Genomic DNA, 72,089 nt, shown 5'->3' on the forward strand with positions numbered 1-72,089 from the left:
ATGATGAGGATCCAAGACCGCCACACCCAAGAGTCCACCAAGCAATACAAAGAGATCACCCCATGAACTCCATCCTCGGCGATATTCATAAGGGGGTAACCACTCGATCTCGTGTCGCACATTTTTGTGAGCATTACACTTTTGTTTCCTCTATTGAGAAATATAGAGTAGAGGATGCACTACGAGATTCGGATTGGGTGTTGGCAATGCAAGAGTAACTCAACAACTTCACGAAGAATGAGGTATGGCATTTAGTTCCACATCATAATCAAAATGTTGTAGGAACGAAGTGGGTCTTCCGCAACAAGCTAGATGAGCATGGTGTGGTGACAAGGAACAATGCCCGACTTGTGGCCAAGGGATATTCATAAGTCCAAGGTTTGGATTTCGGTGAAACCTATGCACCCATAGCTAGGCTTGAGTCAATTCGTATATTACTTGCCTATGCTACTTACCATGGCTTTTAAGCTTTATCAAATGGACATGAAAAGTGCCTTCCTCAATGGACCAATCAAGGAGGAGGTCTATGTTGAGCAACCTCCCGACTTTGAAGATAGTGAGTACCCTAACCATGTATATAAACTCTCTAAGGCGCTTTATGGGCTCAAGCAAGCCCCAAGAGCATGGTATGAATGCCTAAGAGATTTTCTTATCGCTAATGGCTTCAAAGTCGGCAAAGCCGATCCTACTCTCTTTACTAAAACAATTGCAAATGATTTGTTTGTATGCCAAATTTATGTTGATGATATTATATTTGGGTCTACTAACAAATCTACTTGTGAAGAGTCTAGTAGGATCATGATTCAAAAATTCGAGATGTCTATGATGGGGGAGTTGAAGTATTTTCTAGGTTTTCAAATCAAGCAACTCCAAGAGGGCACCTTCATCAGCCAAACCAAGTACACTCAAGATATACTTACCAAGTTTGGAATGAAGGATGCCAAGCCCATCAAGACACCCATGGGAACCAATGGGCATCTCGACCTCAACACGGGAGGTAAATCCGTAGATCAAAAGGTATATCGGTCGATGATAGGCTCTTTACTCTATTTATGTGCATCTCGACCGGATATTATGCTTTCCGTATGTATGTGTGCAAGATTCCAAGCCAATCCTAAGGAAGTTCACCTTAGGGCCATGAAACGAATCTTGAGATATTTAGTTCATACACCTAAGTTTGGTCTTTGGTACCCCAAGGGATCCACTTTTGATTTAATAGGTTATTCAGATGCTGATTGGGCAGGGTGTAAGATTGATAGAAAGAGCACATCAGGGACTTGTCAGTTCTTGGGAAGATCCCTGGTGTCTTGGACTTCAAAGAAGCAAAATTCAGTAGCTCTTTCTACCACCGAAGCCGAGTACATTGCCGCAGGCCATTGTTGCGCGCAATTGCTTTAGATGAGGCAAACCCTTAGGGACTATGGTTACAAATTAACCAAAGTCCCTCTCCTATTTGATAATGAGAGTGCAATCTGCATGGCAGATAATCCCGTTGAACACAGCTGCACTAAACACATAGCCATTCGGTACCACTTTTTGAGGGATCACCAACAAAGGGGGATATTGAGATTGCTTATGTTAGCACCAAAGAACAATTAGCCGATATGTTTACCAAACCACTAGATGAGAAAACTTTTACCAAACTTAGGCATGAGCTAAACATTCTTGATTCTAGGAACTTTGATTGATTCCTTGCACACATAGCTCATTTATACCTTTTATCATATCTCTTTCATGTGCTATGACTAATGTGTTTTTCAAGTGTATTTCATGCTAAGTCATAGATTGAAAGGGAAATGGAGTCTTCGGTGAAGAAAAGGCTTCCACTCCACTCCATTGTAGTATTTATCCTTCGCCAACACTCTGCATTGCTCTTCACTTTGGTATAATCCTTCACTCATATATTATTTGCCAAAGGGGGAGAGAGTTTGAAAAGGGCTCATATTTCACTAACAAGTATCCGTTTTTGGCGATTCATGCCAAAGGGGGAGAAAGTATTAGCCCAAAGCAAAAGGACCGCACCACCACCAATTTCAAAATGAGTATTTCAATTTGTATTAAAGAAGTTTTTCAATTGGTGTCTTAATTTTGATACAATTTCAAATTGGTATGATCTCTTTCAAAATTTATATCTAAAACCCTCTTTAACACTAAGAGGAGAATTTCATTAAGGGGGAGTTTTGTTTAGTCAAAGGAAAAGCATTTGAAACAGGGGGTGAAAAGTTCAAATCTTGAAAATGCTTCTTTCAATCTTATTCATATACCTTTGACTATTTGCAAAATGTTTTTGAAAATAATTTTACAAAAAATTGCAAAAACAAAACAAGTGGTGCATGCGTCGTCCAAAATGTTAAAATGAATAAAGCAATCCATGCATATCTTATGAAAATGTAAATTGGTTTAATTCCAAGTAACCTTTGCACTTACTTTATGCAAACTAGTTCAATTCTACACTTATATATTTGCTTTGGTTTGTGTTGGCATCAATCACCAAAAAGGGGGAGATTGAAAGGGAAATAGGGCCAAACCTTTTTCTAAATGATTTTGGTGGTTGAATTGCCCAACACAAATAATCGGACTAACCAGTTTGCTCTAGATTATAAGTTCTAAAGGTACCAAAGGTTCAACACAGACCAATAAAAAGTCCAAGAAAGGGTTCAAATAGAAAGGAGCAAAACCAACCGAAGGCTGCCCTGGTCTAGCGCACCGGACAGTGTCCGGTGCACCAGGGTGGATCAACTCCAACTCGCTAGCTTCGAGAATTTGGGGAGCCACTCCGCTATAATTCACCGGACTGTCCGGTGTAGCACCGGACTGTCCAGTGTAGCACCGGACTGTCCAGTGTGCCAAGCGGAGCAACGGCTAACAGCACCAACGGTCGTCTACAAAAGTGAACAGTGCGTGAATAGTGCGCGGACAACACGCGCAGAGTCAGAGCAGGCGCAGAAGGCGCACCGGACAGTGAACAGTGACTATCCGGTGCACCACCGAACTGTCCGGTGGCCCCACTTGTCAGAGCTCCAACGATCAAACCCCAACGGTTGGGTGACGTGGCTGGCGCACCGGACAGTGGCTGGCGCACCGGACAGTGTCTGGTGCGCCCGTCGACAGACAGCCTCCCCAACGGCCACTTTGGTGGTTGGGGCAATAAATACCCCCCAACCACCACACTTCAAGGCATCCAAGTTTTTCAGCCAACACATTCAATACAAGACACAATTAGAGTGAATCAAAATCTCTCCAAGTCTCAATTCCACTCAAAGCAATAGTGACTAGAAGAGAGAGTTTTGTCGTGTTCTTTTGAGCTCTTGCGCTTGGATCGCTTTTCTTCTTCCCATTTCTTGTTCCCAAGATCTTTGTAATCAAAGCAAGAGACACCAATTGTGTGGTGGTCCTTGTGGGAACTAAGTGTCCCAATTGATTGAGGAGAAAAGCTCACTCGGTCTAGGTGACCGTTTGAGAGAGGGAAAGGGTTGAAAGAGACCTGATCTTTGTGACCACCTCAACGGGGAGTAGGTTTGCAAGAACCGAACCTCGGTAAAACAAATCATTGTGTCACACTTCATTTGCTTGTAATTTGTTTTCGCCCTCTCTTTCGGACTCGCTTTTATTTCTAACGCTAACCCCGGCTTGTAGTGGTGCTTAAAGTTTATAAATTTCAGATTTGCCTATTCACCCCCTCTAGGCGACTTTCAGATATAAATACCCCCAACCATATCATTCAAAGCGATCCAAGCATTCTAAAGTTTTCAGTCATTGCAAGAGCAAAGTCCAACACTCCAAGACACAATCAAAGCAATCAATCCACTCCAAGTATCCAAAATCAACGCTAGTGCTCAAGGGCTTGTGAGAGGATCATTTGTGTTCTTTTGTTGCTCTTGTCGCTTGGATTGCCTTCTCTTCTTCCCATTCTTATTTCTAAGTGTTTGTGTGGTCCTTGCTGGGTCTTAGTGACCTGTTTGTTTAAGGAGAAGGCTCACTCGGTCTAAGTGACCGTTTGAGAGAGAGGGAAAGGGTTGAAATAGACTCGGCCTTTGTGGCCTCCTCAACGGGGATTAGGTTCTTTGGAACCGAACCTCGTTAAAACAAATCACCGTTTCCACTTGTGTTGATTTCCATTTGATTTGCTTGCCCTCCTTCCTCTCTCTAAAGTTTCCTTGCCAATATTGATTTGAGTTTGCTCCCAAACGTTGTCCGCATCATTTGAGCAACTCGTGGCAAGAGAAACAATCTTTCACCTCGGATTTAATTCTAACGCTAACCCCCGGCCTTAGTGTGTGTTTAAAGTTTATAAATTTCAGGTTTCGCCTATTCACCCCCTCTAGGCGACTTTCACCGGCCCAAAGATATCCATGTGAATTAGCTCTAGTGGCTGTCTTGTTGTCATGATGCTCTTTGATGGGTGAGAGACTCCTACTTGTTTTCCTGCTTGACATGCATTGCATACACTGTCTTTCTCAAATGTACTTTGGTTAGTCCAAGAATGTGATCATCTTTTAGAAGTTTGGCCAAATTCCCCATCCCAACATGAGCCAGTCGGCGATGTTAGAGCCAACTCATGTTAGATTTTGTCATAATACATGTCTCAATGTTGGATTTATCTTTGTTTAAATGAAATAGATAAGTTTCCCCTTTTGATGACCCACAAATGCAATAGAGGCGTCCTCGCTTTTAAAGACAGTCACATCAACATTTGTAAACAGTCAATTGTAACCCATGTCATATAGTTGAGAAACATATAGTACATTGTAGCTCAGTGTATCAACATGCAACACATTTGTAATGGAATGCTCAAGAGTAATAGCTATCTTACCAAGACCAATGACATCACCTCTGACATTATCACCAGATATAATATTTTCATTAGATGATGACATTAGAGTGTAGGAAGTGAACATACTATTATCTACGGTCATATGATGAGTACATTCGTTGTCAAGTACCCAGCTTGACCCACTAGAGGAGTATTCCTACAAATACAAATTTAGTTGCTTTATTTAGATCCCCAAGGTGAGTTGGGGCCTAATAGGTTAGTCACAATCAACTTTGGAACCCAAATTTGCCTTCTAATTGAAAGTCTAGGTTGTTCAACAACATATCTTGCAACAACTTTACCAAGGTTGTTTACTCTAAGGATATAAACAGATTCATGCTTGCCATGAGATGCATGAGCCTTGAAGAGTTGATCACCCTTGTCTTTAGCTATCCATAATTGTTCAGCTTGCTTCTGTACAATGTCCTTATGAGGATAACTTATCTTTGTGTGTGCGAAGGCTTGATCAGAAACAGAAACGGTGACCTTCCTTATTGGGGCGCGGCACTACCGCAGTTGGTCCGGCACTACCGGGGTTCGGCACTGCTGGCCTTCTGCGCGACACTGCCATGTGTTGTGCGTGTCTATCTGTACCATTATGTTTCTTCCTCTCAAACACCACACATTCAACTTCCCTTCTTGTTGAATCTACCATTTGTTTTGCGTTATTTACTATATCCAAGACTATCCTTTTTCAAACGATGTCTTCCGTTGATGAATTTTGGCCCATTCACCTTTTCTAGCTTGTTTTCCTTTTCTTCACACTTTTCATTCATGCATCCCTTACTGATGATGGAGTTGAGCTGAGCCTTGCTATCTCATTTCTCATAACATTGATGTTATCAATATGCATATTATGAGATCTATAGGAGGCATCCTTTTCAATTTTCATTTGATAAGAAGAATCATTTGCACTATTGGACTTTGAACAACTATCAACGAGAATATTATATTGAATTTCAAGATTAACATGCTTTTCATCAAGATCATCATATTGTAGCTTTAGTTCTTTAAATTTCTTTTTCACGATTAACATGCTTTTCATCAAGAGCATCATATTGTAGCTTTAGTTCTTTAAATTTCTTTTTCAATATAGCTTTAGTTCCTGTCCATTTTCTGATATTGGTATTGCGGACGATCCGTGGGTAGTGCCAGACGGTCCACTGAAAGGGAATTAGGCTTATACCTAGTCCCTAATTAATTTTGGTGGTTGATTTGACCAACACAAATAATTGGACTAACTAGTTTGCCCAAGTGTATAGATTATACAGGTGTAAAAGGTTCACACTCAGCCAATAAAAAGACCAAGTTTTGGATTCAACAAAGGAGCAAAGGGGCAACCGAAGGCACCCCTGGTCTGGCGCACCGGACTGTCCGGTGTGCCACCGGACATGTCCGGTGCACCAGGGGGACTCAGACTCAAACTCGCCACCTTCGGGAATTTCCAGAGGCACTCGCGCTATAATTCACCGGACTGTCCGGTGTACACCGGACAGTGTCTGGTGCGCCAAGGAGGAGCGGCCTCATGAACTCGCCAGCTTCGGGAATCGCCAACGGCTAGTCCGCTAAAAATCACCGGACTGTCCGGTGTGCACCGGACTGTCCGGTGCGACTCCGGAGCAACGGCTACCTCCGCGCCAACGGCTCTCTGCGGTGCAATAAATGCGCGCGCAGCGCGCGCAGATGGCAGGCTTGCCCATACTGGCACACCGGACAAGGAACAGTAGATGTCCGGTGTGCACCGGACACCCTGGAGGGCCCACATGTCAGAAGCTCCAACGGTCAGAATCCAACGGCAGTGATGACGTGGCAGGGGGCACCGGACTGTCCGGTGTGCACCGGACTGTCCGGTGCGCCATCGAACAGACAACCCTGCCAACGGTCATTTTTGGTGGTTGGGGCTATAAATACCCCAACCACCCCACCATTCATTGCATCCAAGTTTTCCACTTCCCAACTACTACAAGAGCTCTAGCATTCAATTCTAGACACACCAAAGAGATCAAATCCTCTCCAAATTCCACACAACGCCATAGTGACTAGAGAGAGTGATTTGCTTGTGTTCTTTCGAGCTCTTGCACTTGGATTGCTCTCTTCTTTCTTGATTCTTTCATTGCGATCAAGCTCACTTGTAATTGAGGCAAGAGACACCAAACTTGTGGTGATCCTTGTGGGAACTTTGTGTTCCAAGTGATTGAGAAGAGAAAGCTCACTCGATCCGCGGGATCATTTGAGAGAGGGAAGGGTTGAAAGAGACCCGGCCTTTGTGGCCTCCTCAACGGGGAGTAGGTTTGAGAGAACCGAACCTCGGTAAAACAAATCCGCGTGTCTCACTTCATTATTCGCTTGCGATTTGTTTTGCGCCCTCTCTCGCGGACTTTATTATATTTCTAACGCTAACCCGGCTTGTAGTTGTGATTATTTTTGTAAATTTCAGTTTCGCCCTATTCACCCCCCCTCTAGGCGACTTTCAATTGGTATCAAAGCCCGGTGCTTCATTAGAGCCTAACCGCTCGAAGTGATGTCGGGAGATCACGCCAAGAAGGAGATGGAGACCGGCGAAAAACCCACTACAAGCCACGGGAGCACTTCATCGGAAGAGTCCCGCACCAAGAGGAAGGAGAAGAAGAAGGACTCCTCCAAACGGAAGGAGAAAAAGTCTTCCTCTTCTCACCACAAAGAGAAGAAGGAAAAATCTTCTTCTCACAAACCGCGTCGGAAAGGCGACAAGCACAAGAGGATGAGGAAAGTGGTCTACTACGAGACCGACACTTCATCAACATCGACCTCCGACTCCGATGCGCCCTCCGTCACTTCTAAGCGCCAAGAGCGCAAGAAGTATAGTAAGATCCCCCTACACTACCCTCGCATTTCCAAACATACACCTTTACTTTCCGTCCCATTAGGCAAACCACCAACTTTTGATGGTGAAGATTACGCTAGGTGGAGCGATTTAATGCGATTTCATCTAACCTCGCTCCACAAAGGTATATGGGATATTGTTGAGTTTGGTGCATAGGTACCGTCGGTAGGGGATGAGAACTATGATGAGGATGAGGTGGCCCAAATCGAGCACTTCAACTCTCAAGCAACAACAATACTCCTCGCCTCTCTAAGTAGAGAGGAGTATAACAAAGTACAAGGGTTGAAGAGCGCCAAGGAGATTTGGGATGTGCTCAAAACCGCGCACGAGGGAGACGAGCTCACCAAGATCACCAAGCGGGAAACGATCGAGGGGGAGCTCGGTCGGTTCCGGCTTCGCAAAGGGGAGGAGCCACAACATATGTACAACCGGCTCAAGACCTTGGTGAATCAAGTGCGCAACCTCGGGAGCGTAAAATGGGATGACCACGAGATGGTTAAGGTTATTCTAAGATCTCTTATTTTCCTTAACCCTACTCAAGTTCAATTAATCCGTGGTAATCCTAGATATACTAAAATGACCCCCGAGGAAGTTATCGGAAATTTTGTGAGTTTTGAGTGCATGATTGAAGGCTCGAGGAAGATCAACGAGCTTGATGATCCCACCACATCTGAAGCTCAACCCGTTGCATTCAAGGCAACGGAGGAGAAGAAGGAGGAAGCTACACCAAGTCGACAACCAATAGACGCCTCCAAGCTCGACAATGAGGAAATGGCACTCGTCATCAAGAGCTTCCGCCAAATCCTCAAGCAAAGGAGGGGAAAGGATTACAAGTCCCGCTCCAAGAAGGTTTGCTACAAGTGTGGTAAGCCCGGTCATTTTATTGCTAAATGTCCTATATCTAGTGACAGTGACCGAGGCGACGACAAGAAGGGGAGAAGAAAGGAGAAGAAGAGGTATTACAAGAAGAGGGGCGGCGATGCCCATGTTTGTCGCGAGTGGGACTCCGACGAGAGCTCAAGCGACTCCTCCGACGACGAGGACGCCGCCAACATCGCCGTCACCAAGGGACTTCTCTTCCCCAACGTCGGCCACAAGTGCCTCATGGCAAAGGACGGCAAAAAGAAGGTTAAATCTAAATCCTCCACTAAATATGAATCCTCTAGTGATGACAATGCTAGTGATGAGGAAGATAACTTGCGTTCCCTTTTTGCCAACCTTAACATAGCTCAAAAGGAAAAATTGAATGAATTGGTTAGTGCTATTCATGAAAAGGATGACCTCTTGGATTCCCAAGAGGACCTCCTTATTAAGGAAAACAAGAAACATGTTAAGGTTAAAAATGCTTACGCTCTACAAGTTGAAAAATGTGAAAAATTGTCTAGTGAGCTAAGCACTTGTCGTGAGATTATTGACAACCTTAGAAATGAAAATGCTAGTTTAAATGCTAAGGTTGATTCACATGTATGTGATGTTTCAATTCCCAATCTTAGAGATGATAATGTTAATTTGCTTGCTAAGATTGATGAATTGAATGTATCTCTTGCTAGCCTTAGAGTAGAAAATGAAAAGTTGATTACTAAGGCTAAAGAACTAGATGTTTGCAATGTTACAATTTCCGACCTTAGAACTAAAAATGATATGTTGCATGCTAAGGTTGTAGAATTAAAATCTTGCAAACCCTCTACATCTAATGTTGAGCATGTTTCTATTTGTACTAGATGTAGAGATATTGATGTTGATGCTATTCATGATCACATGGTCTTAATTAAACAACAAAATGATCATATAGCTAAACTAGATGCTAAAATTATCGAGCACAACTTAGAAAATGAGAAATTTAAATTTGCTCGTAGCATGCTTTATAATGGGAGACGCCCTGGCATTAAGGATGGCATTGGCTTCCAAAGGGGAGACAATGTCAAAATTAATGCCCCCCCTAAGAACTTGTCTAACTTTGTTAAGGGCAAGGCTCCCATGCCTCAGGATAACGAGGGTTACATTTTGTACCCTGCCGGCTATCCTGAGAGCAAAATTAGGAAAATTCATTCTAGGAAGTCTCACTCTGGCCCTAATCATGCTTTTATGTATAAGGGTGAGACATCTAACTCTAGGCAACCAACCCGTGCCAAGTTGCCTAGAAAGAAAACTCCTAATGCATCAAATGATCATGATATTTCATTTAAAACTTTTGATGCTTCTTATGTGCTTACTAGCAAATCCGGCAAAGTAGTTGCCAAATTTGTTGGGGGCAAACACAAGGGTTCAAAGACTTGTGTTTGGGTACCCAAAGTTCTTGTTTCTAATGCTAAAGGACCCAAAACCGTTTGGGTACCTAAAGTCAAGAACTAAAATTGTTTTGTAGGTTTATGCATCCGGGGGCTCAAGTTGGATACTCGACAGCGGGTGCACAAACCACATGACAGGGGAGAAAAGGATGTTCTCCTCATATGAGAAAAACCAAGATCCCCAACGAGCTATCACATTCGGGGATGGAAATCAAGGTTTGGTCAAAGGATTGGGTAAAATTGCTATATCTCCTGACCATTCCATTTCAAATGTGTTTCTTGTTGATTCATTAGATTACAATTTGCTTTCCGTATCCCAATTATGTCAAATGGGCTACAACTGTCTATTTACTAATGTAGGTGTTACTGTCTTTAGAAGAAGTGATGATTCAATAGCATTTAAGGGAGTGTTAGAGGGTCAGCTATACTTGGTAGATTTTGATAGAGCTGAACTCGACACTTGCTTGGTTGCTAAGACTAACTTGGGTTGGCTCTGGCACCGCCGACTAGCCCATGTTGGAATGAAGAATCTTCACAAACTTCTAAAGGGAGAACACATTTTGGGACTAACCAATGTTCATTTTGAGAAAGACAGGATTTGTAGCGCATGCCAAGCCGGGAAGCAAGTTGGCACCCATCATCCACACAAGAACATCATGACTAGTGACAGGCCACTGGAGCTCCTACACATGGACCTATTCGGCCCGATCGCTTACATAAGCATCGGCGGGAGTAAGTACTGTCTGGTTATTGTGGATGATTATTCTCGCTTCACTTGGGTGTTCTTTTTGCAGGACAAATCTCATACCCAAGAAACCTTAAAGGGATTCTTGAGACGGGCTCAAAATGAGTTCGGCTTAAGGATCAAGAAAATTAGAAGCGACAATGGGACGGAGTTCAAGAACTCTCAAATTGAAGGCTTCCTTGAGGAGGAGGGCATCAAGCATGAGTTCTCTTCTCCCTACACTCCACAACAAAATGGTGTAGTGGAGAGGAAGAATCGGACTCTATTGGACATGGCAAGAACAATGCTTGATGAGTACAAGACACCGGACCGGTTTTGGGCCGAGGTAGTCAACACCGCCTGCTACGCCATCAATCGGTTATATCTTCATCGAATCCTAAAGAAGACATCCTATGAACTCCTAACCGGTAAAAAGCCCAATGTTTCATATTTTAGAGTTTTTGGTAGCAAATGCTTTATTCTTGTTAAGAGAGGTAGAAAATCTAAATTTGCACCTAAAACTGTAGAAGGCTTTTTACTAGGATATGACTCAAACACAAGGGCATATAGAGTCTTTAACAAGTCCTCAGGACTTGTTGAAGTTTCTTGTGACGTTGTGTTTGATGAGACTAACGGCTCTCAAGTAGAGCAAGTTGATCTTGATGAGATAGGTGAAGAACAGGCTCCATGCATAGCGATAAGGAACATGTCCATTGGGGATGTGTGTCCTAAGGAATCCGAAGAGCATCCACATACACAAGATCAACCATCCTCCTCCATGCAAGCATCTCCACCAACTCAAATTGAGGATGAGGCTCAAGATGTTGAACAAGAAGATCAAGAAGATGAGTCACCTCAAAATGACGGCAACGATCAAGGGGGAGATGCAAATGATGAAGACAAGGAGGATGAACAACCAAAGCCGCCACACCCAAGAGTCCACCAAGCAATCCAACGAGATCACCCCGTCAACACCATCCTCAGCGACATTCATAAGGGGGTAACCACTCGATCTCGGGTTGCACATTTTTGTGAACATTACTCTTTTGTTTCCTCTATTGAGCCGCACAGGGTAGAGGAAGCACTTCAAGATGCGGATTGGGTAATGGCGATGCAAGAGGAGCTCAACAATTTCACAAGGAATGAGGTATGTCATTTAGTTCCACGTCCTAATCAAAATGTTGTAGGAACCAAGTGGGTCTTCCGCAACAAGCAAGACAAGCATGGTGTGGTGATAAGGAACAAAGCACGACTCGTGGCCAAGGGGTATTCACAAGTCGAAGGTTTGGATTTTGGTGAAACCTATGCACCCGTAGCTAGGCTTGAGTCAATTCGTATATTATTAGCCTATGCTACTTACCATGGCTTTAAGCTTTATCAAATGGACGTGAAAAGTGCTTTCCTCAATGGACCAATCAAGGAAGAGGTCTATGTTGAGCAACCTCCCGGCTTTGAAGACAGTGAGTATCCTAACCATGTCTATAGGCTCTCTAAGGCGCTTTATGGGCTCAAGCAAGCCCCAAGAGCATGGTATGAATGCCTTAGAGATTTTCTTATTGCAAATGGCTTCAAAGTCGGCAAAGCCGATCCTACACTCTTTACTAAAACTCTTGAAAATGACTTGTTTGTATGCCAAATTTATGTTGATGATATTATATTTGGGTCTACTAACAAGTCTACATGTGAAGAGTTTAGTAGGATCATGACACAGAAATTCGAGATGTCTATGATGGGGGAGTTGAAGTATTTTCTAGGATTCCAAGTCAAGCAACTCCAAGAGGGCACCTTCATTTGTCAAACTAAGTATACACAAGACATACTAACCAAGTTTGGAATGAAGGATGCCAAGCCCATCAAGACACCCATGGGAACAAATGGGCATCTCGACCTCGACACGGGAGGTAAGTCCGTGGATCAAAAGGTATACCGGTCGATGATAGGTTCATTGCTTTATCTATGTGCATCTCGACCGGACATTATGCTTTCTGTTTGCATGTGTGCAAGATTCCAAGCCGACCCTAAGGAATCACACCTTACGGCCGTAAAACGAATCTTGAGATATTTAGCTTATACTCCTAAGTTTGGGCTTTGGTACCCTCGGGGATCCACTTTTGATTTGATTGGTTATTCGGATGCCGATTGGGCGGGGTGCAAGATTAATAGGAAGAGCATATCGGGGACTTGCCAGTTCTTGGGAAGATCCTTGGTGTCTTGGGCTTCAAAGAAGCAAAATTCGGTCGCTCTTTCTACCGCCGAAGCCGAGTATATTGCCGCAGGCCATTGTTGCGCGCAATTGCTTTGGATGAGGCAAACCCTGCGGGACTACGGTTACAAATTAACCAAAGTCCCTTTACTATGTGATAATGAGAGTGCAATCAAAATGGCCGACAATCCTGTCGAGCACAGCCGCACTAAACACATAGCCATTCGGTATCATTTTCTTAGGGATCACCAACAAAAGGGGGATATCGAGATTTCATACATTAACACTAAAGATCAATTAGCCGATATCTTTACCAAGCCACTTGATGAACAATCTTTTACCAGACTTAGGCATGAGCTTAATATTCTTGATTCCAGGAATTTCTTTTGCTAAACTTGCACACATAGCTCATAAATATACCTTTGATCATGTCTCTTTCATATATGCTATGACTAATGTGTTTTCAAGTGTATTTCAAACCAAGTCATAGGTATATTGAAAGGGAATTGGAGTCTTCGGCGAAGACAAGGCTTCCACTCCACTCTACTACTCATCCTTCGCCGTCACTCCGCTCCACTCTCCGTCTTTGGTATAATCCTCACTCCTATGTTTCATTTGCCAAAGGGGAGAAAATAGTCATCTATAGGGCTCTAATGATGCCGTTTTTGGCGATTCATGCCAAAAAGGGGGAGAAATGAGCCCAAAGCAAAAGGACCGCACCACCACCCTAATTTTAACATATGATTTTCAATTGGTTGAAAATTTCAAAATTGGTATCTCTTTGTGTTCTAAAGGGGGAGCAAGTAGTATTTTCAAAACTTAATATCTTAAAACCCTCTTGAACACTAAGAGGGGAATTTATTTGAGGGGGAGTTTTGTTTAGTCAAAGGAAAAGCATTTGAAACAGGGGGAGAAAATTTCAAATCTTGAAAATGCTTTGCAACTCTTATTCATTTACCTTTGACTATTTGCAAAAGAACTTTGAAAAGAATTTACAAAAGAATTTTGCGAAAACAAAACATGTGGTGCAAGCGTGGTCCAAAATATTATATAAGAAACAATCCATGCATATCTTGTAAGTATTAATATTGGCTCAATTCCAAGCAACCTTTGCACTTACATTATGCAAACTAGTTCAATTATGCACTTCTATATTTGCTTTGGTTTGTGTTGGCATCAATCACCAAAAAGGGGGAGATTGAAAGGGAATTAGGCTTATACCTAGTCCCTAATTAATTTTGGTGGTTGATTTGACCAACACAAATAATTGGACTAACTAGTTTGCCCAAGTGTATAGATTATACAGGTGTAAAAGGTTCACACTCAGCCAATAAAAAGACCAAGTTTTGGATTCAACAAAGGAGCAAAGGGGCAACCGAAGGCACCCCTGGTCTGGCGCACCGGACTGTCCGGTGTGCCACCGGACATGTCCGGTGCACCAGGGGGACTCAGACTTAAACTCGCCACCTTCGGGAATTTCCAGAGGCACTCGCGCTATAATTCACCGGACTGTCCGGTGTACACCGGACAGTGTCCGGTGCGCCAAGGAGGAGCGACCTCATGAACTCGCCAGCTTCGGGAATCGCCAACGGCTAGTCCGCTAAAAATCACCGGACTGTCCGGTGTGCACCGGACTGTCCGGTGCGACTCCGGAGCAACGACTACCTCCGCGCCAACGGCTCTCTGCGGTGCAATAAATGCGCGCGCAGCGCGCGCAGATGGCAGGCTTGCCCATACTGGCACACCGGACAAGGAACAGTAGATGTCCGGTGTGCACCGGACACCCTGGAGGGCCCACATGTCAGAAGCTCCAACGGTCAGAATCCAACGGCAGTGATGACGTGGCAGGGGGCACCGGACTGTCCGGTGCGCCATCGAACAGACAACCCTGCCAACGGTCATTTTTGGTGGTTGGGGCTATAAATACCCCAACCACCCCACCATTTATTGCATCCAAGTTTTCCACTTCCCAACTACTACAAGAGCTCTAGCATTCAATTCTAGACACACCAAAGAGATCAAATCCTCTCCAAATTCCACACAACGCCATAGTGACTAGAGAGAGTGATTTGCTTGTGTTCTTTCGAGCTCTTGCACTTGGATTGCTCTCTTCTTTCTTGATTCTTTCATTGCGATCAAGCTCACTTGTAATTGAGGCAAGAGACACCAAACTTGTGGTGATCCTTGTGGGAACTTTGTGTTCCAAGTGATTGAGAAGAGAAAGCTCACTCGATCCGCGGGATCGTTTGAGAGAGGGAAGGGTTGAAAGAGACCCGGCCTTTGTGGCCTCCTCAACGGGGAGTAGGTTTGAGAGAACCGAACCTCGGTAAAACAAATCCGTGTGTCTCACTTCATTATTCGCTTGCGATTTGTTTTGCGCCCTCTCTCGCGGACTTTATTATATTTCTAACGCTAACCCGGCTTGTAGTTGTGATTATTTTTGTAAATTTCAGTTTCGCCCTATTCACCCCCCCTCTAGGCGACTTTCATCCACGACTCATGTATTTTCAAACTTAGATTTTCTTGACAATCATTAATTTATTTTTGTTATCATATGGACCTATGAACATATACTTAGCAAACTAGTTAGCTCAATTGGTTGTGGTGGTCATCAAGCGTCAAAACAAGTATAGAAAATGGATTAACACCCATTTCCCTTTCAATCACTCAAAATGTGAAAACATATAAAAATAAGTATATCTTCAAATATAACAAACCATATAATTATATATCTTGGTAGTTAAACAAACAATAGTCGACCAAGGATTTTCTTTTAGCTAAGATTGACTTTATTAGATGGTAATAATAGTATGATACATGTATATTTACCAATAGGTACACAGATGGTAGTACCCACCCATGTCCATACACATATGCCCAACCAATAGAGTTTCTTACCTATTAACATACTCATAGGTAGAGAAATCATCATATGTTTGCCTTTATATCTGGTAAAAACCATTAGATATTTAGGTCTCGAGATACTCATTATTATCTCTAGTTTCAACCACCACCGGTGGAGAGAGAAGGTAGAGATGGGCGGGGGAGGGGCATGGCCCAAGAGCACGACCCAAGTGCTATTGCATGGGCTTCACCGCCGACGTGTTCGGAGCATCACCTTCCCTAACTATAGGAGATGCATGCTCCACCTAAGATTAAGAGTGGCAATGGATAGCGTTCTAAATATTTTTTATATTTCGTATGAGCTTTTAATTAATTTTTACTTTAATATTAAATAAAAATAGAGTTTGGACATAATCTGATCAAATCTTTAAATTTTACCATAAAATTTAGAGCTCATTAACACCCATGTGGCTGGTTGACGAGACAAACGGGGATCTGGATCTACCGGAGAAGAGAAAAATAAAAGGAGAGGAAAAAAATAAAAAATAAAGTAAATATGGGCCCCACCTGTCATAATATGCATTGGGAATGAGATATTGGTAATCTGCTGCAGTATGTTGGCCAATAATCCCGTCCTGTTTCCGGCGGTATAAAACGAAAATACGGTACAGGACTGGCCATTCCTATCAATACTTCCACACGGCACAACTATCGGCGGCGGCAACGAGCCAGGACCCTGTTGTGATGCTACCGTCGCCGCCGGTGCTACTACGCCCTTGCGCTGCCCGGGCCTCCCCGCTTCCGCCCCCTAGACCTAGAGCTGCAAATCCTAACACCGAGTCGGCGACGACGACAACCGCCGCCACTTCAGCGGACAGAGCGGCCACCATGGGCGCGGCAGCGTGGTGGCGGCGCGCCCTGGGGCAGCGGTTCAACCCAGCCGGTGTGGCCGCGGTGGCGGCCGTCGCGGCGTCCAAGCCGCGCCTGGCGCTGCCGCACGTGTCGGTGCAAGACATCAGGTGGCTCGACTGGGCTGAGCTCCGCCGCGCCGGGTTCCGCGGCGTCGTTTTCGACAAGGACAACACGCTCACGGCCCCCTACGCGCCCGCGCTCTGGCCGCCGCTCGCTGCAGCATTTGACCAGTGCCGTGCGACGTTCCCGCCCGGTGCGCTCGCCATCTACAGCAACTCCGCAGGTCTGCCGGGTTTGACTGCTCCTAGCAATCGAATTGGGGCGTTTTTTTTTGCCAGGTTCTGGGTGATAATCGAATTGTTTTTTCTGTGGGTGTGGAAGGGTTGACGGAGTATGATCCGGACGGGGTGGATGCGAGGGCGATCGAAGCTGTCATCGAGGGGGTTCATGTGATCAGGCATGGCAAGTGCAGAATCGCTACCTGTCTATCGTGTTTGTCCTTTGAAATTTACCTGATAGCCCAAAGAAGCTCTGTTCGATGAATTAGTGCTCAGTTTCATAATCTTACTTCAAATTGGTGGTTCTTAGCTTTGTACACTTGTAAATTGACTTGTTCTTGGTAATTTCAAAAGTTATTGGGTCTAATGCCTAACTTTTAAGGAAACTCAGTGGATGGATCATTGGAGCTAACTTGTTTCCTCGATGGTCCATTTGCATTGTGCAGTACTGCAGTACCATTTTAGTTTTAGTTATTGTTTCATTAATATAAGTTGTGTACCAAATACGCCTCATGATATTTTCAAATGTGTACGGTGTACCTGTACCTGTGTCCGTCTCTTATAATTTGACTTTTCTATATAAGGGGGAGCTCTAAATCATCATTTTCATGTTTAAGATATAATGTTTGCGTTTCTGTTCTATTGATTGCAGATATAAAGAAACCAGGTGGACTAGCTACTGAAATAGAGAGTTACTTTGGTTGTTCAGCCTCAAATCTTGTGTTGGTAGGAGGATAGTTGTGAGCTGTGACTATTCTTACTATAAATGCGTTGTGGTTCATTAACTTTAGGTTGTCACCTCCCCAGGTTGGTGACCGTTACTTCACTGATGTGGTCTATGGAAACAAGAATGGCTTTCTTACAGTCCTGACAGAGCCTTTAAACATCACTGATGAATCATACATTGTCAAAAGGGTATGTTTCCTATTTATTCTGTAAACCTAAGATTGTTATTGTAGCATTGAAAAACAAAGGGAAGACAAGCAGTGTTATTGATATGATCCTAATGCCTGGAGCCCTGGGATAAACTTTGTGTTCTCTTAAGTCACTAGCCAGCTTCTTTATTCATGAGTCCTTGGCTTCACATGCTGCTGCAAACCTGCAGTGATAATGTCTTTTGTTATAATTATATATTAATGCATGGAAAGCCAAGCCTGTGACAATCATGCACCATACAGTCTGACAATTGTTACATTTAAACATGATAGTCATTGTTTCTGTATGCCTGTCAGATATACATCGTGTCTGTATGCCTGTCAGATATACATGAAAATGTTTCTACACTACAGCTATGGTATTAACTGTCTATCTACCAAGAATCTTCACAGTTCACACCTCATTTGTACATGGTTTTTGTCCATTACTACAGTTTTCCAACAATGATTTGTCATGCTCCATAGAAGTTTGAGTTAGCTGGCTTGTTCTTGTTCTTAGACCACAGTTCTTGATTATATTATTTTGAGTGAAGTCCATTTGACTACCCTGAACTTGTAGTTAAGTCTGAACTCTCAAATCTTAAATCCTCTAACTTTTGTTACCCCCTGCAGGAGTTAAAAGTGGTTTTGAGCCACACATCCCTTTTTAGTCCAAAAACAAATTAGGTAAAGACTATATAAGGAATAAGGTTTTAAACAATGAAAATACCTTCAGGACTAAAAAATCGAAAACATTCTAGAGATATACTGGACAGGCCCGGGCGGAGGCATGTGCGGCCGGTGCCCACGAACAGGGCCCCAATCCTCCAAGGCCCCTAAAATAATAGTCACCAATAGTTTAACCAGTACACAGTTCAGTAATTAGCTCAGTAAGGAAAATAAATCAACTAATCTCTAAGCAAATCTTCTTCTCATGAGTCAAATCAGTTGTTTGTATGGTGTCTTTGTCTTTGATCACGACTACATCTCCATTTAAACATAAATGTCGTTCAAGATTTCATTTTAAAGAATAATACTATCCAAGTAAAATTATACAATACAAAATTGAATATACAACTAGACACAACTCTTAATATAATATTTTTATCATATTATTATAGCCTATATTAGTATAGTTCTAGTTTATAGATTGATATTCCGGAATTTTGTACAGGGTCTTAGATTTTACTGGCCCGACCCTGATACTGGACTATATAAAAAAACTCGGTCGTGGAGGGAAAGACCACCCTTCCGGTATTGTATTAAGAAGAGACCGAAACATGGTCCCGACTAATAAAATCTCCAAACCCTGGCCCCCATCACTAGTGGGCCGTCACCGACCACTCTGCAACGGCCCAGCCGGAGGGTGGCGCGCAGGACGTAACCCGGGAGCGGGCGGGACACAGTGTGGGGATTTTTTTAACCAAGCCCGAAATTCGCCCCCAAGGGGGATCGAACCCGGGACCTGGAGGTGCTACTTGGAAGTCTTAACCATTACGCTAGAGGCCCTCTCGCGATATACTGGACTATGAGAAAACTAGAATAAAATATTTGGAGCTCATGAAAATATCTCTGAAAGCTTCAAAAAATCGGATTTATCTCTACAAATAAAATTCATAGAACTTTTTAATCGACGTCTAAACACATTTGGAAAAACTTTCAACAATAAAAATACGATTCGCAACCAGAAGAATAAATGCAACAGCCATTATTGTGTGTTGCATTCATGCTGGTTTTTTTTTCTCGAACACGTGGGAGAACCACGCATCAATATATATTAAGAAGATAAGAAAAAGGGTCTAGAAAAGACCCAGTACAAAGGTGCCCAGGAAGCACCCAAAAAAAAAAAACTACAACCAAACCTGCCTAAGAGCAGCAGCCCCTCCAAGACCCCATAATAAAGCCTCATCATGGATGGACAGCAAAATTGCGTGAATGTTTGGGGAAGCATTGTCAAACACACACGCATTTCTATGCTTCCAAATCTGCCAAGCTACTAAAATTACAATAGAGTTGAAACCTTTTTTCTTATGCTTAGACACCTGTCTTTCTGCCTCACTCCACCAATCTTGAAACCCTGTAGCATCAGACGTGGGAGCAAGATGTTGCAAACCTAGCCTGCTTAGTGTTGTAAACCAAACTTCCCTCGTAAAAACACAATCCACCAGCAAGTGATGCACTGACTCATCCTGCTGATCACACAAGGGACAACTATCTGGGTGATCCATTCCATGACGTGCCAGTCGATCAGCCGTCCAACATCGGTTGAGAGATGCAAGCCAAATGAAATACTTGCAGCGCGGGGGGGCCCAAGTCTTCCAGATTCTTGTAGCAGGCTCAAAGGTTGTTGCACCACCATGGAAGCGCAAATAAGCAGAGCTGGCGGAATACAGCCCCGAGGAGGATGGCAACCACCGATGTTGATCCTCCACATTAGGGTACAGTTGCACCTCTTGGAGTAAATCCCAAACCAATAAAAATTCAAACAGCACCTGCGCCGTAAGGCTTCCAGAGATATCATGCACCCAACCATTGGCTGTTAAGGCGGCTTGGACAGATCTGCGCCGTCTTATATTCGCGGGCACCCGATTTATTAGAGCGGGGGCAATCTGGAGCAAAGATTGGCCCTGAAGCCATTTATCTGTCCAGAAGAGAGTGTTTGCCCCATTACCAACCACCGAACACACAGAGGCTGCGAAGAGAGCTGAAGCAAATCTGTGCACCTTTATTTTAAAATCTGCCCAAGGCCTAGCTGGTTCAGTTTTCTGGAGCCAAAGCCATCTCAAATTTAAAGACCATCCCATAACTTCCAAATTGTGAATTCCCAACCCACCAAGAGAGAGGGGACGACAGACCTTGGCCACCCAACGACACAATGTCCTCCTCTAATGTCAGTTCTTCCTTTCCAAAGAAAACCCCTGCGAATCTTGTCTATTGCCTTGATTACCCACCTTGGACATTGCAAAGCAATTAGATGATAAATGGGAATAGCAGTGAGCACAGCTTTAACCAAAGTTGCCCTTCCGGCCAGGTTAAGATTAGCAGCTTTCCAGCCAGGAAGCTTTGCTGCCACCTTATCAATAAGCTCCAGAAAGGATCTTCTAGGGAGCTTTTTAACAGAGAGAGGAAGACCTAGATATTTACATGGAAAAGGAACAACATTGCAGAGTAACATCTGTCGAGCAGCAGCAATGATATGCTCGTTGCACTGAATAGGTGTCATACTGCACTTATTTATGTTTGTAATCAGCCCTGATGCCTTGCCAAACACCCTCAACAGCTCCTTGACCACACTCAGCTCATTTCTGTTAGGCTGAACAAATAATACAACATCATCGGCGTAAAGAGAGACCCGCTGGCCCCCTCCCCTTCTTAATAAAGGTCCCAAGAGCCCAACCTCATTTGCTTTCTGAAAAAGAGAGTTCAGCACATCCATTACTAATATAAAGAGCATTGGGGAGAGAGGATCTCCCTGCCGCAGGCCTTGCTGGTGACAAATGAGATCTCCTGGTTCCCCATTAACTAGCACTCGAGTAGAGGAGGAACACAATAGCTTAGCAATTAAATTACGCCAGAATAGACCAAATCCCACATGTTCCAGAACTTCAAGGAGGAAAGGCCACGAAACTGAGTCGAAGGCCTTGCCAATGTCTAACTTCAGCAAGATTCTAGGAATTTTCTGCCTGTGAATCGCTTTTGCAGTTTCTCTAACCATCATAAAATTGTCATGAATACTTCTTCCCTTGATGAATGCACTCTGATTGGGGGAGACCAAAGTAGGGAGGATTGCAGCAAGCCTATTGGCCAGAATCTTGGTGAGAATCTTGGCAAAACTGTGAATTAAACTAATCGGTCTGAAGTCTTTTACCTCCATAGCCTCAGCCTTTTTTGGTAAGAGAGTCACATACGCCGAGTTAAGGAGATAAAGCTTGGAAGAGTCCCCCTGGAGAATTACTGACAGGGCTGCCAAGAAATCCCCTTTGACAACCGTCCAGGCACACTTATAAAAACGCCCAGTAAAACCATCTGGGCCCGGGGCTTTGTCCGAAGGAATAGACTTGATAGTATTCCAGACCTCTTCTTCACTAAATCCATGATCCAGCACTTCAAGATTGCTGGCTGGTCGGTGGAAGACTCCCAAATTGAGGGTAAATTCCCTAGAAGCAGCAACCCCAAGGAGATTATTGTAAAAATTCCAAACAGCATGTTTCTTTTCTGCTTGATCAACCACGATCCGATCCTCTACTTTCAGTTTGCCAATAAAATTTTTTCTCTTTCTATACCTTGAATGGTGATGAAAATAAGCAGTGTTAGCATCGCCCTCCTTCAACCAGTTCAGACCACTCCTATGTCTGGCCATTGTTCTCTCTAATGATGCCAGCCCCAAAGAGTGGTGTTTTAGTTTACGACGCAGCCATTCTTCATGATAGGAGAGATCTCTTGAATCTCTAGCAACTTCCAGCCTATGCAGAATCTCATTAGTCATTACCAGCTGCCGTTTAACATGCCCAACCCTTTTGCTACTCCAAGATTGGAGGTGTTTAGATAGCCTTTTTAATTTATCTGCCATCCGCTGCAAAGGACAAACCGCTGCAATTGGTTGACACCAGGAATTTTCTACCTCTGTCATGAAACCTTCCAACTTAGTCCAAAAACTTTCAAAATGAAAACGACGTTTGCCTTGAGTGAACTCGTGCAAACCCACCACCAGGGGACAGTGATCAGAGATTGAGGAAGAGGAACTTTGCATCAAACAATCAGGAAATAGATCCTCCCAGTCCCTGGAATAGAAAAATCTGTCAAGACGCACAAGGGTGGGGGATGACCTTTCGTTGGACCACGTGAATTTCCTTCCCAAAAGCGGGAGCTCAACTAACTGCAGATCATTGATAATCCTCTGGAATCTCCCCATCATGGCCCTATCAAGGTTGTTGTTATTTTTGTCTTCAGCCCGATAGATTAGATTAAAATCCCCCCCAACTGCCCATGGCCCAACACAAACAGACCGGACCATGCGGAGCTCCTGCAGAAACTGCAACTTTTTTTCATCAGATTGTGGTCCATAAACTCCAGTAAACCACCAGGGAAGGTTACTATCATGATTGAACTGAACTGAAATTGAAAATTCATCCACCCTTGTCTGGAGAGCAGAGCACACCGACCCTTTCCACGCAAGCAGAATACCCCCCCGAGTGCCAATGGCTGGTAGAAAGGTGAACTGATCAAACACATTTCCAAGGAGGGAGAAGACCATAAATCTGGAAATAGATTCCTTCTTCGTTTCTTGCAAACACACTATGTCGGGGCGAGTAGACTCAACCATCATACGCACAGCATCCCTCCTAGCTTTCCTATTAAGACCTCTGACGTTCCAAATGAGGATTTTTGACAGATTCATTGATAACAGAAATACAACCAACATAATGTGAGGCTACAGCAGGCCATCAAGCACACGTTTCAATGCTTAACTCCCTAAGCAAAGGAACATCCAAGCATTCTTGCACATTATCTGGGACCGACCATCCAAACAAAGCTGCCAGGGCCTTGATGTGAGAGTTGGAAAGGGGTTTGTCAAACAGCTGTCCAAATTCCTCCAGCATTTCATCAGTCACAGCCACCTGTGAGTTTGTGACGTTCAACTTCAACATGAGCTCCGCCTGGACTTGTCTGACTGTTGAATTTAAGCCTTCCCTTTTCTTTGACAAGCGACTACTGCGACGTGGGACAAAATCTGGCGGAAGCTGTTTAGTTCTTCTTTTTTGAATTGGAGGTTGCGGAAGCAAGCAGTCAATGTCTCTTGTGATATTAGCCACCAGTTTCATAACGGGGGTCGCCTCCTCCAACTGAGAAGAAACACCAGCAGGTGCCAGATCCAAAACTGGTGCCGACACCACCATCTGGGATGAAACCGGTGCAGGTATCTGAAGTCTGCCCTTTTTCAATCTTGAGTACACCTTCAGTCTGGGGCTCTCAAGGACCTGAGCATCAAGTGACATTCCAGCGGGAGAGTTCCTGTCCGCCTCCGACGTCCCAACCAAAGATTGAGTTGAGGTCAGCCGGGGGACCAACTCGATCCCGACATTGAAACTGTTGCGGGGCGAAACGATCTTGGTCAGCCTCTGCAACCCGACAAACCTCTGTCGGGGAGAGCCCGACCCAAGCGATTTCAGCGACCCAGCCAACCTTGTCCACATGGGCCCCCCGTGCCCATCCATCTGCGGCTGTTGCACAACTGGAGCATCAACAGCACAACCCACAGAGCCAACCTTTGCGCAGACTGTCCCGGGACCTGTGCCCATGTCTGCTGCCGTGAGTTCCATCTGGACAGCCAACACCTCCCTGGCAGGAACGGCTACCATGCTCCCAGTGTGTGCTTCGGCTCCTGAGCTGACCGCCATCATTCCCCCAGAGTGCGCCTCGGTTCCTATGTCGGCCGCCAGCATTCTCCCAATGTGCGCCTCGGTTCCTGTGCCTGCCGCCAACCATGAAGGAGAATGGACCGCACGTCCCATTGAAGAGGCCATCTCCTCGACTCCCGCCACAGAATTAACCGCCAGCCGCCGCACAGGGGGAGGCACCTCCTTGACCCCCGCAGCAACCAGCAGTAAAGGGAGGGGGCAATGCAGCCGTCGCACCTCCTCGATCCCCGCAGCAAGGTCCTCCTCGGGCTCCTGCGCCAATCGTCAGCGATAAAGGAGATCCGTCCAGCAGGCGCGTTGGGGAGGCCACCACCTCGATTCCTGCAGCCGGGCCCGCTGCCGAGAGGGCACAGCGCTGGACCGCAGCACCACGACCACCAGACGTTGACTGTCCCCTCGGGCCCAGACGCTGGAAAATTGGGCGCTGATGCCGCCCGCCGTCCGGACGTGGAGAATTGGAGTCGTCCGAATGCCTCCCGCCGCCATCCTCATGCCGATCCCGTCCATCAGCCGCAGGGGAATGAGCTGGAGGGGGGTCGAAATTCGTCGGAACCATCACAGCAGTAACAGCCACCTCAATATCATAGGAAAGACATCTTTTCTCCTGCACATCCGTCCCCGGCTCAACAATGAGGAGCTTCATCGGCCGAGGGAACAAATCTGTGTTCAAACACCATGCACGAAGCCTGAAGGAAGACAGATCATTCTTCAATGACGTGCTCGGATGAATGTCTGTGATAATGCAAGAGTCACGGAGCAGATACTCCACCGTAGAACGATCCCATGCGTGGGCTGGGATGCCATGAACCTCGACTTCCACCAGTGCTGGCAACCTAGCCGCCTCAGCATGAGCCAACCGCGACCACCGTCTGCATCTCATGTTCTTGTTTGGGAAGTTTTCAAATGTGTTTAGGCATCGATTTGAATGTTTTGGGACTTTTTCCACTTTTCTAGAATTCAATCCAATGATGGAACTTTTCATAAAGAGTTCCAAACATTTTATTTGGGTGACTCTTGTCTTAATATACCTCCATTATTTTTCTCTGTTCTATTAAGGATTGAAGATATTTCATGGTTTGAAAATATTATCTAGCGTTTACTGGGTTTGTTTTTGAACTAGAAAAGGACCACATGGTTCAACACCACTTCTAACTGCTGTGTGTGGGGGGGGGGGGGGGTAGTTTGTCTGGTTTTGGAAGGACGTAAGATTTATGAATTTTGAGTTGTACAACATATCTAGTATACAAACGATTAGAGTGCCAACATAAAATCTTGTCCAACAGATCCATCATCTACGACCAAGTGTAATTCCACCTCCGCTCAGACTATTTTCTAAAGAACCCTTGCTTTTTCACATAAGGGCTTGTTCGGTTATTTTCAATCCATATGGATTGAAGGGGATTGATATGGATTGGAGGGGATTTTGACTTATTAGGGATTGAAACTCCCTCAATCCCCCTCAATCCATATGGATTGGGGTAGAACCGAACAAGCCCTAATAGGGTGTGCAACCCTCAGGTAGGATTGTATTCAGCCGTAGATGGTGGAATAATTGTTTACACACTAGATACATTGCCTTTCAGTGGGGGTGGGGGGGTCTTCAGGTTCGGAGATAAATAGGTTGATGAAAGCACTCCAGTCCATTATTCATATTCGTTCACACAAGATTCGGCAAATAGGTTGACCGTTTTTTTGTTAGTTCCTTGATATTTATTTTGTTTTAGCAGTTTAAATATTTGGTTTGCTGCTTAGTCATTTGAAGGTAATGCTTCAAGCATATGGCATATTTCTGAGTTCTGGCCTTATTTATTATATTATTAGTCCCCTTGTTTATTATTGTTTCTTACTGGTTTGGGATGAATCTGTGCTTTCTCAGGTTAGGAAACTGGAGGCGTACATCATCAGTTATTGGTACAAGAAAGGGCACAAACCAATAGAGCATCCTTTGCTCCCAGATGCAAGAAGAATAGTGAAGTTTGACCCATATGACGACTCAGTTTCAACCAGAATATAATGTAATGATGTATCTTGCACCTGCTCATCAGAGAGTGAGATCTACTGTTTGTAGCTTAGGGTGTGTTTGTTTCCTTCTAAATTATATAAACTGGATTATGGTGGAAGGGTAAGACCGTAAGAGAGTAAAATATTACATTGTGACAACAAATAAGCTGAAATAAACTAATATTGGATAGCTTATTTTAGCTTATTTGTAATCCCAAAGTGGTACCATAATCCAATTTATATAAACATACAGGGCCTCAGCAGAAGATTACAAGGGATAAACATATGGTGTGTAGATTTGCTGTCTCTCTCTTTCACTCTCGCAGAATGCAATTTTTCAGGGAAATGTCTGTCGTGTGCGTGAGCATTATTTTGTCCTTGGTCCCTTGTTGCACGAAGAAAAGATACTACTCCGTACACAATATCACGCTTCACGTGGTCGTTAGGCAGATGCACTTCACTACCCATTCACATCACATTTCTCCTCACCATTTAATGTGTCAACTGGCAGGACCGCGGAACGACGGTGTGTTCAATGCTACGTTAGATTGTTTACGAAGACTGACAAAGTTGTCCAAGTTTACTGCCTCAGTATCTGAAAAGTTATACTGCGTATGAAGTTCACCCAGTAGGCTGCATTTCGTTGCTAGGCTTGAATTGCTGGATATTTTTTGAGAGGACTTCCATTTATATTAAATTAAAACACCGAACCATCTTTTATACATAGAGCGGCGAAGCCTACCATTGCGAATTTGAACGCCTCGAAGCGCCCAATTGTGTGCCTCTGAATTAAGTTGTGCTCCATTTTCTCTGATGTGCAGAAAGGAACATCTGGTTTTATCTGTTCAACAGTCCCCCTTTCATGTTTACAGAGATGACTTTGGCTTGACGGATGAAGACTTGTGTCCATATATGAATATGAACCTGCTCCACGCTTCTTTCCAAGCCCATCAGCATAGGGCACTGTGAAGTACCCGAATCACTGAAAGGCACACATCCAACCAAATGAAATGTGCAAGCTGCAGAGGGCCCATCAGGTGACACTTCATCCTGTGTCAACGTCCTCTTTGACTAATTCACTACACACTAGTTTTGCTCTGCTAGATGTGAACAAACTGATTCAGGTGAAAGAACAAAAAGCTCGGGTCTTAATCTATCTCCAGCACAGCAGCAGACGACAGCAGCCTCAGTGTCCGCAGACGTTAGTAGAGTAGAGTGTAGTTTGAATATGAGCCACAAAAAACACTGTTTTATACCGTTTTGTACTGTATATTGAATTGTATGTAGAGTGTAGTTTGAATATAGATATGAGGCTTTCTCCAGCGGTGAAGTATCCGGTGCACATGGAGGAGAGGTGCACATGATGCACATATACAATCTCAGCCATCGATCTTTAATCCAACAGCTGATCTCCCCTCCTTTGTGATTTCTCAAATTGACCCTCCCACCTCCCTCACATTGCCTTGTTTCTTTTCAAAAAAAATAAAACTCCGGCGTCCCTCACTCAGATCAAGAGGACTGCAGCAGCGAGGATCAGAACCACGTCGGCGATCACAGCTGGCCAGACCCGCTGTGTCATCCCGTCCAAAAACGAAAGTGCGATGTCTCACCTTCTAGCCAGCGCAGGTCTTGCTTGCCTCCCCTTTGTCTTCCCCAACCCAGCGGGCGGGAACCGGCCGACCAAACGTGGTGGTCTGCCCTTGTCCGACTTCGGCGAGCTAAGTCACACAAGAGAAAGAATGGCAAAAATGAAACTAAGAAGCCACGCAATCCGAAGAAGGCCAACAATGAGACTATGGAGCAAGTATGATAGATGAATTTACAGTTGATCTGCTAATCTGCTATATATGCCGCTTGTTACTAATAAGTACTTTACATTTTTTTTTGTTTCAACGGTTTTTCAGTTCTGGTCAGTACATCATGTTCAGTGACCAAACCATTGACAATTGTTTCACCTTCACACAGTTCCTGCACTTTTCATTTTGACAAATCATACACAACTCTTTCTCTTTTCATTTCGTGAAAACAAGCCACTCGTTCACTACGGTAAAACACTACAAGTCCGACGACTCGCTTATGTCCGACGGCCGCCTGGGGAACCGTCAGACATAAGCTTATATCCGACGGCTACTGGCGGCCGTCGGACATAATGCGGGACATCCGAGGGCTGGCAGACAGGCAGTCGGACATAAGCTTATGTCCGACGGCTGGCAGACAGGCCGTCGGACATAAGCTTATGTCCGACGGTCTCCTAGGTGCCCGTCGGACATAAGAGAATTTAACCGACGGCCCGCGCCCGCGTCAGTTCATTCTGTTTTCTCTCCCGCTCGCTCGCGTATGCATAGCCGCCGCCGCCCGGCACCGCCGCCCAAGCCACTCCCGACGACCTCCCGCCCCGCCCCGCCCCGACGCCTAGCCCGCGCCCGAGCCTATGCCCCCGTCGCCCGGTAACTCCAACGCCGCCCAAGCAACACCGGAGCCGCCCCGACGCAGCCCGCGGCCGCCGGAGCCTCTGCCCCCGTCCCCGACGCCCGCCTCGACCCCGCCGGCGCTCGCTTCACCGGCTCATCGTCTGGCAAAGTGAGTAATTTTATAATTTTTAGTATAATTTTGTATATGCATATATATTGTTTGCTAGTATTAATGTTTAGTTTTGTTATGTTCGACGACTTGATTTAATTATGCAATTAAATTAGCTTGTTTTAATTTATTTATTAGTGGCTATATAATTTAAACTTTTAATTTCCGAGGGTAATTATTAAGCCCTCAGAAATAAGGTTGTTTTATTTGATTTAGGGTCCCGTGAAATGATTTTTCTGTAGTGATATTGTATTAGTGTGGTTCATTAGTAATCATAACTAATTAAGTGAACGTCTCGTATCTAGTATGGAGGAGGATCGTCGATGGATGTATGAAGGTTGGAAGAAAAGAGGTGCTCTATCAAGTGAGTGGGTTGCCAAGACTAACGCTTTTCTCGACCGTGCTTTTGCTCGGTCAGAGACTGGAACCGATGTTAGGTGCCCTTGTAGAAAGTGTCGGAACATTTATTTCCTTGACAGGAGGACTATGTACATAGATATTTGCAAGAACGGTTATATGCCAGGCTATGAGGTGTGGGTGCATCACGGTGAGGACCCACCTCCTCGTATTGTATCGGAATTTCAGTCACATGAAGAGGGGGACTACGATAGGATGGAAGAGATGCTTGACGATGTATGGCATGAGATTCTAACCGTCGATTCGGAGAACCCCGATCAACCCACAGTTGTCCCGTTCACGATCATCCGCCCAAGAGATAGAGCTTGCAGTGTTGCGTCAACAGGTAGAGTATCATCAATCAGTTTTGAGAGAACAATTGGAGTACCAGAGGCAACAATCTGAGTACCAGAGACAACAAGCTGAGTACTAGAAGAAGAAGGACGATTATTATGCAAACCTCCAGGCCCAAAATCAAGCTCTTCTCTTGGTAAGTTGAAGTAACATTTTGTACCTTATTTTGCAAAACACATGATATGTATCTTATTTGCTCAACAATGGCTTGTATATAATTTTTAGCAACTAGCCCAACAAGCGGGCGTCCCGATGCCCACATATGGGATGCCGCCTCCGGACTTTGCACTGCCGATGCCAATATTGGAGCCTCCACCCCCGCCTCCGTCACAATTCCCTATGGTATGTACTCATATGGGTGTGTGACATGTTCATAGATGTCTTATGTGTTTAAACGAAAAACTGAGTGGTTACTATTTCATGTGCGTGTGTTATAAGGATTTCAGACACCACCCGCTTCAGTTGCCGCACCTGGAGATGGGTCTGGTCAAGACGACGCATCACATTCTTGGGTGAACAACCTTTTCAACACGCAGAGTCCAGCCGGAGGAAGTGGCTATAACTCGTACCAACCAGGCGATGGATATGAGTGATAGTTCATCAAATGTGTTTAATTTGGAACTATTACTGTTCATGTCAAACCTTATCCGTCGAACAATGTCAGTTTTTATTTTGGACCTATATGTTGATGTAAAAGACTTGTTGAGACTATTTGGAACTATATGTCGTTATGTTAAATTTGTGAATGTGAATACTTATGTGAGTATATTTGTGATTGTGAATATGTGGTTGTATATGAACTCTATGTATATTTGCATGGAATCTGTTTTTTTTGTAAATGTCAGATTTTTAAAAAACAGAATTTTGTGTAATTTCTGAAATTTGTTATGTCCGATGGCCTGACGTCAGCCGTCGGACATAAGGGTTGGTTATGTCCGACGGCTTAATATAAACCGTCGGAGATAACAAACCCTTATGTCCGACGGTTGACGCCAGGCCGTCGGACATAAAAGTTGTGGGTCCCACCATCCGACCAGTAAAATGGTTGACATTTACTATATCCGACGGGTGGTTGTGGCCGTCGGAGATAGCTTATGTCCGACGACCGCCGTCGAATATTACGCTATTTCCGACCCCATATGTCTGACGGCCAGAGACCGTCGGAGATAACTAAATGTCGTCGGACATAAGCTATCTCTGACGGTTTAAAGCTTATGTCCGATGGCTTTGGCCGTCGGAAGTTGTTTTGTTTACTGTAGTGGTTGATACATTTTCTGGTTACAAGCCATTCACTGATGCATCACTTCAACAATCAGGTAGTAGCCTCGGCCTCAGGAACTACTAGGAATCTGAAATCTGTACACATAAATCATTCTCACACAGTCACTTCCATGTTCAAATAGCTTCAGGAACTACTCTATACAATCTCTGAAAAAAACACTATGAAATGAGTTCTTGAAGACCACCAGCTTGAAGGCGCCCAGCTTGAACCATCACAGCTTGTAGGTGTAATACCCACTTTGTAATTGGTTAAAAATAATATCAATAGAGAAACAATTTTTCCTTATGTAAGTTTGACCTTTATGCATCATCATATGTGAACACCCTATGTAAAAAATGATTAATAACATAAAAAGCCACTAAAATATGTATCATGTTGGTTTTCATTGTTGTGTGCATCATGTGACCACATAATAAACCATGTGAAAAGAAATATACTAGATTCCCAAGGGAAAATTTGGAATATAAAAGAAATTATAGAAGTTTGAAAAAGAGAAGATATATAAAGATTTAAGATAAAAAATGTATATATAAATATTTCTCCAAATTGATACTGTTCATGACATAACATAATCTGAGGATAAAATTTGTCACAAAACATTTGAATTTGGAGCTAATTTGAATGGGAAATGAAAGGAAAATAAAAATCTGAAAAGGAAAACAGAAACTGCAGCGCCTGGGCCAGAATTCTTCATTTCGGCCCAGTAACCGAAATGCACTGCGCGGCCCACGTCGACCTATCCACCGCACGCACGCCCTGACTGGTGGGACCCGCGGGTCGGCCAGCTCTCCGCACCACGCCTCTGTCGTGCGGGCCCGATCGGTCAGGCAACCGGACACCGCGCGCGCTGGGAGAACTCTCTGGTCCGTGGGACCCGCTGTCAGCCGCTCCATCCCTTCGCTCTGCTCGTGCGTGCCTCGCCGACTCGTGGACCCAAGCTGTCGGGCTCGTCTCCTCTACCGAAACCGCGCGCAACCACCGCCGCGATTTCCCCGGCGTTGACCGAGCTGGTTCAACGGCATCCTGCTCACTCGGACATCCTTTGCCGCACATAAGAACGCCGCTCGGAGCCCATGGAGAAAAGCCCTAGTCTAGAGGTTGGCCGCCGTCGTAGTGTGAAAGAAGAGGGAAGTCCTCCACGAGCCCTACGGCCAATCCCCCTCCCTAGTCACCGACCGACCAATTGCCAGCGTGGGTGAGTGCCGCTGGGTGTTGCGGACGTGTTCGCGGGAGCGGAAGGAAGAAGGGACCCATTGGGGACTCGGGATTGCTCGCCGGAGTCTCTGCGCAGCCGCAGATCCGCTCTTCTCCGTGGGCGAGCTCGCAACCTCCTCAACAGCCGGTGAGAACTTCTCCTATAGCTCCGCCATGGACTAGTAATGTTGTAGCTCGGGTTCGATTTGTGAATGGGGGCGTGGATGGCGGGATCGACTAGCGCCGGCGATGGCGCCGCCGCGGGTAAATCCTGTGCGCCGCCGCGCCTCGGGATGGATTGGGGCGGACGGTTGGGCACCGTTCGATCCACAGCAACGACTTAGATTAGAAAACGCGTAGCGCTTCAATCGGATTCGCGATAGCCGTAGATTTAGGATCGGTCGGATCAAAACGAATCAGGTTACTTTAATATCTGCACCGTAGATCTTCCATCCGATGGCGCGCGCTGCGTACCGCTTCGTTTTAACCTAGTTCTAATCTGGGCTCTAGAGTTCAGATCGGACGACCAGAAACCACCGATACCCCTTCGGCCAGGGAATTTTGTTAAAGAGCCCCCGTGAAATACTGAATTCAACCCGCGGTCCATTCTGACTATTCACTGAGTCTTAGGAACCTTGCGGGTTAGCCCCTGCATTTTCTGGTAAATGAGGCCCAGTCCAGAGCAGTGTAAAACCAGAGAAAATAATTTATAAATGGATTTTTAATAGGAAAATAATTGATAGAACTTTGATAATTCATAGAAAATGTATATGAAGTCCAAATTACTTCATTCCATTTGCTAAAATTTTGTAGTTTTATATCTATCACCTAGAGCCTCTGTTTTGTCATGAAAACAGTAAGAAATTTATTTCTCACTTAATCCTATTTAAAAACACATAAAACCTTTGAAAATTCATATCTTAAAATCTATAACTCCAAAAATTATTATTCCTGTTCCTAGAATTTTATTTTAACATGTAGATTATTACTGTGTATTTTGTTTATATGTTTGGTGTAATGTTAATTTCTCTATATGCACTGTGCTTGTTTGTATTGTGGCGAGTAGAAGAGCCCGTGACCGAGGATCCTGGTGAGCAGCAGGTTGAAGTAGCTGAGCAGGAGCCCATTGAAGGCAAGTTGTGCCCTTGACTAGTTTTTACCCAATAATGTTCTTTAATATCATTTATCCATGCATAGGTTAATTTTGATGGGACCCAATAGGTCACCCTAGATTGTTTATCTCATTACCTTGTTTACCCCTGAATCACTTGGGTAGTTTGCTATTGCTTTACATGGTTTTGGGATAATCATTTATTATATCTATGTTCCAATTATTCTTGTTATTCTATTTATGTTCATGTCAAGTTCATTAATGTTAATTGGAACATAGAGCTTAACTTGAGAACCACGTGCCACCACAAGGGTTTAATGGGACGCCCTTGGCTGACTAATTAGGAAAGCTAGTGGAAGACTACCTTACCCGAAAGGGGCAAGGGCAGTAGGGGAGTGGTCAGTGTAGGGAGGTCCTTGGTTGATTTTGCTGCGATGGCGGTCAGACAAGAACCCTGCATTGGAGCTTCCTATAAACTGTAGCGGGTTTTCGGAAGCTAGTGGAACTTTGTAAAGGCCTCGTAGTGTTGCCCTGCCGCGCTTCCTAGGTAGAGGTGTATGGGATTCGCGACCCCTTGGCAGATGGGTAACATGACTTGTGGGTAAAGGGTACAACCTCTGCAGAGTGTAAAACTGGTATACTAGCCGAGCTCACGGTCATGAGCAGCTCAGGACTCTCTGATGATTAAATTATGGAACTTAAATTCAATTTGTCATTCACATATGCATGGGATTATTATTAACTTTGTTCTATTATTTTATTAAGGTTTGATATTTACTTACATCTAGTAATTGCTAATAAAAGTTTGACCAACATTAAAAGCAATGCTCAGCTTTAACCATTCTCTTTGATAAGCCTTACACTCCATGAGCTCCCACCTTTGGTGAGTTCATGTCACATTATTCCCCACAACTTGTTGAGCGATGATCATGTGTGAGCTCACCCTTGCTGTCTCACACCCCCCCACAGGAGAAGAACAGGTGGTTCAGGAGGAGCCACAAGGCGAGGAGTTTGATCTGATCTAGGTGGCGTTTCTCAGTTGACATTGGCGCCAACGATCCTTAGTTCGTTTTATGTTTATCCTTTTATTTTGTAATAAGTCTTCCGCTATGTAATAAGTACTCTGATGTTTTGTGACATTTATCTCTATACACTCTGTTATTATATATGTTGTCTTCTTGGCGCATGTATGAGATGCACCTGGCTTTGTTCCTTAAAGCCGGGTGTGACAGAAGTGGTATCAGAGGAAATGTTGACTGTAGGACGAAACCTAGATAGAAATGGACAAACCCTTACCTACTTACCTTATTCTGAATCATTCTATACTTACCTTACTCTGATTCTTTCTATACTTATCTTGATCCTGTCTCACCTTCTACTGTTCTACTCTGGTCATTCTTACCTTCTCTATTCTAAGACAAGACAGATTTCGCACCTTGGAATCCCTACCCCTATGACATTTTTAAGAGATAGGAGGCCTAAGACCAAACCAAAACTATTTTCTATATTTAAAAATGTTGTTTGATCGTTCTAATGATCAATGCCTGATTTGCTTCTTTGATTGATTGAAATAGTATAGACGGGCATCTTAGCATGTACCACCATAAGGTAATATATTAGCTTTAGTGGATAACACACTAATCTACTTAGCTAATAAATCCCCGCAGTAACATCCCTCGTAATTACTCGCCTTGTCTACAATCCTTGCTTTCTTACCCTGTGTTTCTAACCCAGATGGGCTACCCCTATACTGTTATAAGAGAGCAGTATAGACGTGATCCTTGGTATGTTATGGTTAAGAAAGGCAATGGCAGTTTATACACTGTGCTAAAGGAACCATAGGACTCACCATTTCCAAAGGAAAAAGATTTGAAGTTGAAGTTGCAGTAACTACCACCATCAGACTAGCGGCATTCTTAGTAGATGGGAAGTTTGTTGGTGTCAATATCCGTGTGGTTAGAGATTTTTCGGATGTCTTCCCAGAAGAGTTATTAGGGATGTCACCAGATATGGAAGTTGAGTTGGTCATTAATCCCTTATCTAGGACTGTCCCTATTTCTAAAAGGCCATACATGATGTCCGTAGAAGAGCTAAAGGAACTTAAGAAGCCATTAACGAAATTACAAGAGGTTGGGTACATTCGTTCGAGTTCCTCACCTTGGGGAGCGCCGGTCTTGTTTGTACAGAAGGAAGATAGATCGCAAGGGATGTGTGTGGATTATAGGACCCTTAACGATGTCACTGTGAAAAACAAGTGTCCATTACCCCGCATTGAGGATTTATTTAATCGAATAAGAGGTGCAAGTGTATTCTCGAAGATCGATCTCCGATCGGGTTACCATCAAATGAAGATTAGACCATCGGATATTCCTAAGACGGCTTTCTCGACTCGATATGGATTATATGAGTTCACTGTTATGTCGTTTGGATTAACCAATGCACCAGCTTATTTTATGAACTTGATGAATAAGGTGTTTATGGAGTATTTGGACCGATTCGTCGTGGTATTCATCGACGATATCCTTGTTTATTCCTAGAGTGATAGCGATCATGAGGAACATCTAAAGTTGGGGCTACAGAAGCTACGAGATAACCAGCTATATGCCAAGTTCAGCAAGTGCGAGTTTTGGATTGGCGAGGTGCCATTTCTTGGTCATATTATTTCTAATGGAGGGATATCAGTGGATCCTGCTAAAGTCAAGGAGATAGTGGCGTGGAGCATACCCACTACAGTTATGGAGGTTCGGAGTTTCTTGGGACTTGTAGGATATTATCGGAGATTTATTGAAGGAACTTCTAAGATTGCTAAGCCTATGACCTCACTTCTGGAGAAGGGAAGAGAGTTTAAGTGGGATGAGAAGTGCCAAGATGGCTTTGATCAATTAAAGAAGAGATTGATGTCGCCCCAGTGTTGGTTATGCCAGACCTACAGAAGGGATTTGATATTTATTGGGATGCATGTGCCCAAGGCTTGGGATGTGTGCTCATGCAAGAAGGACATGTGATTGCCTATGCTTCTCGTCACTTACGGAATCATGAATTGAACTACCCCACCCATGACTTAGAATTGGCAGCCGTTGTGCATGCACTTAAGATTTGGAGACATTACATTATGGGGACCAAGTGTCAAGTGTACATGGATCATAAGAGTTTGAAGTATATATTCACTCAGAAGGATCTCAACCTTAGGCAACGCCGTTGGTTGGAGCTTATTAAGGATTATGATTTGGAGATTCACTATCACCCGGGCAAGGCAAATTTGGTTGCAGATGCCTTGAGTCGAAAGGAGCATGTTTATTCAGCTGTTGTTGCCCAGCTACCTGATGAGATTATTGAGGATTTCAGGAGACTTAACCTGGAGATAATTGCTCACACTGAAGGAGTTACTATTGATGTGGAACTTACCTTGGAGCAAGAAATCCGCAGAAGGACAGATTGGTGATGCTAAGATACAAGAGATTAGGGATCTAATTACTGAAGGTCGAGGTCCGGAATTCACGGAAGATGAGCAAGGCACCATATGGTTCAAGGACAGGATATGTGTTCCTGGTATTGAAAGCCTTCATGAGACTATTTTAAAGGAGGCCCATGACTCGGATTATTCTATTCATCCTGGTAGTACCAAGATGTATCAGGATTTGAAGCGGAAGTATTAGTGGTATGGATTGAAAAGAGATGTGGCTGTACATGTGGCTATGTGCGATGTGTGCCAAAGAGTTAAGGTTGAACACCAGAGGCCAGCTGGACTATTGTACCCATTAAAGATACCCGAATGGAATGGGAAGAGATTGGTATGAATTTTATTACTGGATTGCCTCGCACCCAGAAAGGATATGATGCTATATGGGTGATTGTGGATAGATTGACTAAAGTGGCTCACTTCATTCCTGTCAAGACTACTTATAAAGGTTCTCAGCTAGCAGAGTTATATATGGCTCGGATTGTGTGTTTGCATGGAGTACCGAAGAAGATCGTGTCTGATCGAGGCTCACAGTTTACCTCAAGATTTTGGAGAAGCTTTCATGAGAATATGAGTACAAAGTTGAATTTCAGTACGGCTTATCACCCTCAGACTGATGGATAGACTGAAAGGACTAATCAAGTATTAGAAGATATGTTGAGAGCTTGTGCCCTTCAGCACGGAGGGAGTTGGGATAAAAGTCTACCGTATGCTGAGTTCTCATATAATAATAGTTATCAGGCCAGTCTGAAGATGTCACTGTTCGAGACTCTATATGGCAAGAAATGCAGGACTCCTCTATATTGGGATAAGACTAGAGGAAGACAATTCTTTGGACCTAAACTTATTCAAGAGGCAGAAGAACAAGTCCGTATAATTCGGGAGCATTTGAGGGTAGCTCAGACCAGGCAAAAGAGCTACGCTGATAATAGAAGAAGACCACTGGAATTTGAAGAAGGAGATTATGTGTATCTCAAGGTGTCACCACTTCGTGGAATGAGGAGATTCAAAGTTAAGGGCAAATTGTTCCCTCACTTTATTAGACCATTCAGAGTTTTTAGGCGAGTTGGAGAGATGACCTATCAACTCGAGCTACCTGATAATCTATCTGATGTGCATAATGTATTTCATGTGTCTCAACTTAAGAAGTGTCTCTGTGTCCCTGAGGAACAGTTACCAATGGAAGAGCTCAGTGTTCAGGGTGATTTGACTTACACGGAGTATCCAATCAAGATTCTTGACACTTTGACTAGAGTTACAAGAAATAAGGTGATAAAGATGTGCAAAGTGCAATGGAGTCACCACGGAGAAGATGAAGCAACTTGGGAAAGAGAAGAAGAGCTTCGCATAGATTTTCCCCACCTTTTCCCTAGATCTTCTTAAATCTCGAGGACGAGATTATTTTTAAGGGGGGTAGGATTTGTAATACCCACTTTGTAATTGGTTAAAAATAATATCAATAGAGAAACAATTTTTCCTTATGTAAGTTTGACCTTTATGCATCATCATATGTGAACACCCTATGTAAAAAATGATTAATAACATAAAAAGCCACTAAAATATGTATCATGCTGGTTTTCATTGTTGTGTGCATCATGCGACCACATAATAAACCATATGAAAAGAAATATACTAGATTCCCAAGGGAAAATTTGGAATATAAAAGAAATTATAGAAGTTTGAAAAAGAGAAGATATATAAAGATTTAAGATAAAAAAATGTATATATAAATATTTCTCCAAATTGATACTGTTCATGACATAACATAATCTGAGGATAAAATTTGTCACAAAACATTTGAATTTGGAGCTAATTTGAATGGGAAATGAAAGGAAAAAAAAATCTGAAAAGGAAAACAGAAACTGCAGCGCCCGGGCCAGAATTCTTCATTTCGGCCCAGTAACCGAAATGCACTGCGCGGCCCACGTCGACCTATCCACCGCACGCACGCCCTGACTGGTGGGACCCGCGGGTCGGCCAGCTCTCCGCACCACGCCTCTGTCGTGCGGGCCCGATCGGTCAGGCAACCGGACACCGCGCGCGCTGGGAGAACTCTCTGGTCCGTGGGACCCGCTGTCAGCCGCTCCATCCCTTCGCTCTGCTCGCGCGTGCCTCGCCGACTCGTGGACCCAAGCTGTCGGGCTCGTCTCCTCTACCGAAACCGCGCGCAACCACCGCCGCGATTTCCCCGGCGTTGACCGAGCTGGTTCAACGACCTCCTTGCTCACTCGGACATCCTTTGCCGCACATAAGAACGTCGCTCGGAGCCCATGGAGAAAAGCCCTAGTCTAGAGGTTGGCCACCGCCGTAGTGTGAAAGAAGAGGGAAGTCCTCCGCGAGCCCTACGGCCAATCCCCCTCCCTAGTCACCGACCGACCAATTGCCAGCGTGGGTGAGTGCCGCTGGGTGTTGCGGACGTGTTCGCGGGAGCGAAAGGAAGAAGGGACCCATTGGGGACTCGGGATTGCTCGCCGGAGTCTCTGCGCAGCCGCAGATCCGCTCTTCTCCGTGGGCGAGCTCGCAACCTCCTCAACAGCCGGTGAGAACTTCTCCTATAGCTCCGCCATGGACTAGTAATGCTGTATCTCGTGTTCGATTTGTGAATGGGGGCGTGGATGGCGGGATCGACTAGCGCCGGCGATGGCGCCGCCGCGGGTAAATCCTGTGCGCCGCCGCGCCTCGGGATGGATTGGGGCGGACGGTTGGGCACCGTCCGATCCACAGCAACGGCTCAGATTAGAAAACGCGTAGCGCTTCAATCGGATTCGCGATAGCCGTAGATTTAGGATCGGTCGGATCAAAACGAATCAGGTTACTTTAATATCTGCACCGTAGATCTTCCATCCGATGGCGCGCGCTGCGTACCGCTTCGTTTTAACCTAGTTCTAATCTGGGCTCTAGAGTTCAGATCGGACGGTCAGAAACCACCGATACCCCTTCGGCCAGGGAATTTTGTTAAAGAGCCCCCGTGAAATACTGAATTCAACCCGCGGTCCATTCTGACTATTCACTGAGTCTTAGGAACCTTGCGGGTTAGCCCCTGTAATTTCTGGTAAATGAGGCCCAGTCCAGAGCAGTGTAAAACCAGAGAAAATAATTTATAAATGGATTTTTAATAGGAAAATAATTGCTAGAACTTTGATAATTCATAGAAAATGTATATGAAGTCCAAATTACTTCATTCCAGTTGCTAAAATTTTGTAGTTTTATTATCTATCACCTAGAGCCTCTATTTTGTCATGAAAACAGTAAGAAATTTATTTCTCACTTAATCCTATTTAAAAACACATAAAACCTTTGAAAATTCATATCTTAAAATCTATAACTCCAAAAATTATGATTCCTGTTCCTAGAATTTTATTTTAACATGTAGATTATTACTGTGTATTTTGTTTATATGTTTGGTGTAATGTTAATTTCTCTATATGCACTGTGCTTGTTTGTATTGTGGCGAGTAGAAGAGCCCGTGACCGAGGATCCTGGTGAGCAGCAGGTTGAAGTAGCTGAGCAGGAGCCCATTGAAGGCAAGTTGTGCCCTTGACCAGTTTTTACCCAATAATGTTCTTTAATATCATTTATCCATGCATAGGTTAATTTTGATGGGACCCAATAGGTCACCCTAGATTGTTTATCTCATTACCTTGTTTACCCCTGAATCACTTGGGTAGTTTGCTATTGCTTTACATGGTTTTGGGATAATCATTTATTATATCTATATTCCAATTATTCTTGTTATTCTATTTATGTTCATGTCAAGTTCATTAATGTTAATTGGAACATAGAGCTTAACTTGAGAACCACGTGCCACCACAAGGGTTTAATGGGACGCCCTTGGCTGACTAATTAGGAAAGCTAGTGGAAGACTACCTTACCCGAAAGGGGCAAGGGCAGTAGGGGAGTGGTCAGTGTAGGGAGGTCCTTGGTTGATTTTGCTGCGATGGCGGTCAGACAAGAACCCTGCATTGGAGCTTCCTATAAACTGTAGCGGGTTTTCGGAAGCTAGTGGAACTTTGTAAAGGCCTCGTAGTGTTGCCCTGCCGCGCTTCCTAGGTAGAGGTGTATGGGATTCGCGACCCCTTGGCAGATGAGTAACATGACTTGTGGGTAAAGGGTACAACCTCTACAGAGTGTAAAACTGGTATACTAGCCGAGCTCACGGTCATGAGCAGCTCAGGACTCTCTGATGATTAAATTATGGAACTTAAATTAAATTTGTCATTCGCATATGCATGAGATTATTATTAACTTTGTTCTATTATTTTATTAAGGTTTGATATTTACTTACATCTAGTAATTGCTAATAAAAGTTTGACCAACATTAAAAGCAATGCTCAGCTTTAACCATTCTCTTTGATAAGCCTTACACTCCATGAGCTCCCACCTTTGGTGAGTTCATGTCACATTATTCCCCACAACTTGTTGAGCAATGATCATGTGTGAGCTCACCCTTGCTGTCTCACACCCCCCACAGGAGAAGAACAGGTGGTTCAGGAGGAGCCACAAGGCGAGGAGTTTGATCTGATCTAGGTGGCGTTTCTCAGTTGACATTGGCGCCAACGATCCTTAGTTCGTTTTATGTTTATCCTTTTATTTTGTAATAAGTCTTCCGCTATGTAATAAGTACTCTGATGTTTTGTGACATTTATCTCTATACACTCTGTTATTATATATGTTGTCTTCTTGGCGCATGTATGAGATGCACCTGACTTTGTTCCTTAAAGCCGGGTGTGACAGTAGGCGTCCAGCTTGAACCATCACATCTTGTAGGTGCCTAGCTTGAATCCCATGAGTCATGGAGAGAGGCGACGCCAGATGAGCCAGCGTGGGAGTGTCGTACCCTAGACTGGGCACGGGCCATCTTCTACGGCGATGCAAGTGAGACTATGAGAGGGAGGCAGCATACTGCGCGATGGAGTCTGTGGGGGACCAAGACGAGACTGCGCGACGACGGCAGCAGGAGGAGGGAAGCGGTGGACCAGCGAGTCGGCGGCGCGCGTCTGGTAGTCTGATATGAGTGAGGGATGCCAGGGGTGAGTTTGGAAAAGAAACAAGGCATCACGGGGAGGTGGAGCCGTGGAGGTATGAGGGTCACTTTGACAAATTACTAAGGAGGAGAGATCAGTTGTTGGATCAGAGATCAATGACTGAGATTGTATATGTGCACCATGTGCATCTCTCCTTCATGTGCATTATATACTTTCCCTTCTCCAGCAACGTTCTCTATATTCATCCTCTATATCCACCATTTACAGTCTTCTCTAAAAGATTTCATCCACTATATCTCTTTCCTCTCCAACAACATCCTCTAAATCACATCCTCTATACACAAATATCTATATTAGAGACATTTTTTATTTTTTATTTTTTGTACATACGTATTTATCATACTCTTAAATATATTGTACATATTTTAGTTTTGCTAAACCGGTTATTTAAAGTATTCAAATGGATGTAAGACCGTTTAGAGAAACTCTATATATAGAGAATCCAACAACGTTCTATAAATTAAGAGTTCCGTTTAGAGGACCCTGCTGGAGAACGTAGATGACCATTTAAAACTCTATATTTAGGGTAGAGGAGGCTTTGACGAACCTTGCCGGAGCCAGCCTAAGTATGGATAAGTTACTGTAGATAGTTTGTACCTATCCCAATGGTCAGTATGGCAGTAATAGCATCTTGCCGTGGGTGCATAGCAGCGTATTGCGCTCGGAAGCTGACGAAGTGCACAACGGTTGTTTTTTCAGATTATGGAACCTTAAAAGTCGTCGCTTCTACGAGCCTGCATGGAGTCCGCACAACGGTTGTGGTGTGACGCACAACCTAATTCCTTTTTGTAGAAATAGAGACTTTTCTGTTGATGTGACCATGACGCAAATCGACGAGCACTCTCATCATAGGACCAGGGCTCATTGGCTGACATGGAAGCGGGGACACTTTCAATTTGCTCGTGGCCGGTGGGCAGAGCATGCCGTTGACTTGTAGCTGTTTCATTCCATCTGATATTGAAGCCTCGAAGGTAAGCGAGATTATGGTGCGTGTTTCCTAAGTAACCAGTATTATGTCAAACTAATCTTCGCTTAAATAAAATTCACGAGTTGCGTGTACGTCTACACAAAATCTGAAAAAACCAATAATATTATTCGTACAGAACGCAAATTATGATAAAATGTACAGAACTCAAATTATGATACAATGTTTACAATCACTGAGCTTCTACTGTTAAATGTGGCCAGATGATCACATACGTATCCTAAGGCTCTCACTGGCACCTTATTCATTTCCTAATTTAAACTGTATATGCACGATCTACTGGCCGACCATGTAATGTAACACCGCAACCATTTCATAAGCTGCAAAAAGAACAAAAGAATGTACTCCCCACTATGGACGACTCCGTAGACGTTCGCTATATACGCAGCGTGAGACGAGCCTACAAGAGCATGGCCGCCGCAGCCAGCAGAGAGGACCCGACGCACGCCGCCCAAGTGCCGGTGCCGCCGCCGAGGCTGCGCGGGCCACCGCTATGGCTTGCTCTGGGCCCGCCGGCGGCGCGGCTGATGCTGCGGCCACTCCTGCCTCCTCCGCGTCTCGCCTCCGCGACGTCCACGAGACTGGCCACGCAGAGGAGCACGACGACGAGCGCGCACAGTGGCAGGACCCTTCTCCCCATCTTCTTCTGGAGCCCAGGCTAGTGCTACTGCTACCCTTCCTCGAGGATCGGCGGCCTGCCTTGGTGAATACTGGAGACTGGTTTTTCTCCCTCCCTGAATTGCCTGTGCGTCCATCTGGGTGTATTTATTTATACCGCGATCCGGAGTTGACCCAGTCCTGAGTCCTGACGTGCTGGCAAGTAGAGTACCCCGTGCCGCCGTGCGTACGAAACAGGACACCGCGAAACCACGGCAGTACGGCAAAACACGCTAGTCGCGTGTTTTGAAACACGTTTGCACCTGAACACCTGAATAATAATCGCTGTCGTTATCTTCTTCTACTTGCATTGAATTTTGTAAGTGCTATCCACTGTATTTGAACAGAACCATTTTTTGTGTAACTTTTGGCGGCTGATAAGCCATTAGCGCGTTATCCAATATAATTGACTGGAATATAAGTTTCCCAGAAACTCTTCCTAGCTAAGCTCCCAGACACGTTCCGTCTGCCGACTCCGTGTACGGGGTCGTTTGGATCGCGACCTAGTCACGTTGATTGAGCCTACATATGCTAAAAATCGCCGACCTGGGTGATCAGGCATGACTTCCAGGTCTTAAATTGGTTGCTCCCAGACACGTTCCGTATCCAATAGGGATGCATGCAGCTTGATCCAACTACGGGTTTGAAACTGGCATGCAGAGGGTTTTCAAACTCGCATTCACAGGTTTAATATTGAACTCATACTCGTTACCCATGATAGGTACAATATGTTACTGATAGTCACGACCACGGGTGCCACAAACCCGCGGGCACATAATTACACACATATATAGGGAAGTAGGTAATAGAACCTCATGGCCGGAAAGCCCGGTCAGGTAGACCTCCACGGTGTATGTGGGCAGGGCTGGAGCACGCGTTCTAGCTCGGGCAGATTCAGCGTATAATGAGTATAAATTTTAGCGTAAATCATCGATTTGTTTCGTAACAATGAATTGGGTCCGAATTACACCGTGAAAATCGTGTGCATGTCCTGGATCGGACGGATTTAAGCGTAAAACATGAACTAAAACAGTATGAATGAGTACAAATTTTAGTGTAAATCGTCGATTTGTTTCGTAACGGTGAATGGAGCCCAAATTATGCATGAAAATCACACATGTTTAGTGTTAGTTTCAGTGCATGCCGCGTAGATGTTTTTAACGTTAAACGCATCATAAATCTGGACCATTTGTTGTGTAACAACTCAAAAGAAGGCAAACACACAACTCAGATCTAAAAAATAAGAAATTGTCGTAAAACACATAAAAAGGTGTTGTAAATTGACGTAAAACACACCGAGAAGTGTTGTAACGGCGAATGGAGCCCAAATTATGGCGTGAAAATCACGTGGGCCCGACCGTGTGCGAGTTTTTTCTCGGGCGGATTTAAGCGTAAATCGTGAACCAAAACGGCGTAAATGAGTACGAATTATATGTGTATACAAGTACCAAAACAAGCAGGTCTTGCTATATGGGTTCAATACTCAACTGTCATATTTAAATTATCAAAGAATTTCAGGAATGCTGATTCCATAGCAAAATTGTTAGTGAATGCATCCAACTTGACAAAGTTCAAACAGAAACAAGTTGCAAAAAATAGTGTATGGGGAATTTTAGTTATCTCCTATATTTAAGCTCTTGCTCAACGCACCGAAAACTGCATGTGTGCCATCAGGACTACAATCAGCTGTCCACATTGTTCGATCAAGTGAATGAACTCTATAGGTAGTCCATGATCCGATTGCCAAGTCAACAGCTTCAGAAAGATCCATAATATATATAGAGGCACCAGATTCTCGAAATTTATTCCCTTCAGAAACGAAATAACCCAAACGATACGTCCTGTATATTTCAACATATTTATGCAACATCTGCATAGAAATCATAAACTGTCATTCGGGCCGTTGTACCAAGTAAGGCTGCCAAACGTGTAGTCCCCTTGTAACCTCCAGAGAGGCGATAAGTTCACCTGAAACGTGGCAGCTTTGTTTGTCGCGTTGAACACAAGAACAGACGGCTCGACGTCGATCTTGACTCCAGCTGGGCTCTCTATCGCGGCGCGGTAAACTGCATCAGCCTCGCCTACGTTTGTGACCGTTCTTGACACGGTGATCGGCTGCCTCAGATCTCTATGGCTGTGTTAGCTCGGCGCCACGGCCTATGGCGCCGAGCAAAGGGTCCAAAACTGCATTTAAAATTTTTTTAGGTCTAAACGTGAATTTACTTCAGTTTAGGGGCTAAAATACAAAAAATTCGGTTCAGCTGATACCCAGGTAGCGTCGTCGCGTTGCATCGCAGTACGGGTTTCCTGAAGCTGCACCCGAAGAACATGTTGTAGTCATTAGGATCAATGTCGTAAATGAGACCATGATCAGCTGCCCTGTTGGGGTTTATGTGCCCTGCTCCGTAGTCGAACGGGTCAGCGATCTTTCTGGGCAATCCCTGTGCCAGTATTGGCATGCCACGCTCGTCACTCACAGATGCTTCAGCCATGCAACAACGTGTTAGATGAGACAAGATCCATATGGATTAGAACTCTGCTAGTAGTGTTGTGAATTATTCTGGTTTGGCATGAGCTGGTTACCTGTTGTCATGATGGCTGATTTCAGTGCAGCCGGGGACCAACTTGGGTGCAGTGCTTTCAGCAGCGCTACGATGCCCGACACGTGTGGTGTTGCCATAGATGTCCCTGAGCCAAATGCATATGCATCTTTCACGGCTGCTAAGATGCTGGCTCCAGGTGCCGCGATGTCAGGCTGTTAAGGAAGCAAAGACTGCAGTGAGATGACAGTGGTTTGGTTTGGTTCGGTGGCTAAGCTTTCTTGTCTAAGTACCTTGATTACTTCAGGGTAATCGATGGATGGACCTCTTGAGGAAAAGCTTGCGATGGTTGGGGCCAGTGTCTCCTTACCAGTGATGGTGCGCGCTGGTTCGATCATGGCCGCAGGAGAGCTGCTTAAACTAGAGAGTAGGTAAGAGTTGTACGAGTAACAGTTTCACTCAATCGGGAATTAGGTCGAGAGTAATGCAATTGCAACTCACCTTGCATCCACCATGTATTTTTCGATCTGAAGGGCAGTGGTCAAGTCCACAAGAACACATGCAATGCCTCTACAATCAGTTGTGGCGTAGATGATATGAATGTTGTAGTATTGAGCAAAGATGAGACCAGAGGCCCCGGCGTCCAGGACGTTTTTTAAGGTGACCGGGAAAGGAGCAGTGATATATGCACAGAGCACAACTTGGCCTCTCACGTCCGTGCCGTTCAAGGAGTCGGCGGTGCATCTGCAGCAGAGAAACAGGGCCTGACTGATCAGCTTCGGAAATCTGCACGCAAATTAAGCAGCGGAGAACAGCAAGGGACTTATCGTACAAGCCTCCATGTACAAGAGGTCTGAAACTGCTTCCCGTCGAGTTCTTCCCGTAGTAGTACATGGATTGACCCTGCAAAATCAGCAATAGGTATTATGAAGCCACATGAAACTAACGCTCATTGGTGTTGGGTTTCGTTTCCGTACCACGATCTGTTGCTTGTTTCCCAGCGTTACTGTGGTCGGGAACGAGCGATCAATCTGGCTCGCCGCCACGGTGATGACCCAGGGAGCAGTGTTCCGGACTACCTGCGACGCCGGCCCGAAGTTGGTCGCGGCGTACACGACGGCGACCCCCTTCTGGACGGCGTGCAGGGCGCCGAACGAGTTCTCAACGCTGGCGAGGGAGAGTGACAGGACGTCTACCCCGTCGTGGATGGCGTCGTCGATGGCCGCGAGCAAAGTGGCCGTGTTGCCCGCCCCGGCCCCGCGGCCGCTGCCCCATATGGCCTTGTACACCGCGATGCGGGCCCTGGGCGCGCCGCCGCGCGCCGCGCCCGCGCCAAGGCCGTGGAAGCTGACCGCCTCCACGACGGACCCCGCCGCGGTGGACGCCGTGTGCGTGCCGTGGCCGTTGGCGTCCCGAGGCGACAGGTAGTCGATCTTGAGCTCTTCCTCGGCCACGCCCGCGCTGTAGAAGCGTGCGCCGATGATCTTGCGGCTGCAGTTGTTGCTGCCCCAGCCCTCTCCGACTTGGCACACGCCTTTCCACCGTGACGGTACCGGCCCGTACCCTTCGTCGCTGAAGCTCCTCGACTCTGGCCAGATACCTAATGCACCCACCATATAGCAGGGTGAGAGAAATTTGTTTCTAGTACTACTACCTATGCCTAAAGTTTAACCAATTTTATTGAAAACTTATCTATATTTTATGACAAATAACGAACTGTGAAAACATGCTCTCTCTCTCTCTCTCCAGAATGGTAGTCGAATTTCAAATAGAAAAAGTCAACTTATACAAATTGACTTTGATGAACAATTGATCACAAGTTTGGAACATAGAACTTGTACTAATGGATTTGTATTTAAAGTGCCTTTGATATCATATTGATGCTCTAATAAATGACAATCTATAGTAAGAGAAATTAGAGTGGTAAAAAATATTTTGTTTCACTTTTTAGACACTTATGATTCTGGGACAGAGAAAGCATTTGCTAACATAGATATTAGTAGGGTAGATTAAACATAAGATAGTTTGACTTAGCATAAAGCTAACATGAGTAATTTTAGATGGAAATGGTAGTTCACTAACATAGGTTACTAACCGGTGTCAATAACCCCGATGATTATGTCCTCCCCGTAGTTGCTTCTATGGAGAAGCTCATTGGGCATTTGGTAGTTCAGACCAAGAAAGTCCCAGCTTCGAGTGGTCATCGTCGTGTAACTTCTGCTTGGTTCCACACTGATGACTTCTGGAAACTCTGTTGGGTTTAGCCAAGGCAGAAAGGCGCAGTTAGTTTGCGCGGCTATAGCTCCTGCAAGGTCTTGTTGAGCGAGCCTACAGACGGAACGGAAACACCTGACCTGCAAGCTGCTTAGCTTGGTCTTCAGTAAGCAGTGCTGCGAAGCCCGAGAAGCCATGCTTGTAGTTGTGGATGATGGAGTCCAGAGTATCTTCCTTGCTGAAAGTTCAGGAGTTCCCCAGATAAACAACATAATCTCTTAAGGCTAGTTTGGGAACGAGAAAATCAGAGGAGATTAGAGAGGCTACACTCCTCTTCTAATTCAAAATTAAATAACAAAGAAAATTTAGCCCCTCCAATCACCTCTAATTTTATAGCTCCCAAACTAGTCTTTATCGAGTAAACATCACCAAATAACTATGTAAATCAACAAGTAACAGGAAATTCATGATCCATGTATGGGGGTCAAACGGGAACTAGAAAGTACCTTCTAAGAACAGCGGTGAGCATATCATGGTGCGAAGCGATTACATCGTTCGGGTGCTCATGTTTCACGTCGCCTAGATATACAATATAAGTCTACAAAATATAGATGGGTAGAATTTTGGATTTGAGAAGACTTACTTAAGCTATAACATACGATAGCTTGTGATGACTGAAAGCAAGCATGCCGCATGCTTACCTTGCGAGATCGTCCATTTACACCCGATAAAAGCAAGCAGAAGCAAAGTAGTAGCGCCAAATGGGCACGCATAGAAGAACATAGTGCCATTTTTTTTGCCAGTATATGACTCGTTGCTCATTGTTGAAGTTCATGAGCTGGTTTTTTATAGACATGTTCAATGTTCTCTATTCTCTTGGTCAACGTTGGAAGAGTCCATAACCACTCTCAAACCCTTATTAGACTATGACTGGCAGATCATGTATATAGCCGCTCAAAATACTATTTTGTATTGTAGACCGTATTGTTTATAGAGTCAAGTTTGAATTATATGATGAAAATGAGTAATAAGCTACTGAAGATACCCTTGGCTATGGCCAACAAATCGTGCATATGACCGTGCAAAACGCTGCTTTGCACTGTAAATTGTATTATTTGAAGAGTGGAATTTGAAATAAAAGATAAGAATAAATAAATTATTGGAGATAGGCATGTCCCTTTGCTCCCTTTCATTGAGTACAACTCTTTTGTCCCTTAAATAAATCAACATATAAAATTGCCCTAAATTAATATATTATAAGTTTGATCAAATATATACTAAATATTAAAGAGATAAAAAATATCATCCTCTTTCTACCTATCTGGACAGTAAAGAGTTTCTTCTATCCCATACTCACACCCACCGTGTCTGTTATACACTTATATATGACATAAATTCGTTATCTCTAGTCAACTTGTGTCTAGCAATGACAAATACGGAGTATGGTACCAACATATAGTCATCTCATATGTGACCTAAACCCATCATCTCTGCTCATACGAGTTAGAACAATTTGTATCTAGCGATCATACAAAGTTTGATTCCTGTACGAACTGAGTTCCTGTAAGAAAAATGGACTAAGGTCCGTCTAAAATAGGTTTTTGGTGTTTGATGATCAACTCAACCATTTGGACTAACATTATTTTCTACTCTATTTTGATATAGTTCAAAGGATGCACAAGTGGACTTAGATTGAGACAAATTGGTGATCTAGATGACATGTTAAAATCCTATAAGACCATGCAAAAGTCAAAGACATAAGATAGAACCAAGCCGAACACGAAGATCACAAAGAAACAAATAGAAGAAGGGTTTTAGAAGGCGTTAGACTATCCTAAGGGTTGCATATGCCTATTACAGTGTTTCTAGCACTTGTGTTTGCACTCTAACTAGTTTTCTACTGAAAAGTGTCTTTTGGACTTAGTTTGAGCTAAAATAAAAATCATGGTGAAAATATGACAAAGAGGTGAGTTTCCTTGGCTTAGGGATTGTTTGGTTGGGTTGTGGCTGTGAAAAAAGTTGTTGTTGGTTGTGAGCTACGAAAAAATTGTTGTGGGCTGTGTGGGGGACAGATATCCCCGGGTCCACCAGAGGGCTAAAAGACCTCGCGTGGGGCCTCGGGCCAGTTACCTCGTAGGGCCTTCCCTTTGTGGGCCGAGCAAGAATTACTGGCAGAATGGGCCGACCTGAGGAGGAAGCTAACTCAGGACGGGGTAGCCTATCAGTTTATGCGCTGTCCACAGCGACCACTCGACTTTCCCGCGCGTGACGTCCTTGGATATCGAGATGGGTTAGGGATAAGTCGGCAGGATTATAGGAAGTTTTGTTCAATCAGTTCACTATTATCTAGGGGATATGCATCCACTCATGTACGCAAGGTGTGCCCTATGGTCGGATATATAAGGCCAGGGGGTACCCTTCCATTGCCATTGTCCAACCCTCTACCAATCTCATTAGCTGTTCTCCATTCAGGAGACTCCAATTGTAACCCACCATATAGAGATCCACACCAGGAAGTAGGGTGTTACGCCTCTCTAAGCGACCTGAACCTATAGAAAATTGCCTGTCCATCTCTCGTGCACCTAGCACGAACCATTGAGCTACAATCGACAACACCATCCTACCCAAAAGCACCGCAAGGGGTAACCCTGGGTGTGCGGTCGGGCTCTAAACACCAACAGCTGACACGCCAGGTAGAGGCTATGTCGTCGATCCAAGCTAGCTCAATGGCTGTCACATCCCAGTGCAAGATTACTCTTTGCCCTGGATCCATGTTCTGCTTCAGAACCATCTCGTCCATAGTAGATGAGAAGGGAACTCTGCACCACATGGCAGACCCGCTAGAGAAGAAGATTTCCTCGAAGATACCAAAGAAAACTGGAGTAGAACAGCGAATAGCGCAGCTGTCCGCATCTCGAGCAAAGGTGGCCTCTTACAAACCAAAGATCGAGAATTTGCCCACCCGAAGGAATCCACTGTCCACCTCGCCCACAAAGGAGTGGACACTGATCACTAGAAAGAAGGAGACAAACTTCCCGAGTAAGGAGGCGGGACCTCGCCAAGTCATCTTTCCGGCACCTTCGCCCTCAAAGGAGGACAGGAAGAGACACGCCATCACAACGGCTCCTTTCTATCCTGACATACTCTTCATCGGAGGAAGATTGGAGTCGTCCCCTATCTCCGACGATGAGCCGACCATGCAGGGGGAAGAACCTCCCCAGCGTGAAGCGTGACGACGAAGGAACAGACGCCAGAATGTACGGCGACATCACGAGGCCAGGGAATGGGACTCGGCACAGCTCGTGTCTCGGGACGAAGCCTCAGAAGTAGGAGAAACTCCCGACGAGCGGGTACACCGAGAAAGGCGGAATTCTCGCCGCTGTGATCGTCGACAGGCTCAGGACCGAGAAAGGTAACAAGTCGAGCAAGGCACAAGGTTGTGCCGGGAAAATTCTCTCTTCGCTCAAAACCTGTACCCCGACTTTGCTCGTGCAATGAACACACTGAGTGAAGTCAGAGGGGTGCTGGCCCAGATAGCTGATGGCCTTCCGTGAACTCCAGATGCAGAAGGCTACCGGCGGCTGCTTACTCGGGCAGCCAATCACCTCCTACCCATCACTCACCCCCCGAGCGACCTACGCCACGCATCAACAGTCGACGAGACGCGCAGAGCTCCATCAACGCTTCACGCAACCAAAGGCACGAAAATGAGATAAGTGAAAGTCGCCTAGAGGGGGGGTGAATAGGGCGAAACTGAAATTTACAAATATAAACACAGCTACAAGCTGGGGTTAGCGTTAGTAATAAGAAACGAGTCCGCAAGAGAGGGTGCAAAACAAATCCCAAGCGAATAAGCAAGTGAGACACAGAGATTTGTTTTACCGAGGTTCGGTTCTTGCAAACCTACTCCCCGTTGAGGAGGCCACAAAGGCCGGGTCTCTTTCAACCCTTCCCTCTCTCAAACGATCCACGGATCGAGTGAGCTTTCTCTTCTCAATCACTTGGAACACAAAGTTCCCGCAAGGACCACCACAAGATTGGTGTCTCTTGCCACAATTACAAGTGAGTTTGATTGCAAAGAAAGGATCAAGAAAGAAGAAAGAAATCCAAGCGCAAGAGCTCGAAAGAACACAAGCAAATCACTCTCTCTAATCACTATAGCGTTGTGTGGAGTTTGGAGAGGATTTGATCTCTTTGGTGTGTCTAGAATTGAATGCTAGAGCTCTTGTAGTAGTTGGGAAGTGAAAAACTTGGATGCAATGAATGGTGGGGTGGTTGGGTATTTATAGCCCCAACCACCAAAAGTGGCCGTTGGGAGGCTGTCTGCTCGATGGCGCACCGGACAGTCCGGTGCCCCCTGCCACGTCATCACTGCCGTTGGATTCTGACCGTTGGAACTTCTGACTTGTGGGCCCGCCTGGGTGTCCGGTGCACACCGGACATCTACTGTTCCTTGTCCGGTGTGCCAGTATGGGCACGCCTGCCATCTGCGCGCGCTGCGCGCGCATTTATTGCACCGCAGAGAGCCGTTGGCGCGGAGGTAGCCGTTGCTCCGGAGTCGCACCGGACAGTCCGGTGCACACCGGACAGTCCGGTGAATTATAGTGGACTAGCCGTTGGAGTTTCCCGAAGCTGGCGAGTTCCTGAGGCCGCTTCTCCATGGCGCACCGGACACTGTCCGGTGTACACCGGACAGTCCGGTGAATTATAGCGCGAGTGCCTCTGGGAATTCCCGAAGGTGGCGAGTTTGTGTTGGAGTCCTCTGGTGCACCGGACATGTCCGGTGGTTCACCGGACACTGTCCGGTGTACACCGGACAGTCCGGTGCTCCTAGACCAGAGGGCCTTCGGTTCCCACTTTGCTCCTTTGTTGAATCCAAAACTTGGTCTTTTTATTGGCTGAGTGTGAACCTTTTACACCTGTATAATCTATACACCTGGGCAAACTAGTTAGTCCAATTATTTGTGTTGGTCAATTCAACCACCAAAATTATTTAGGAACTAGGTGTAAGCCTAATTCCCTTTCAATCTCCCCCTTTTTGGTGATTGATGCCAACACAAACCAAAGCAAATATAGAAGTGCATAATTGAACTAGTTTGCATAATGTAAGTGTAAAGGTTGCTTGGAATTGAGCCAATATGACTACTTACAAGGTATGCATGAATTGTTTCTTCCTTATTTAACATTTTGGACCACGCTTGCACCACATGTTTTGTTTTTGCAAACTCTTTTGTAAATCCTTTTCAAAGTTCTTTTGCAAATAGTCAAAGGTAAATGAATAAGATTTTGCAAAGTATTTTCAAGATTTGAAATTTTCTCCCCTTGTTTCAAATGCTTTTTCTTTGACTTAACAAAACTCCCCCTAAAGGAGATCCACCTCTTAGTGTTCAAGAGGATTTTGATATACATTTTTGAAAAACTAATTTTCTCCCCCTTTTGAACACAATAGGATACCAATTGATTAATACTCTTGGAAAGCACGAAGTTTTTGAAATTGGTGGTGGTGCGGTCCTTTTGCTTTGGGCTCATTTCTCCCCCTTTTTGGCATGAATCGCCAAAAACAGAATTTATTAGAGCCCTTGAAGTACTATCTTCCCCTTTGGTCATAAGTAAATGAGTTAAGATTATACCAAAGACGAAGTCCGGTCCTTTTGCTTTGGGCTTTTACTCTCTCCCCCAAAGACAAGGTCCTTTCCTTGGAGTGATGGCGAAGGATGAGTTATGGAGTGGAAGCCTTTGTCTTCGCCGAAGACTCCAATTCCCTTTCAATATACCTATGACTTGGTTTGAAATAGACTTGAAAACACATTAGTCATAGCATATAAAAGAGATATGATCAAAGGTATTCAAATGAGCTATGTGTGCAAGCTAGCAAAAGAAATTTCTAGAATCAAGAATATTGAGCTCATGCCTAAGTCTGGTAAAAGATTGTTCATCAAGAGGCTTGGTAAAGATATCGGCTAATTGATCTTTAGTGTTAATGTAAGAAATCTCGATATCTCCCTTTTGTTGGTGATCCCTAAGAAAATGGTACCGAATGGCTATGTGCTTAGTGCGGCTATGCTCGACGGGATTGTCGGCCATTTTGATTGCACTCTCATTATCACATAGCAAAAAAACTTTGGTTAATTTGTAACCATAGTCCCGCAGGGTTTGCCTCATCCAAAGCAATTGCGCGCAACAATGGCCTGCGGCAATGTACTCAGCTTCGGCGGTGGAAAGAGCGACCGAATTTTGCTTCTTTGAAGCCCAAGACACCAAGGATCTTCTCAAGAACTGGCAAGTCCCCGATGTGCTCTTCCTATTGATTTTGCACCCTGCCCAATCGGCATCCGAATAACCAATCAAATCAAATGTGGATCCCCGAGGGTACCAAAGCCCAAACTTAGGAGTATAAGCCAAATATCTCAAGATTCGTTTTACGGCCGTAAGGTGTGATTCCTTAGGGTCGGATTGGAATCTTGCACACATGCAAACGGAAAGCATAATGTCCGGTCGAGATGCACATAAATAAAGCAACGAACCAATCATCGACCGGTATACCTTTTGATCCACGGACTTACCTCCCGTGTCGAGGTCGAGATGCCCATTGGTTCCCATGGGTGTCTTGATGGGCTTGGCATCCTTCATTCCAAACTTGCTTAGAATATCTTGAGTGTACTTCGTTTGGCAAAGGAAGGTGCCCTCTTGGAGTTGCTTCACTTGAAATCCTAAGAAATACTTCATCTCCCCCATCATAGACATCTCGAATTTCTGAGTCATGATCCTACTAAACTCTTCACATGTAGACTCGTTAGTAGACCCAAATATAATATCATCAACATAAATTTGGCATACAAATAAGTCATTTTCAAGAGTTTTAGTAAAGAGTGTAGGATCGGCCTTGCCGACTTTGAAGCCATTAGCAATAAGGAAATCTCTTAGGCATTCATACCATGCTCTTGGGGCTTGCTTGAGCCCATAAAGCGCCTTAGAGAGCCTATAGACATGGTTAGGGTACTCACTGTCTTCAAAGCCGGGAGGTTGCTCAACATAGACCTCTTCCTTGATTGGTCCGTTGAGGAAGGCACTTTTCACGTCCATTTGATAAAGCTTAAAGCCATGGTAAGTAGCATAGGCTAATAATATGCGAATTGACTCAAGCCTAGCTACGGGTGCATAGGTTTCACCGAAATCCAAACCTTCGACTTGGGAGTATCCTTTGGCCACAAGTCGAGCTTTGTTCCTTGTCACCACACCATGCTCGTCTTGCTTGTTGCGGAAGACCCATTTGGTTCCTACAACATTTTGATTAGGACGTGGAACTAAATGCCATACCTCATTCCTAGTGAAGTTGTTGAGCTCCTCTTGCATCGCCACCACCCAATCCGAATCTTGGAGTGCTTCCTCTACCCTGTGAGGCTCAATAGAGGAAACAAACGAGTAATGTTCACAAAAATGTGCAACACGAGATCGAGTGGTTACCCCCTTATGAATGTCGCCGAGAATGGTGTCGACGGGGTGATCTCGTTGTATTGCTTGGTGGACTCTTGGGTGTGGCGGTCTTGGTTCTTCCTCATCCTCCTTTTCTTGATCATTTGCATCTCCCCCTTGATCATTGCCATCAGCTTGAGGTGGCTCATCTTCTTGATTTTGCCCTTCATCAACTTGAGCCTCATCCTCATTTTGAGTTGGTGGAGATGCTTGCGTGGTGGAGGATGGTTGATCTTGTGCACTTGGAGGCTCTTCGGATTCCTTAGGACACACATCCCCAATGGACATGTTCCTTAGCGCTATGCATGGAGCCTCTTCATTACCTATCTCATCAAGATCAACTTGCTCTACTTGAGAGCCGTTAGTTTCATCAAACACAACGTCACATGAGACTTCAACTAGTCCAGTGGACTTGTTAAAGACCCTATATGCCCTTGTGTTTGAGTCATAACCAAGTAAAAAGCCTTCTACAGTTTTAGGAGCAAATTTAGATTTTCTACCTCTTTTAACAAGAATAAAGCATTTGCTACCAAAAACTCTAAAGTATGAAATGTTGGGCTTTTTACCGGTTAGGAGTTCATATGATGTCTTCTTGAGGATTCGGTGAAGATATAACCGGTTGATGGCGTAGCAGGCGGTGTTGACCGCTTCGGCCCAAAACTGGTCCGGTGTCTTGTACTCATCAAGCATGGTTCTTGCCATGTCCAATAGAGTTCGATTCTTCCTCTCCACTACACCATTTTGTTGTGGCGTGTAGGGAGAGGAGAACTCATGCTTGATGCCCTCATCCTCAAGGAAGCCTTCAATTTGAGAGTTCTTGAACTCCGTCCCGTTGTCGCTTCTTATTTTCTTGATCCTTAGGCCGAACTCATTTTGAGCCCGTCTCAAGAATCCCTTTAAGGTCTCTTGGGTTTGAGATTTTTCCTGTAAAAAGAATACCCAAGTGAAGCGAGAATAATCATCCACAATAACTAGACAGTACTTACTCCCGCCGATGCTTATGTAAGCAATCGGGCCGAATAGATCCATGTGGAGTAGCTCAAGCGGCCTGTCTGTCGTCATGATGTTCTTGTGTGGATGATGGACTCCAACTTGCTTCCCTACCTGGCATGCGCTACAAATCCTGTTTTTCTCAAAATGAACATTTGTTAATCCTAAAATGTGCTCTCCCTTTAGAAGCTTATGAAGATTCTTCATCCCAACATGGGCTAGTCGGCGGTGCCAGAGCCAACCCATGTTAGTCTTAGCAATTAAGCATGTGTCGAGTTCAGCTCTATCAAAATCTACCAAGTATAGCTGACCCTCTAACACACCCTTAAATGCTATTGAATCATCACTTCTTCTAAAGACAGTGACACCTATATCAGTAAAAAGACAGTTGTAGCCCATTTGACATAATTGGGAAACAGAAAGCAAGTTGTAATCTAGAGAATCTACAAGAAAAACGTTGGAAATAGAATGATCAGGAGATATAGCAATTTTACCAAGACCTTTGACCAAACCTTGATTTCCATCCCCGAATGTGATAGCTCGTTGGGGATCTTGGTTTTTCTCATATGAGGAGAACATCCTTTTCTCCCCGGTCATGTGGTTTGTGCACCCGCTGTCGAGTATCCAACTTGAGCCCCCGGATGCATAAACCTACAAAACAATTTTAGTTCTTGACTTTAGGTACCCAAACGGTTTTGGGTCCTTTGGCATTAGAAACAAGAACTTTGGGTACCCAAACACAAGTCTTGGAACCCTTGTGTTTGCCCCCAACAAACTTGGCAACTACTTTGCCGGATTTGTTAGTAAGCACATAAGAAGCATCAAAAGTTTTAAATGAAATGGCATGATCATTTGATGCATTAGGAGTTTTCTTTCTAGGCAACTTGACACGGTTTAGTTGCCTAGAGCTAGATGTCTCACCCTTATACATAAAAGCATGATTAGGGCCAGAGTGAGACTTCCTAGAATGAGTTCTCCTAATTTTGCTCTCAGGATAACCGGCAGGGTACAAAATGTAACCCTCGTTATCCTGAGGCATGGGAGTCTTACCCTTAACAAAGTTAGACAATTTCTTAGGAGGGACATTAAGTTTGACATTGTCTCCCCTTTGGTAGCCAATGCCATCCTTAATGCCAGGGCGTCTCCCATTATAGAGCATACTTCTAGCAAATTTAAATTTTTCATTTTCCAAGTTATGCTCGGCAATTTTAGCATCTAGTTTTGCTATATGATCATTTTGTTGTTTAATTAAAGCCATATGATCATGAATAGCATCAATGTTAACATCTCTACATCTAGTGCAAATAGACACATGCTCAATAGTAGATGTAGACGGTTTGCAGGAATTAAGTTCAACAATCTTAGCATGAAGAATATCATTTTTATCTCTAAGATCGGCAATTGTAACTTTGCAAACATCAAAATCTTTGGCCTTAGCAATCAAATTTTCATTCTCTAATCTAAGGCTAGCAAGAGAAATGTTTAATTCTTCAATCCTAGCAAGCAAATCATTATTATTATCTCTAGGATTGGGAATTGAAACATTACAAACATGAGAATCAACCTTAGCATTTAAACTAGCATTTTCATTTCTAAGGTTGTCAATCATCTCACGGCAAGTGCTTAGCTCACTAGATAATTTTTCACATTTTTCTACTTCTAGAGCATAAGCCTTTTTAACCTTAACATGTTTCTTGTTTTCTTTAATTAGACAATCCTCTTGGGAGTCCAAAAGGTCATCCTTTTCATGAATAGCACTAATCAATTCATTTAATTTTTCTTTTTGCTCCATGTTAAGATTGGCAAAGAGAACACGCAAATTATCCTCCTCATCACTAACATTATCATCACTAGAAGATTCATATTTAGTGGAGGAGTTAGATTTAACCTTCTTCCGTTTGCCATCCTTTGCCATGAGGCACTTGTGGCCGACGTTGGGGAAGAGGAGTCCCTTGGTGACGGCGATGTTGGTGGCGTCCTCGTCGTCGGAGGAGTCGCTTGAGCTTTCGTCGGAGTCCCATTCCCGACAAACATGGGCATCACCGCCCTTCTTCTTGTAGTACCTCTTCTTCTCCTTTCGCCTCCCCTTCTTGTCGTCACCTCGGTCACTGTCACTAGATATAGGACATTTAGCAATAAAATGACCGGGCTTACCACACTTGTAGCAAACCTTCTTGGAGCGGGACTTGTAGTCTTTCCCCTTCCTTTGCTTGAGGATTTGGCGGAAGCTCTTGATGACGAGCGCCATTTCCTCATTGTCGAGCTTGGAGGCGTCTATTGGTTGTCGACTTGGCGTAGACTCCTCCTTCTTCTCCTCCGTTGCCTTGAATGCAACGGGTTGAGCTTCGGATGTGGTGGCATCATCAAGCTCGTTGATCTTCTTCGAGCCTTCGATCATGCACTCAAAGCTTACAAAATGCCCGATAACTTCCTCGGGGGTCATTTTAGTATATCTAGGATTACCACGAATTAATTGAACTTGAGTAGGGTTAAGGAAAATAAGTGATCTTAGAATAACCTTAACCACCTCGTGGTCATCCCACTTTACGCTCCCGAGGTTGCGCACTTGGTTCACCAAGGTCTTTAGTCGATTGTACATGTGTTGTGGCTCCTCCCCTTTGCGAAGCCGGAACCGACCGAGCTCCCCCTCGATCGTTTCCCGCTTGGTGATCTTGGTGAGCTCATCACCTTCATGCGCGGTCTTGAGTAAATCCCAAATCTCTTTTGCGTTCTTCAACCCTTGAACTTTGTTATACTCCTCTCTACTCAAGGAAGCTAGGAGTATTGTTGTTGCTTGAGAGTTGAAGTGCTCGATTTGGGCCACCTCATCCTCATCATAGTTCTCATCCCCTACGGATGGTACCTGCGCACCAAACTCAACAACATCCCATATACTTTTGTGGAGCGAGGTTAGATGAAATCGCATTAAATCGCTCCACCTAGCGTAATCTTCACCATCAAAAGTTGGTGGTTTGCCTAATGGGACGGAAAGTAAAGGTGTATGTTTGGAAATGCGAGGGTAGCGTAGGGGGATCTTACTATACTTCTTGCGCTCTTGGCGCTTAGAAGTGACGGACGGCGCATCGGAGTCGGAGGTAGACGTTGATGAAGTGTCGGTCTCGTAGTAGACCACCTTCCTCATCCTCTTGTGCTTGTCGCCTCTCCGATGCGGCTTGTGGGAAGAAGATTTTTCCCTCTTCTCTTTGTGATGCGAAGAGGAAGACTTTTTCTCCTTCCGCTTGGAGGAGTCCTTCTTCTTCTCCTTCCTCTTGGTGCGGGACTCTTCCGATGAAGTGCTCCCGTGGCTTGTAGTGGGCTTTTCGCCGGTCTCCATCTCCTTCTTGGCGTGATCTCCCGACATCACTTCGAGCGGTTAGGCTCTAATGAAGCACCGGGCTCCGATACCAATTGAAAGTCGCCTAGAGGGGGGGTGAATAGGGTGAAACTGAAATTTACAAATATAAACACAGCTACAAGCCGGGGTTAGCGTTAGTAATAAGAAACGAGTCCGCAAGAGAGGGTGCAAAACAAATCCCAAGCGAATAAGCAAGTGAGACACGGAGATTTGTTTTACCGAGGTTCGGTTCTTGCAAACCTACTCCCCGTTGAGGAGGCCACAAAGGCCGGGTCTCTTTCAACCCTTCCCTCTCTCAAACGATCCACGGATCGAGTGAGCTTTCTCTTCTCAATCACTTGGAACACAAAGTTCCCGCAAGGACCACCACAAGATTGGTGTCTCTTGCCACAATTACAAGTGAGTTTGATTGCAAAGAAAGGATCAAGAAAGAAGAAAGCAATCCAAGCGCAAGAGCTCGAAAGAACACAAGCAAATCACTCTCTCTAATCACTATAGCGTTGTGTGGAGTTTGGAGAGGATTTGATCTCTTTGGTGTGTCTAGAATTGAATGCTAGAGCTCTTGTAGTAGTTGGGAAGTGAAAAACTTGGATGCAATGAATGGTGGGGTGGTTGGGTATTTATAGCCCCAACCACCAAAAGTGGCCGTTGGGAGGCTGTCTGCTCGATGGCGCACCGGACAGTCCGGTGCACACCGGACAGTCCGGTGCCCCCTGCCACGTCATCACTGCCGTTGGATTCTGACCGTTGGAACTTCTGACTTGTGGGCCCGCCTGGGTGTCCGGTGCACACCGGACATCTACTGTTCCTTGTCCGGTGTGCCAGTATGGGCACGCCTGCCATCTGCGCGCGCTGCGCGCGCATTTATTGCACAACAGAGAGTCGTTGGCGCGGAGGTAGCCGTTGCTCCGGAGTCGCACCGGACAGTCCGGTGCACACCGGACAGTCCGGTGAATTATAGTGGACTAGCCGTTGGAGTTTCCCGAAGCTGGCGAGTTCCTGAGGCCGCTTCTCCATGGCGCACCGGACACTGTCCGGTGTACACCAGACAGTCCGGTGAATTATAGCGCGAGTGCCTCTGGGAATTCCCGAAGGTGGCGAGTTTGTGTTGGAGTCCTCTGGTGCACCGGACATGTCCGGTGGTTCACCGGACACTGTCCGGTGTACACCGGACAGTCCGGTGCTCCCAGACCAGAGGGCCTTCGGTTCCCACTTTGCTCCTTTGTTGAATCCAAAACTTGGTCTTTTTATTGGCTGAGTGTGAACCTTTTACACCTGTATAATCTATACACCTGGGCAAACTAGTTAGTCCAATTATTTGTGTTGGTCAATTCAACCACCAAAATTATTTAGGAACTAGGTGTAAGCCTAATTCCCTTTCAATAAGGCACCGGGAGGAGTATGACCGGGACCACAGCGTCCCGGCTCGAAGTCGCGCCACTCGAGTTGTGTCAGCTGCGGCCTTGACTAGTGGCCCGACCCGGGGACGATTGAGACGGCATGCCACCAGCTCCCTCCCTAGGACCAACCTCACGAACGCCGACAGGAAGACACATGCGGGGTCTCCGCGCTCACTCCGCGTCTCCGGGCCAACCAGTGGCCCCCCAACTTCAAAGTCTTCAACGTCGACAAGTACGAGCCTAAGCAGGACCCGGGAGGCTAGTTGGCCATCTACACGACCGCCGCCCGGGCCACCGAGGCGACAGAAGACGTAATGACAGCATATTTGCCCATCGTCCTAGGGCAAGATGCTTTGCAGTGGCTATGACATCTGCCATGACACTGCATCGACGATTAGAGCGACTTCAGTCGGCGTTTCATCGCCAACTTCCAGTCTCTCTCTGACAAGCCGGCGCAACCATGGGACCTCAAATCCATTAGGCGCCAGGGCGATGAAACACTCTGGTCGTACCTCAAGAGGTTTCAGACCAAGAGGAACCGCATCCCCTAAGTCGCCGAGGCAGCGGTGATCGAAGATTTCTATTGGGGATCCAATGACTCGGCCTTCGCCCGAGCCATACTACAGCAAGCACCTACCACTTCCAAACAACTGTTCTGAGAGGTAGACCTCTACATCACCACGGACGAGCGAGCTCAAGACCTCATCGGAGGAACAAAACCTGCACCACTCGCGCCACGACGCGACACGAACCAGCAACCTGATAGGCGCTGGGAGAAGAGGCCTCATGAGGAGGTACACGCCGCCGGACCACCCGTCGCTCAAGCTCACGGTGCGCCTCACGGAGGGGAATGGACACTAGATGAAATCCTTGACGCCCAGTGCCCATACCACAAGGACATGCGCCACACCCTACGGAACTGCAGGGATTTCAAGCACTCCGTCGGGCACAGCCGACCGTTCCAGCCTCTGCCACCTCCCCCACCACGAGGAGGGCCTGGTGAGCCCAGGCAGCCTCAGCAGCAAGAAGGGGGAGGGGGCGGAGCATTCCTGCGCGTTGACAGGGAGGTCAACGTCATCTTCGGAGGACATGGATCACAGGAGAATAGGAGGCAACAAAAACTCAACGACCGGTAGGTCCTGGTGGCAACCACCAGTGCCCAGCTCCTTACCGGTGGTCGGAGCATGCAATAACCTTCAGTCGAGCGGATCAATGGCTCAACTTCGACCACCCCAGCAAGTACCCGCTCCTCATCGATCCAGTGATCCGAGAAAGCCGGGTGAAGAAAGTACTAGTGGAAGGGGAAAGTAGCATTAACGTTACCTTCCCCCAGACGCTCCGGGCCTTGGGGGTTGCTCTCAAAGACCTCATCGAGTCAGATACTCCTTTCTTCGGCATCGTGCCGACTAAAGGAGAGTACCCACTCGGGCACATCTACATGCCTGTTACCTTCGGGACTCCGGAGAACTATAGAACCGAGTTTCTAAGGTTCGAGGTGGCACGCTTCGACTGTGGATACAACGCCATCATCGGTAGGCCAGGACTAGCAAAGTTCATGGCCATTCCGCACTACTCGTACATGATATTGAAGATGCCAGGACCTCAAGGAATCATCACCGTGCGTGTTGACTTCCAAGGCGCCGCAGAGTGCTTTCGGGGAGCCATCCAAACAGCCCTCACCACTGGGCCCTCGACCGCTCCCCTCGCACAGGCAAACACCAAGACGGAAGGGGAGGGTCTCGCAATGCCCACTAATGAAGCTCAAGCCATGACCTCTATACGGCCGATTGAAGAGACTAAGAGGATCACTTTGGGATTTGTTGATGAGCGCAAGACCGCCATCATCAGTTCCAGTCTTGATAACAAATAGGAAATCGCGCTCGTCCGGTTCCTGCAAGATAACCGGGATGTATTCGCATGGCAACCTACGAATATGCCGGGAGTCCCAAGAGAACTGGCCGAGCACAAATTGAAGGTCTATCCTCAAGCAAGGCCGATTCGACAAAAGCTGCGTCGTTTCACGCCTGACAAAAGAGAAGCTATTCGCGTCGAGTTAGCTCGCCTGGTGTCTACAAGGTTCATTAGAGAGGTACTGCACCTCGAGTGGCTAGCGAATCCTATTCTTGTACTGAAAAAGAATAAAGTGGATTGGCGCATGTGCGTCGACTATACTGATCTCAACAACAGATAGTTGACTCGACTGCTGGCTGTTCTATGCTTTCCTTCCTAGACTTCTATTCCGGGTATCATCAAATCAGCTTAGCAAAGGAAGATGAGGAGAAGACTGCTTTCATCACCCCGTTCGGAGCTTTCTGCTATACCTCCATGTCGTTCGGCCTCAAGAATGCTGGGGCGACTTACCAGAGAGCCATCCTAACATGCTTAGCCGATCACTGGGGCAAGCGGGTGGAAGCCTATGTCGATGATGTGGTTATCAAGATAGAAAACTCAAAAAACTTCATCAAAGATTTGCAGTTGGTCTTCAACAGCCTAAGGCGCTACCGGTGGAAGCTAAATCCAGAAAAGTGTGTCTTCGGAGTACCGACAGGAAAGCTACTTGGGTTCATTGTCAGCCACCAAGGAATTGAAGCAAACCCAGAAAATATTGAGGCCATCATGAGAATGGAAGCACCACGGTCGAAGAAAAAGGTGCAAAGGCTTACTGAAAGGGAAATGTGCCCTTGGGCCATTTCTAAAGTGTTTTGGTGATTAAGTGCTCAACACCTATTTTCTAAGTGTTAATTTGTGCCAAAGATTGAAGAAGTGCAAATCATATAACAAAGTACGTTTCTAGACTTAGTACATTGATTTTGGTACTAATGTATTGTGTCTAAGTGCTAGAAACAGGAGAAAAGCAATTGGAAATGAGTTGGCTGTGCTCGGTCTGGGTGCACCGGACTGTCCTGTGGTGCACCGGACAGTGTCCGGTGGTGCACTGGACAGTGTCTAGTGCGCCAGGCCAGCCTTCGGCGAACAGGCCACTCTCGGGACTCGACGGCGGCGTACGACTATAATTCACCGGACTGTCCAGTGGTGCACCGGACTGTCCGGTGAGTCGTCCGCGGCGAAGTCGTCGCTCTCGGGAGAAGTTCAATGGCGTACGGCTAAAATTCACCGGACTGTCCGGTGGTGCACCGGACTGTCCGATGAGCCAACGGTCGACTGCGCCAACGGTCGACCGCGGAATCTTCGCACGACGCGTGGGCGCGCCAACGGTCGGCAGGGGGCACCGGACTGTCTAGTGTGCACCGGATAGTGTCTGGTGCGCCAACTGCCATGAATCTGCAACGGTCGGATGCACTAGAAAAGGAAGGAGATCGCGCACCGGACAGCTACAATGACTGTCCGGTGCGCCACCCGACAGAAGGCAAGATTAGCCTTCCAAGAATGCCTCCAACGGCTCCTAGCTGCCTTGGGGCTATAAAAGGGACCCCTAGGCACATGGAGGAGTCACCCAAGCATACTTTAAGCATTCTAAGTCTTCCACAATCCGTCTCTGCGCACTTGATTGACCGTATTAGTGATTTGAGCTCCGTTCTTGTAGTGAACTCGTTGTGCTTCATTTGAGCTCAAGTCTTGGCTTGCGTGCGTGTGTATTGCTGCGGATTTGTGTGTGTTGCTTCCCATCCTTACTCTTGTGCTTTCACCATGATCTTTGTTGTAAGGGCGAGAGACTCCAACTTGTGGAGATTCCTCGCAAACGGGAAAAGAGATAAGCAAAGAAGTATCGTGGTATTCAAGTTGATCATAGGATCACTTGAAAGGGGTTGAGTGCAACCCTCGTCCATTAGGATGCCACAATGTGGAGGTAGGCAAGTGTTATACTTGGCCAAACCATGGGATAAACCACTGAGTCTCTTGTGATTGTTTCTCTGTGACACTTGTGTGTTCGCAAGAGCTCGCTCTTTAGCCACTTGGTTTTATCGTACTAACACTTAACCAAGTTTTGTGGCTATTAGTATTTGAATTTTACAGGATCACCTATTCACCCCCCTCTAGGTGCTCTCAATTGATATCAGAGCCGTTCTCTTCACGAAAGGGACTAATCGCCCAAAGAGATGGAACCTAAGGGAAAGGGGATGGTGGTCAACGATAAGGAGAAGGAGTCCATCTTCAACGAGCCAAGGGACGACAAGCCCACCGACTCTGGCTCGAGTCATAAGAAGAAGGACGGGAAGAAGAGGAGGCGCATCAAGAAGATCGTCTACTACGACAGCGACGAGTCTTCTTCTTCCCCAAGAGACGACGACTACGACGAGAAAAAGAAACCGGTTAACTCAAATTTTTCATTTGATTATTCTCATATTCTGTATAATTCCAATGCCCATTTGCTTTCTATTCCTCTTGGTAAACCTCCACACTTTGATGGAGAGGACTACACTTTTTGGAGTCACAAAATGCGTAGTCACCTTTTCTCTCTCCATCCTAGTATTTGGGAGATAGTTGAGAATGGAATGCAATTTGATAGTACGGATAACCCTGTATTCATTAACAAATAAATTCATAAGAATGCACAAGCTACCACTGTTTTGTTAGCATCGTTGTGCAGGGATGAATATAACAAGGTGAGTGGCTTAGACAATGCCAAGCAAATATGGGACACCCTCAAGATATCGCATGAGGGGAACGACGCCACCATGATCACCAAAATGGAGTTGGTGGAAGGCAAGCTAGGAAGGTTTGCCATGATCAGGGGAGAGGAGCCAACACAAACATACAACAGGCTCAAGACCCTGGTCATCAAGATCAGGAGCTATGGAAGCACGAGATGGACAGACCACGACGTCGTCCGACTTATGCTCAGGTCTTTCACTGTTATTGACCCTCATCTTGTGAACCTCATCCGTGAAAATCCTAGGTACACAAAGATGACGCCCGAGGAGATACTCGGAAAGTTTGTGAGAGGGCGAATGATGGTCAAGGAAGCAAGATATGTTGATGATGCATTGAATGGCCCAATGCCCATCTATGAGCCCTAGCCCGTTGCACTCAAGGCAACAAGCAGCAGCAGGGAGGTGCTACCTAGCAAGGTGGCACAAGTTGAGGCTGCCGGGCTAAATAAAGATGAGATGGCCCTCATCATCAAGCGCTTCAAGACCGCGCTAAAAGGACGCAAGGAGCATCCCAACAAGAGCAAAGCAAAGGGAAAGCGCTCCTGTTTTAAATGCGGTAAGACTGGTCATTTTATAGCAAATTGTCCCGATAATGCTAATGACCAGGAACAAGAAAAGAGCGGGAAGAGGGAGAAGAAGAAGGCCTACAAGAAGGCGAAGGGTGAGGCGCACCTTGGCAAAGAATGGGATTCGGATTGCTCTTCTTCCGACTTTGACGACGAAGGACTCGCCGCCTTAGCCTTCAACAAGTCGTCTCTCTTCCCCAACGAGCGCCATACTTGCCTCATGGCAAAGGAGAAAAAGGTAAATGCTCGAGATACCCCTAAGTATACTACTTCAAGTGATGATGACTCTAGTGATGATGAAGTGGATTACTCAAGCTTGTTCAAAGGTTTAGATAGAACTAAAATATAGATAAAATCAATGAATTGATTGATGCTTTAAATGAAAAGAATAGACTCTTAGAAAAGCAAGAGGATATTTTGTATGAAGAGCATGATAAGTTTGTTAGTGTACAAAAATCTCTTGCTTTAGAGATTAAAAGAAATGAAATGTTGTCTTCTGAATTATCTGCTTGTCATGAAACTGTGTCTAGCTTAAAGAGTATTAATGATGATTTAAATGCTAAGCTAGAAGTAGTTAATAAATCTAGTTCTTGTGTAGAGCATGTTGTCATTTGTAATAGGTGTAAGGATTTTGATGTTGATGCATGTGTTGAACACCTTACTTCTATTACAAAATTAAATGGTGAAGTGGCAAGTCTTAATGCCCAACTTAAGACTTGCAAAAATGACTTTGATAAGTTAAAATTTGCTAGGGATGCCTACACCGTTGGTAGACATCCCTCAATTAAGGATGGACTTGGCTTTCGAAAGGAAGCCAAGAACTTAACAAGTCAAAGGGCTCCCATTTCCAACAAGGAGAAAGGGAAGGCCCCTATGGCTAGTGGTAGTCAAAAGAATCATGCTTTCATGTAAAATGATAGAAAATTTTCTAGAAATTCTCATTATAATAGGAGTTATAATGCTTTTGACTCACATGCCATGATTGCTTCAAGTTCTAATTTTAATGGTAGGCCTAGGAGAAATTTTGTGTCTCATGCTCCTAGGAAAGTGTGTAATAAACCTACTACTGTCTTTCATGCTTGCAACACTACTTTTGTACTTTCATGTAAAAATGAAAAAGTGGTTGCTAGAAAGATGGGGTCCAAATGCAAGGGAGACAAGACTTGCATTTGTGTCCCAAAGACTATTGTAACTAACCTTGTAGGACCCAACAAGAGTTGGGTACCTAAAACCCAAGCCTAATTTGCCTTGCAGGTTTATGCATCCAGGGGCTCAAGCTAGATTATCGACAGCGGATGCACAAACCACATGACGGGGGAGAAGAAGATGTTCACCTCCTACGTCAAGAACAAAGATTCCCAAGATTCGATCATCTTTGGAGATGGGAACCAAGGCAAGGTTAAAGGACTAGGAAAGATAGCCATTTCATCCGAGCATTCCATATCTAATGTGTTTTTAGTTGAATCGCTCGGGTACAATTTATTATCTATCAGTCAACTATGTAATATGGGATACAATTGTCTATTTACCAATGTAGATGTGTCTGTCTTTAGAAGGAGTGATGGTTCATTAGCTTTTAAGGGTGTACTAGACGGCAAACTCTACTTAGTAGATTTTTTGAAAGAGGAGGCCGATCTAGATGCATGCTTAATTGCTAAGACTAGCATGGGCTGGCTGTGGCATCGCCGTCTAGCACATGTTGGGATGAAGAACCTTCATAAACTTCTAAAGGGAGAACATGTGTTAGGTCTAACCAATGTATTTTTCGAAAAAGATAGACCTTGTGCAGCTTGTCAAGCAGGTAAACAGGTGGGAAGCACTCATCACATCAAGAATGTGATGACCACATCAAGACCTCTGGAGCTACTTCATGTGGACTTCTTCGGACCCGTCGCCTACCTCAGCATCGGGGGAAGTAAGTATGGTCTTGTTGTTGTTGATGATTTTTCCCGCTTCACTTGGGTATTCTTTTTGCAGGATAAATTAGAAACCCAAGGGACCCTAAAGCGCTTTTTAAGGAGAGCTCAAAACGAATTTGAGCTCAAGGTGAAAAAGATAAGAAGCACAACAGGTCCGAGTTCAAGAACTTACAAGTGGAGGAGTACCTTGAGGAGGAAGGAATCAAGCACGAGTTCTCCGCTCCCTACACACCACAGCAAAACAGTGTGGTAGAGAGGAAGAATAGGACGCTTATAGACATGGCGAGGACGATGCTTGGTGAATTCAAGACGCCCGAGCGGTTTTGGTCGGAAGCTGTGAACACAGCTTGCCACGCCATAAACCGGGTCTACCTTCATCGCCTCCTTAAGAAGACCTCGTATGAACTTCTAACCGGTAACAAACCCAACGTTTCATAATTTCGTGTATTTGGGAGTAAATGTTACATTCTAGTAAAGAAAGGTAGAAATTCTAAATTTGCTCCCAAAGCTATAGAAGGGTTTTTGCTAGGTTATGACTCAAATACGAAGGCATATAGAGTCTTCAACAAATCATCGGGTTTGGTTGAAGTCTCTAGCGATGTTGTATTTGATGAAACTAATGGCTCTCTAAGAGAGCAAGTTGATCTTGATGATGTAGATGAAGATGATGTTCCAACGGACGCAATTCGCACCATGACAATTGGAGATGTGCGACTACAGGAACACCAAGAGCAAGATCAACCTTCTTCCTCAACGATGGTGCATCCCCCAACTCAAGATGATGAACATGTTACTCAAGAGGAGGCGCGTGATCAAGGGGGAGCACAAGAAGACCAAGTTGTGGAGGAAGAAGCACCACGGGCCCCTCCAACTCAAGTCCGAGCGACGATTCAAAGGAATCATCCTGTCGACCAGATTTTGGGTGATATAAGCAAGGGAGTAACTACTCGCTCAAGACTAGCTAACTTTTGTGAGCATTACTCGTTTGTCTCTTCTATTGAGCCTTTCAGGGTAGAAGAGGCCTTGCAAGATCCAGACTAGGTGTTGGCCATGCAGGAAGAGCTCAATAACTTCAAGAGGAATGAAGTTTGGAGCCTGGTGCCACGTCCCAAGCAAAACATTGTGGGAACCAATTGGGTGTTCCGCAACAAGCAAGACGAGCACGGGGTGGTGACACGAAACAAGACTCGACTTGTGGCAAAAGGTTATGCCCAAGTCGCAGGTTTGGATTTCGAGGAGACTTTTGCTCATGTGGCTAGGCTAGAGTCTATTCGCATTCTATTAGCCTATGCTGCTCACCATAGGTTGTTCCAAATGGATGTGAAGAGCGCTTTCCTCAATGGGCCAATCAAGGAGGAGGTGTATGTGGAGCAACCCCCTGGCTTTGAGGATGAACGGTACCCCGACCATGTGTGTAAGCTCTCTAAGGCGCTCTATGGACTTAAGCAAGCCCCAAGAGCATGGTATGAATGCCTTAGAGATTTCCTAATTGCTAATGCTTTCAAGGTTGGGAAAGCCGATCCAACTCTTTTCACTAAGACTTGTGATGGTGACCTATTTGTGTGCCAAATTTATGTCGATGACATAATATTTGGTTCTACTAACCAAAAGTCTTGTGAGGAGTTTAGCAGGGTGATAACGCAGAAATTTGAGATGTCAATGATGGGCGAGTTGAACTACTTCCTTGGGTTCCAAGTGAAGCAACTCAAGGACGGCACCTTCATCTCCCAAATGAAGTACACGCAAGACCTGCTCAAGCGGTTTGGGATGAAGGACGCCAAGCCCGCAAAGACACCAATGGGAACCGACGGACATGTCGACCTCAACAAAGGAGGTAAGTCCGTTGATCAAAAGGCATACCGGTCTATGATAGGTTCTTTGCTTTATTTATGTGCTAGTAGACTGGATATTATGCTTAGCGTTTGCATGTGTGCTAGATATCAATCCGACCTAAGGGAATGTCACCTTGTGGCCGTTAAGCGGATTCTTAGATATTTAGTTGCTATGCCTTGCTTTGGGATCTGGTATCCAAAGGGGTCTACCTTTGACTTGATTGGATATTCAGACTTCGATTATGCCGGGTGCAAGGTTGATAGGAAGAGTACATCAGGGACGTGCCAATTCCTAGGAAGGTCCCTGGTGTCTTGGAGTTCAAAGAAACAAACTTCTGTTGCCCTATCCACCGCTGAGGTCGAGTATGTTGCCGCAGGACAGTGTTGCGCACAACTACTTTGGATGAGGCAAACCCTCCGGGACTTTGGCTACAATCTGAGCAAAGTCCCACTCCTATGTGATAATGAGAGTGCAATCTGCATGGCGGATAATCCTGTTGAACACAGCCGCACTAAGCACATAGACATTCGGCATCACTTCCTGAGAGACCACCAGCAAAAGGGGGATATCGAGGTGTACCATATTAACACCGAAAACCAGCTAGCCAATATCTTTACCAAGCCTTTAGATGAGAAAAGGTTTTGCAGGTTGCGTAGTGAGCTAAATGTCTTAGATTCGCGTAACTTGGATTGATCTATAACATACATGTGTTTTATGCCTTTGATCATGTAATTTATGCATTTCAATCTATTTGTATTCATTTGTGGTGCTCAAGTTGTACACATGATCCCCGGACCTCACAAGTCCATTTGCAAGTGATGCACTTATTTAGGGGGAGGAATGCTACAACTTGACCCTTTGAGACTAAGCTTGTGTTTGAGTTTACTTGTTTTAGTCTCAAAAGTGAATTAAAAGGGAAAGGTGAACTTGGACCATGCAAAGACTTCCACTGCACTCCGGTATTCACTCCAAGTTCATATCTATGCTCTTATTGCCTTTTTGCTCTTAATTGACAATTTTGGTGAGGCAATGGGGTTAAAGGGCCAAGATTGATTCCGTTTTGGTGCTTAATGCCAAAGGGGGAGAAATTAAGGCCAAAGCAAATGGATCAGCTACCACTTGTGAAATTTTGAAAATAGTAGAGTTAGAACTTTTGATTTGTCAAAATACTCTTATTGTCAAAATTTGGTCTCTTGTGGGGAGAATTTATGATTATGGGAAAAGGGGGAGTTTTTGGATCTTTGATAAATTTCACTCTTGGAATACCTCTCTTTATGCCTAAACAAGTGTGTTTGACTTAGAGATAGGAAATTGAATTTGATTTGCAAAAACAAACCAAGTGGTGGCAAAGAATGATCCAAATATGCCAAATTTGAATAAAAAACAATTCTTGTTCTCAATTGCATTGATGTTGCACTTTTTTGGTTGCTTTTTGATGTGTTGGCATAAATCACCAAAAAGGGGGAGATTGAAAGGGAAATGTGCCCTTGGGCCATTTCTAAAGTGTTTTGGTGATTAAGTGCTCAACACCTATTCTCTAAGTGTTAATTTGTGCTAAAGATTGAAGAAGTGCAAATCATATAACAAGGTACGTTTCTAGACTTAGTACATTGATTTGGGTACTAATGTATTGTGTCTAAGTGCTAGAAACAGGAGAAAAGCAATTGGAAATGAGTTGGCTGTGCTCGGTCTGTTTGCACCGGACTGTCCTGTGGTGCACCGGACAGTGTCCGGTGCGCCAAGCCAGCCTCCGGTGAACAGGCCACTCTCGGGACTCGACGGCGGCGTATGACTATAATTCACCGGACTGTCTGGTGGTGCACCGGACTGTCCGGTGAGTCATCCGCGGCAAAGTCGTCGCTC

General features: G+C 45.2%; 2 protein-coding genes across 6 annotated transcripts; one reads left to right on the forward strand and one right to left on the reverse strand.

Annotated features, from left to right (window-relative positions):
* Window positions 1-16,433: 16,433 nt before the first annotated feature.
* Window positions 16,434-26,601, forward strand: LOC100216900 (haloacid dehalogenase (HAD) superfamily protein). The gene is made up of 5 exons (NM_001350229.1): window positions 16,434-16,930; window positions 17,029-17,109; window positions 17,578-17,651; window positions 17,733-17,840; window positions 26,135-26,601. The coding sequence occupies exons 1-5, from the start codon at window positions 16,480-16,482 to the stop codon at window positions 26,270-26,272; spliced, it is 852 nt and encodes a 283-aa protein (NP_001337158.1). The 5' UTR covers window positions 16,434-16,479; the 3' UTR covers window positions 26,273-26,601.
* An 18,478-nt stretch (window positions 26,602-45,079) lies between these two features.
* LOC103652446 (subtilisin-like protease SBT3.10) lies at window positions 45,080-48,891 on the reverse strand. 5 transcript variants are annotated; one of them, XR_004857335.1, is made up of 12 exons: window positions 48,779-48,891; window positions 48,584-48,675; window positions 48,218-48,315; window positions 47,959-48,114; window positions 46,841-47,463; window positions 46,696-46,766; window positions 46,365-46,607; window positions 46,157-46,274; window positions 45,907-46,078; window positions 45,592-45,805; window positions 45,292-45,507; window positions 45,080-45,193 (listed from the first exon to the last, which is right to left on the reverse strand). XR_004857335.1 is itself a non-coding variant. In XM_020551169.2 (11 exons), the coding sequence occupies exons 1-11, from the start codon at window positions 48,866-48,868 to the stop codon at window positions 45,444-45,446; spliced, it is 1,941 nt and encodes a 646-aa protein (XP_020406758.1). In that variant the 5' UTR covers window positions 48,869-48,891; the 3' UTR covers window positions 45,080-45,443. The 5 variants fall into 5 exon arrangements, 3 of the variants coding, with proteins under 3 accessions (XP_020406758.1, XP_020406757.1, XP_020406759.1); XR_002268459.2 differs by having other exon boundaries at window positions 46,157-46,283; XM_020551169.2 differs by having other exon boundaries at window positions 45,080-45,507.
* Window positions 48,892-72,089: the final 23,198 nt, after the last annotated feature.

The sequence above is a fragment of the Zea mays genome, chromosome 3 (assembly GCF_902167145.1).
Source record: "Zea mays cultivar B73 chromosome 3, Zm-B73-REFERENCE-NAM-5.0, whole genome shotgun sequence".
Taxonomy (NCBI): Eukaryota; Viridiplantae; Streptophyta; class Magnoliopsida; order Poales; family Poaceae; genus Zea; species Zea mays.

Bases quoted from the DNA above. Each gene is read 5' to 3' on its own strand.
- LOC100216900 (NM_001350229.1), top strand. From the start codon at position 16,480: ATGCTACCGTCGCCGCCGGTGCTACTACGCCCTTGCGCTGCCCGGGCC. The intron at 16,931-17,028 runs GTCTGCCGGGTT...TGGGTGTGGAAG, and splicing joins CATCTACAGCAACTCCGCAG to GGTTGACGGAGTATGATCCG. The intron at 17,652-17,732 runs GTAGGAGGATAG...TCACCTCCCCAG, and splicing joins CAGCCTCAAATCTTGTGTTG to GTTGGTGACCGTTACTTCAC.
- LOC103652446 (XM_020551170.2), bottom strand. From the start codon at position 48,868: ATGGCACTATGTTCTTCTATGCGTGCCCATTTGGCGCTACTACTTTGC. The intron at 46,608-46,695 runs GTACGATAAGTC...TCTCTGCTGCAG, and splicing joins CCTCTTGTACATGGAGGCTT to ATGCACCGCCGACTCCTTGA. The intron at 46,284-46,364 runs GTGAGTTGCAAT...CCTACTCTCTAG, and splicing joins AAATACATGGTGGATGCAAG to TTTAAGCAGCTCTCCTGCGG.